The sequence below is a fragment of the Schistocerca cancellata genome, chromosome 1, assembly GCF_023864275.1.
Source record: "Schistocerca cancellata isolate TAMUIC-IGC-003103 chromosome 1, iqSchCanc2.1, whole genome shotgun sequence".
Classification (NCBI taxonomy): domain Eukaryota; kingdom Metazoa; phylum Arthropoda; class Insecta; order Orthoptera; family Acrididae; genus Schistocerca; species Schistocerca cancellata.
Genome location: NC_064626.1, coordinates 139,280,621 through 139,352,709, shown reverse-complemented (window position 1 = coordinate 139,352,709; position 72,089 = coordinate 139,280,621). Strand labels below are relative to the sequence as shown.

The following is a 72,089-nucleotide window of genomic DNA, read 5'->3' as shown; positions in this document are numbered from 1 at the left end:
CCTCCTCCCTAGCGGACACTTAGACTATTAAGTGCACTGTCCTAATGACCTAAGATTTATTTGTTCATTAAGATGGATAATGACCTAGTCCTACCAGTCTCAAAGAGAAACACAAAACATTTACCTCTTGGAGACTAACTCGAGAGACGTTGTATATGGACAGTCCCCATTTTATCGCGATAGTCCCTGCACAAAGTCGCGCGTTCACACCTTGGAATCAGTTGGAGTACAGAAATCTGCACATGTTAAATGATACAGGTTACAGCTGGGATCAATCGACAAAGATCGGATAAACAACAACAATGACGGTTTATTTTTGAGTCATCAGTGTTCTGACTGGTTCGGTGCGGCTCGCCATGACAAATAACAACAATGACGGTTTATTTTTGAGTCGTCAGTGTTCTGACCGGTTTGGTGCAGCTCGCCACGAAATTCTTTTCTTTGACGACCTTTTCATCTCGGGTTAGAAACTGCAACCAACGACCTCAATTATTTAATGGATGTATCCCAATCTCTGTCTTCCTCTACAGCTCTTACTCTGTACATCTCCCTCTATACCATGAAAGTTACTCTCTGATGTCTTAACAGATGCCCTGTCATTCCTGTCCCTTCTTCTTGTCAGTGTTTTCCATATATTCCTTTCCTCTCTGATTCTATGCAGAACCTCCTCATTACTCACTTTATCAGACCACCTAATTTTCAACATTCGTTTGTAGCGGCACATCTCAAATTCTTCGATTCTCTTCTGTTCCTGTTTTGCCACAGTCCATGTTTCACTACCACACAAAGCTGTGCTCAAAACGTGTATGTTCAAAACTTCTTCGCCGAATTAAGGTCTATGGTTGACGCCAGCAGACTTCTCTTGGCTAAGAAGTTCCAGTCTGCTTTTTACGTCCCCCCTGCTGCGTCCATAATAATTCCTTGAATTCATCTGCTTCGTGATCATCAATCCTGAGAAGCTTTTTAGCAGTCATTTCTGCTACTTCTCATTACTTTCGTCTTTCTTCGATTTACTCTCAATCTATATTCTGTACTCATTAGACTGTTCACTCCATTCAGCAGATCCTGTACTTCATCTTCACTTTCACTAAGAGTAGTAATGTCTTCAGCGAACCTTATCATTGATATCCTTTCACACTGAATTTTAATCCCACTAACAGTACAAAATTAGCTATTATAACATGTTATATTAACATACGGATAAGGGAATATTAATTTAGTGAATGTATGAGCATACAATTTTTACTCACAATTAGAAATGGTACTTGCATATGTATACATATAAAATTAGTATTTCTTACTACAGAACAGCAATGTACCGTACTGTATAAATTGTGAAATAAAATAAAACGTTCTTACTTTACTGAGATCCTGTCTAAATTCTTGACCTTCATACGGAGTCTGTATACCGACTTCCTCTGGATTCCACGCCTTGTAGTAATGGGTTCATAGGGCTCTAAGCACTATGGGACGAAATATCTGAGGTCATCAGTCCCCTGTAGTAATGGGTGACAACCAAACCAATTCAACTTTTTCGAAAAAGAAACTTTTCTGTTTATTTTTTTTTACTCACGCAGCTTCTTGTGTTCTCTTCTGAATTATGATGTTAAATTACGTTCATTTTTTCCGTGCCACTGTTGTGGCAAAATGGGTCAAATGCTGCATAGCATGCCTCCTTTTGCTTATGTTTTTCCAAGATAATATCTGAAGACACGGGTGAGCCTGAAAAGTATTCAATTATTTTCAGTGTTGTCTCCATGGCTGGCAAGTAGAAACTAACTCGGAAAACGTTCAGCACGTATTAATTCGCGTAACATTATCAGATGTTCCCCGTTTCGATGGGAACCTGAGACCTGCGACCTTTCTATCACAACGATCGCGGAACACGAGAAAACTGTCATGGAACAGCCGTGAAACTTGTTCTGCGACTTTGTCGCTTGGTGTGTACGAGACTTAAAAGAATAGTTGACCAAACCTTGGATAGATATCTACCTAGTGGAACAGTTCATGATGGAAGGGACCCTATTCCCCTCCTCGTGGAATAATGTCACTGCAAACAAACTACTAAACTACTAAATGTCACTGCAAACAAACTACTAAACTACTAAATAATAGATGCAAGATCAAGCTTACAGCTGTGTATGGGGAAATGTTGAATGATTAGTGTTGGCCTGTCAAGACAGCAATGCATGAATCCTTCAGTGACTACCGTAGCAGAGTTTTATCTAACAAATCTCAAATTCTGGTCGTACGTAAAGGCTGTCAGTGACACCAAAGTTCGCGGTGGCCATGCGGTTCTAGGCGCTCCAGTTCGGAACCGCGCTGCTGCTACGGTCGCCGGTTCGAATCCTGCCTCGGGCATGGATGTGTGTGATGTCCTTAGGTTAGTTAGGTTTAAGTAGTTCTAAGTTCCAGGGGACTGATGACCTCAGATGTTGAGTCCCATAGTGCTCAGAGCCATTTGAACCATTTTTTTGACACCAAAGTTAGTGTGCAAACACCCATGGGTGGCACAGGAACTGAGACCGAGGGTAGCAAAGCAAAAGCAGAGAAGCTTAATTCCTTTTTCAAATGCTGCTTTACTAAGGAAGACATAGAAGTAGTGCTCCAACCTAATTCCCGCCCGACTGCGAAGTTATGTGATGCAAATATTAGTGCCAGCGATGTTGAAAAACAGCTGAAATCACTAAAATTAAACAAGACTAGAGGGCCCAATGAAATTCCTCTCAGGTTCTGCATGTGGTTTGTGGCTTAGTTAGTGTGGGGTCTTGCCCACTTGTCTCGTATAGGGTGCCTAAGGCATGCTGTGTTCTCGGAATGCTATACAACAATTCAAGCAAATAACATTAGTAGTTTTATTTCAATAAAGCAGATTGACAGTACTTAACTTTGAAATAACAATGGTGTCGCAAGCGATGGGCGACATGCAACCAGTAATGTTCTTCGCTATAGACAATGTCCAAACAAGCAATATATGGATATGGTGCACCAGGCGACTGGTCTACCTGACAGGAGGCCCTAGACACACGACACATTTCAAGAGCGGCGCTTATATTCACTTCGGCTAGATGCCGCTCCTATCGTGGTGACGTCCTGGTCAGTGCGCTATTGGCTGACGTCGCCTCACCACCTTCTCTGGTCTTGGTTCTTCCTCTTCGTTCCGGCTCTTCTGGTTACGCCAGAACGTTCCTCCCCTCACAATGCGACGGGCCGTCGTCGTGTAGGGAGTGCGACCACGGCGGGGGTGCAGGACTGCGGGCGCAACGTCGCGCCAGAAGCTGTGGCTGCAGGGGACGTCAAACTTCCGAGCGTACCCCGCCATCCGGCCTGCTCTCTGGCGGAAACGTCCCCCACAAAACGACCAGAAGGGTAAGCGTCGTCCTCCTGCTGCCATGAACCAAATGAAGAAGGCGGCGACTGCTGCGGTGTAGGCGGGTCCAGCTGTTGTGTCTAGACAAGACAGTCTAGACACAAGGCTAGGAAACCGAAAGGGCACGCGTCAACTCACGCCGACTGGCGTGAAGTCTGGAACAGGATACTTAATGAATGCTATAAAGAAAAGTACGTAGCTGCTGAAATACTTAACTTTACTCCATCATTTGTAAACAGCATTCTTGATGATACAAGTGAGACTCTCTATAGAAATGGTTAATGGCGCCTTGCTAGGTAGTAGCCATGGGCTTAGCTGAAGGCTATTCTAACTATCTCTCGGCAAGTGAGAGAAAGGCTTCGTCAGTGTAGTCGCTAGCAAAGTCGTCGTACAACTGGGCGAGTGCTAGTACGTCTCTCTAGACCTGCCGTGTGGTGGCGCTCGGTCTGCAATTACTGACAGTGGCGACACGCGGGTCCGACATGTACTAATGGACCGCGGCCGATTTAAAGCTACCACCTAGCAAGTGTGGTGTCTGGCGGTGACACCACACCAGCTCCATTGGCAGGACGAGAGGAGGCGGAGGAGGAGACGGCTCCGTCTCCATGATGTCGTCCCGCCGTGTCGGGAGGACACCCTCTGGCGGCTGCTGTGGCTGCGCTGTCCTCTGGATCCGTGAATCTGGGGGAAGAGTGACTGAAAGATGATCGTGTACATGACAGAGGCGAAGCTGATTTTGATGGCGGCGCTGCGAACCATCTGGACCTGATAGAAGATACATGCAAGCGCTAAGTCGACGGACGATCTCGCCTAGCGCCCACCGTCTGCTGCCTCTAAAACCACTGTAAAAGACAATATCATGCAGCGCGAAGCGATACTTGCGGCATTCAAAATGGTTCAAATGGCTCTCAGCACTATGCGACTTAACTTCTGAGGTCATCAGTCGCCTAGAACTTAGAACTAATTAAACCTAATTAACCTAAGGACATCACACACATCCATGCCCGAGGCAGGATTCGGACCTGCGACCGTGGCGGTCGCTCGGTTCCATACCGTAGCGCCTAGAACCGCACGGCCACTCCGGCCGGCTTGCAGCCTATCTTCGGCGCCGTATCTCAGGAAGGTGGAGCTCATGGAGCAGTGTCCGATGGCGGCGGCCGTGAAGCATTTCCGCCGGCGATGGTCCATGTCGTAGGTCCGAGAGATATGAGGCGTGAAACAGTTGTAATACTTTATCCCTGGTGTGTGCAGTGCGAAGCTTGGCCATCTGCTACCTGACAATTCGCCGTTTGACTGTGGGTGGTGCAGTAGTTAGATGCTGTATGCCATTGCGTTCACAGAAGGTTCCAAATTTATTTGACGTCAACTGAGGGCCGTTGTATGACACTATTACTTCAGGTAAACCTTGTACGCAAAAAATCGATGACAACACGTGAATTGTGCCCCGTTGACAAGTTCATCGGCACAGCAAAAGGAAACTTGATGTATGAGTCAACGACAATCAACCAGCGAGTGTTCCAAAAAGGTCTTCCAATGTCTATGAGCACCGTTGCCATGGAGTTTGTGACTTAGGCCAAGCAAAGAATTTTTGTGGCGGAGCGGACTGATTTTGCGTACATATGTGACACTGTGACGCCATCTGTTCTCAAAAATAGTTCAAATGTCTCTAAGCACTATGGGACTTGACATCTGAGGTCATCAGTCCCCTACACTTAGAACTACTTACACCCTACTAACCTAAGGACATTACACACATCCACGCCCGAGGTAGGATTCGAACCTGCGACTGTGTTCTATTTGGGCGTCCATAGCCCGCCAAGTACAGTGTCGTCGAGCTAACTGTTTCGTACGAAAAATCCCCCACTGTCCTTGGTGAAGTAACTGCAACACTTCTTTTTGCAAAGCTTTAGGGATTAACACTCGAGACTGTCCACTGTCATTTTGAACAAGAATCACAGGCTTCTGTACAGTAAGGCTATACCGACGTGCAAATTATATGCGCACTACAGAGTAATTTCTGCTATTCTATGAGTGAGGCCAAGATGTGCGAATATAATTGAGCAAAATGTTCAAATCTGAATGAGGTTCCGTGGCCTATGCGATTTTCCTATAATTCAGCGGAAAAGTGTGAAGCAGTTCAGAATCTTGACCATCAATGTGCCAACAAGTTGCACCTAAAGCGTCAAAGTCTGTATCAGGGCCAATCGGAAGGCGTGAAAGTGCGTCCGATTATCATGTTGTGCTGTCGGACGATACACAATCTCGTAATGCTATTGAGACAACAACAAAGCCCACCTATGCAATTTTTGTGCAGTTCGTACAGGAACCGGTTTCGTCGGATGAAACAAGGGCTACAAAGGCTTGTGATCCAAATAGTGGTGAAATTTGGTGACACCACAGACAATAGCCAAAGCTTCTTTTTCAATTTGTGAATAGTTGCACTGAGCTTTGGACAACACTTTTGATGCGAAAGCAATTGGTCTGTCTTTATCACCAATTTTGTGCCAAAGTATGGCACCGATTTCATAAGGGGAAGTTTCAACTTGCAATACAACTGGTTTGTTAGGATCAAGGTGAACTAAGAGCATCGATCACTGAGCAGTGCATCTTTAAGTTCTTGAAAAACTACTTGGCACTCATCTGTCCAAACAAAGGGGACATTCTTGCGACGCAAGCGATACAGTGGAGCTGCGATTTGTGCAGCATTCGATATGAACCGATTATCATAGTTCATTTTCCCTAACACTGACTGCAGTTCTGTAACATTGCGAGGAACTGGCAAGTCTCGTATGGCTAACAAATGCGACTGAAGAGGATGTAGACCTTGGCTGTTTATGACGTGACCAAGATACTGCAACTCAGGTTTAAAAAATCACTCTTGTCCAATCTACACTTTAGTCCTGCCTCAGGTAACACACGAAAGAAAGCACGTAAATTTGCAATATGTTCTTTAGGTGTACGACCTGCTACAACAATATCATCTAAATGGTTTGAACAGTTCTGTACTTGCGCAATCAGCTGCTCCAAATGCCGTTGGAAAATGGCGTGTGCGGAAGCACTGCCAAAAGGCAATATCATCTAAATGGTTTGAACAGTTCTGTACTTGCGCAATCAGCTGCTCCAAATGCCGTTGGAAAATGGCGTGTGCGGAAGCACTGCCAAAAGGCAAACGCAAATATTTAAACAAGTCCAAATGAGTATTTATTACACACACTTGTTGAGAGTCTTAATCGAGCGGTATTTGAAGATTCGCGTCGCAAAAATCAATTTTTGAAAAGTATCGTCCAGCACCTAATTTGTCCGTGAGATCCTCTGGACTTGGCAATGGACAAGTATCAGTCACAGTTTGTAGGTTGACGGTAGACTAAAAGTCAACACAGAGGCGATTGCGACCTGTAGATTTGGGGAGCAAAACCAGTGGACTTGCCCATTGACTAGCTGAGATGGGTGCAATAACTCTGTTATCTTGTAATTCTTTAAGTTCAGCAGTGAAGTTGTCCCGTAATGCAATGGGAACGGTTCTGGCCCAGAAAATTATGGCTGAGCATTATCTTTTAGCATAATATATGCAACAAAATTGTAAGCTTTGCCTAAACCTTCAGAAAAGAGTTCCGGGAATTCCTTTAGCAAGCTAGCTACACTGTCTTTTTCATTGAATCCAGACATTGACAACACATGGTCCTGAATGTTAAAGCCCAACAAATCAAAAGAATCAAATGTGTCCTCACACTCGAGTGATAGTAGCACTGTAAAAGTAACTGTCCGCGTATGTGAGCGATACATGGCAGCCAAAGTACATTTTCTGAGAATGGGAATGTTTTGCCCGTCATAAGCTGTCAGTTGCGTGCTAGTTTTAGACAGGCGGGGGAAGCCTAACAGTCCATATGTGTGACGATTGAGCAATGTGACAGAGGCACCCCTGGCCAACTGAAATTTCACATCTTTCCCACAGATAAGTAAATGAACAAAAAATTTGTTTGACTAATGTATCGCTGAAGAAACTGCACACTTGCCTGTTGCAGACTTTGAATATACTGCATTAATGTCATGGGCCTTGTGAAAGATTTTTGTGAGTGGGCCGAATGCGTATGTCTGTTCCGTTTCATACATACGGATGGTACATGTTCTTTCCTACCACAAGTGTAACACAATTTGCCAGGAGGGGCAGTCTTGGCGTTTGTGCTAGGAATAACACCTAGGGCAAGACTTCATTCTGTTCGCCTGTGTAGCCGCCTGTCTAGTGAATTGCTTATGCGTCGTGGAAGTTGTTTACTCGGCATGGCCAGCGCAAGCTGCCGGTGTGGTACGGAGCGATCGTAAGCAAGGGACTCAACCTGGCAAATAGCTGGCTGCACAAATGTATGAGCCGACAAGGCACCGGAATCGTACGGATCTAGTATTTGCACTATCTGCTGAAATGATGGATCGGACTGTATCAAAATCTGTTCTCTGATTTTGACATCAGGCATATTGTACACGATCGCATCACGCAACATAACATCTGAATACAAAGCACCGCAAGCACATTTCCATTTGTATTTCCTTGTCATACCTTTCAAATCTGTTACCCACTCGCCATGTTTGTTCTGACCTTTCTTTGCAATTAAAGAATCGATTCCTGCGCTGCTACCACATTCCCTTGTTGGTCGTAATAGTTTGTTAGGTTCAAAAATGGCTCTGAGCACTGTGGAACTTAACTGCTGAGGTCATCAGTCCCCTAGGACTTAGAACTACTTAAACCTAACTAATCTAATGACATCACACACATCCATGCCCGAGGCAGGATTCGAACCTGCGACCTTAGCGGTCGTGCGGTTCCAGGCTGTAGCGCCTAGAACCGCTCGGCCACTCTGGCCGGCAGTTTGTTAGGGGAAGTTCACTCGGAGTGGCATTAGGAAAGATGGTTCAAATGACTCTGAGCACTATGGGACTCAACTGCTGAGGTCATTAGTCCCCTAGAACTTAGAACTAGTTAAACCTAACTAACCTAAGGACATCACAAACATCCATGCCCGAGGCAGGATTCGAACCTGCGACCGTAGCGCATTAGGAAAGAGTTTTTGAATTAATCTGAACACTGCACTTCCTACTGTGGATAATACAGGGTGGTCCATTGATAGTGACCGGGCCAAATATCTCACGAAATACAGCATCAAACGAAAAAACTACAAAGAACGAAACTCGTCTAGCTTGAAGGAGGAAACGTGATGGCGCTATGGTTGGCCCGCTAGATGGCGCTGCCATAGGTCAAACGGATATCAACTGCGTTTTTTTAAATAGGAATCCTCATTTTTATTACATATTCGTGTAGTACGTAAAGAAATATGAATGTTTTAGTTGGACCACTTTTTTCGCTTTGTGATAGATGGCGCTGTAATAGTCACAAACGTATGGCTCTGACTAAAACGTCAATGACTCACAGCTGGAATATCTGGTCCGGGAGTAATATTTTTTTAGGGATAAGAAATGCAGTGGTTACATAGGCTCAACTGTAGGTGAGGTAGACGGCAGTGTTCGGTTCATTGGCAGGATACTGAAGAAATGCAGTCAGCCTAAAAATGAGACAGTTTACAAGTCACTTCTACGTCCCATATTACAACCGGGAGAGGGGAGGGGGAGAGGAAGAGGGGGTGGAGCGAGGTGTAATGAACGTATACAAAGAAGGGCGTCAGGAGTGGTCACATGCTTGTTTGACCTAAAGTCATTTGCCCTGCGCTCAGGAAACACCAAGGGTATATTTATTTCCGTGCCTGTCTTTTCTTATTCACCTTTCTGTGGTGTCCCTGTTGTACTCGCTAATTGTGTCAGGTACCTCATTGGCAGTCTCTTAACGGTCGCTCATATACGGTTGCAATAGTTTCCACAATGGATCAGGCCACAGATCTATCCACTTCGGCTGGGCCTCCACCGAGCAGCTGAAAAGTATGCTGTGTTAAACAAAGCTTGTGTCCTTCTAGATTCACTTTTCCACTGTCGAGATCTTAGTTTTCATGTATTATTATTTTCCGAAAGTTGACTGAAAAATTGGAACATTGCTGTACGTAAGTCTATAAAAACTTCCCTATTAGTTTTTTACCTGCGGCATTTCGTTGTCAAAGAGAAAAGAGGACCGGTGCAACGTGTTCAGCTGAAGAAATTTACACCAACAACGTCTGACGCTTCATCGCAGTACACGTACAACCGAATTAGCTGGGTCATATTTGTCAAAATGTAACTAGCAGAATCAGCCTTTACGGTCAATGAACTCATAGTGTGAACGGTACATCAGAGTACATCAGACAAAAAGACTTTGGCGTGATACAGCAAGAAGCTGAATCTTTGCTGTATGAAAAAGGAAAACTAATTGCATAAAAAGAGAACGAATGATGGTATTTGGAAGCTGCTTGCTCAAGTGCAAGCCAGATCATTTACATTTAAATTTTCCCCTGACATCCCTGAAGCGAATGCCAAGATTATTCCTTCCAGGGCAGCAAGGTCGATGATCTCTCCCATTCTATTCGACCTTAGTGTACTGTATTTAATGATAGAGCAAGTAATCCAAAAAATTCACAGTACAGACTAGAAAAGTGGCATGGGCTTTGTTAGAGTTAAATATTGACACAAGTTCACGCACAAAAAAATTAATTGAAGAGTAGTAAGTTTTATAAAAAAGAATCAGGTTTTAAAAAGTATACGACGCTACACCCAACACACATTAAACACACTCAAATAGTTAAAGCTATGAGCGTAAGTAACGAACGTCGTGACAACGTTTATTAAAGTAGCTTTCGCTGCGAATATGGGCTTCAGCGTACAACGGCTTCCGCAGACTTATCTGCTGTTAAGAATACAACGTGTGGCAACATTCTGCGCTTAATTTACGACCTGTTTTGCTTCGTCTGCGTCTTCTTGCGAAGTAGTACTTGCCTCAGGTGCAGCAAGAATATTCGCAAGGTATTCGTGATCACTAACTTTCCTCGTTTTCGAACAGCATGTGGAATGCTCAGAGCCCGCATCTCGTGGTCGTGCGGTAGCGTTCGCGCTTCCCACGCCCGGGTTCCCGGGTTCGATTCCCGGCGGGGTCAGGGATTTTCTCTGCCTCGTGATGGCTGGGTGTTGTGTGCTGTCCTTAGGTTAGTTAGGTTTAAGTAGTTCTAAGTTCTAGGGGACTGATGACCATAGATGTTAAGTCCCATAGTGCTCAGAGCCATTTGAACCATTTTTGGAATGCTCAGAGATAAGAGTACGTCACGAGGTCTGTTAACGTGAACAGAGCAGCGACGAATCGTACGTGTCTGTGAAGCTGTCCTTAGTCAAGTACCTCTTGTGTAATTTAGTTTATTCCGTTTTTTATTTAAATGGCTTTAACAATGGATGAGACGTTGGAGTCTCATTTGCAAGAGCGAAGCTGCAACACCTGTCTAGCTAACGCAGTTCAAGGTTTCGCAGTTTCGCTAAATCGATGAACAAAGTTACTGGCGATTTCCTTCCTTATCCGTTCCTAATCAGAATAGTGCTCCATCTGGGTAAACAAAATCTTAAATAATCACTTTTCTTCCCATAACATTTTAAATATGAATGGATACAAAATTCGGTCCTGTCAAGGAAATAGCGTATACCTTACGCATGAACCGTAGACTAATAGCACGTACATCACAATTATATGAGTGGAGGCTTTCTTGTCGAATTGCTCAGATGGAAATTTTTTGGGAATACAGTTTTTTACGTGTTATCTTCTGGCGAAGATGACAATTAAGAAACTTGTCGTAATTTCACTACTAAAGAAACATACTGTCCCGCTGACTTGCCTAGAAGAGTATCTTCTGCCTACAACATTTAGGCTGTTGTGCAGATCAGTGTGAACCACGCGCTTTGCAGATCAGTTCTGACACTCAGATCGGTACCAAACGTTGTATGTCGATATGGTATCAACCAAAACACCGATTTATTCGTGCTATGTGCTGTAGTCCAGTAGCATATGCGTAAAAGGTAATTAAAAGTAACAACAGAACTACAGAGCACGGGGAAAGCACATCTGTGAATAACTTGTTTCGTAGATCTCGCGTTTGAGTTGACAGAGCGTGTGGTCGTCGTATTGTCGTAGTGGGGGTTTGAATGTCAGATCTTTATCTGATGTTCAAATCCTCACTACGACAATACATTTTTTTTTAACTGTGTGCGCGCGAAACTGTGATATGGGAGAACATTTTCCTGACATGTAAAAGAACTTTTTGGAGTTTTAGCAATGTTATTTTGGCAGTCTCTTCGTTAGTTGAAAGTAGAAACGGAGAGTACATTTTTATAGACAGGTATAGTGTTCTGTCAAATTTGTTCGACAGAACAAACAGGACTCGTGATGAAGCACCTAGTGCTTTTGTAGTTTCACAGAATAATCACAAAAAATCGGCACAGTTGAGTAAAGAAACAATTGCGTCACGCCTGTGGAAGTATTAATAGTAGCAGTAATAATAAATATTAATATTGCTCACCAGTGTGGGATCCGTATCAGGTGAGAGAACATCCAGCGGAGAGCAGCGCGCTTCGTTACAGGATCATTTAGTAATGTAAGTAGGCTGTTTAGGTTTTTATGCTGATAACGCCACGTAGCGCTCTATATGAAAATCACTGGCTGTGCTGTGTGCAGTCTGTGGCTGGTTGGCATTGTTGGAACATTCACTATTGTAGTGTTGGGCAGTTGGACGTGAACAGCGCGTAGCGTTGCGCAATTGGAAGTGAGCCGCCAGCAGTGGTGGATGTGGGGAGAGAGATGGCGGAGTTTTGAGAGCGGATAATCTGGACGTGTGTCCAATAGAGACAGTAAATTTGTAAGACTGGATGTCATGAACTGATATATATATTAGGACTTCTGAACACTATTAAGGTAAATACAATGTTTGTTCTGCATCAAAATCTTTCATTTGCTAACTATGCCTATCAGTACTTAATACCTTCAGTAGTTAGAATCTTTTATTTAGCTGGCAGTATTGGCGATCGCTGTATTGCGGTAGTTCGAGTAACGAAGATTTTTGTGAGGTAAGTGATTCATGAAAGGTATAGGTTATTGTCAGTCAGGGCCATTCTTTTGTAGGGATTATTGAAAGTCAGATTGCGTTGCGCTAAAAATATTGTGTGTCAGTTTAGTGATGATCAGAATAAGTAAAGAGAGAAATGTCTGAGTACGTTCGGTTTTGCTCAGCTGTTTGAAAATCAGATAACGTAAGGGGTTTATCAGCACAGTAATTCATTAATTTTTCTAAGGGGACGTTTCAGTAATCGCGAAAGCGTTACGGAGATGATAGATAAACTCTAGTGGAGGACTCTCCAAGAGAGACGCTCGATAGCTCGCTACTGGCTTTTGTTAAAGTTTCGAGAACATACCTTCACCGAGGAGTCAGGCAGTATTTAGCACCCTCCTACGTATATCTCACGAAGAGACCACGAGGAGAAAACCAGAGAGATTAGAGCCCCGACAATCTTTCTTTCCACGAACAATACGAGACTGGAATAGAAGGGAGAACCGATAGAGGTATTCAAAGTACCCTCCGCCACACACCGTCAGGTGGCTTGCGGAGTATGGATGTAGATGTAGAATAATAACAACTGACTGCAGATGGCAGCGCCGCCGTACATCAGCTGTGCGTGTTTTGTCTGGAGTCTCGTGTTTGTACTACACAGGCAAATAGGTCTGCTGTTGCTATTCAGTCTGCACGCTACAAGTACTACTGTTGTGCGGCATGAATCAGTGGAACGTTATTGACGTTCTCGTCGAACTGTTGCATAACGACTGTTGTGTACTTACAACAACGGAAGTAATTGAAGATGAGAGAAAGTGTGCAGCATTCCTACTGCGCATAATTGATCAATGGAATGCGTCGAACGCCACCGAAGAGGAAACATTAGATATCGAAGAGCGCACATTAGGTGGAGCGGAATCGTTCGTTTGTGACCAAGTGAATAAACTAGAGTCGAAGTCTTCGATATAGTCGCCAGAAGGATCCTCAAGCGATATGACGAAATACCACAGAAGGTAAAATAGTCCCCCATTCGGATCGCCGGGCGGGGACTACTCAAGAGGACGTCGTTATCAGGAGAAAGAAAACTGGCATTCTACGGATCGGAGCGTGGAATGTCAGATCCCTTAATCGGGCAGGTAGGTTAGAAAATTTAAAAAGGGAAATGAATAGGTTAAAGTTAGATATAGTGGGAATTAGAGAAGTTCGGTGGGAGGAGGAACAAGACTTTTGGTCAGGTGAATACAGGGTTATAAATACAAAATCAAATAGGGGTAATGCAAGAGTAGGTTTAATAATGAATAAAAAAATAGGAGTACGGGTAAGCTACTACAAACAGCATAGTGAACGCATTATTGTGGCCAAGATAGATACGAAGCCAACACCTACTACAGTAGTACAAGTTTATATGCCAACTAGCTCTGCAGATGACAAAGAAATTGATGAAATGTATGATGAGATAAAAAAAATTATTCAGGTAGTGAAGGGAGACGAAAATTTAGTAGTCATGGGTGACTGGAATGCGAGAGCAGGAAAAGAGAGAGAAGGAAACATAGTAGGTGAATATAGATTGGAGCTAAGAAATGAAAGAGGAAGCCTCCTGGTAGAATTTTGCGCAGAGCATAACTTAATCGTAGCTAACACTTGGTTCAAGAATCATGAAAGAAGGTTGTATACATGGAAGAACCCTGCAGATACTGACAGATTTCAGATTGATTATATAATGGTAAGATAGAGATTTAGGAACCAGGTTTTAAATTGTAAGACATTTCCAGGGGCAGATGTGGACTCTGACCACACTCTACAGGTTATGAACTGCAGATTACAACTGAAGAAACTGCAAAAAGGTGGGAATTTAAGGAGATGGGACCTAGATAAACTGACAGAACCAGAGGTTGTACAGAGTTTCAGGGAGAGCATAAGGGAACAATTGACAGGAATGGGGGAAAGAAATACAGTAGAAGAAGAATGGGTAGCTTTGAGGGATGAAATAGTGAAGGCAGCAGAGGATCAAATAGGGAAAAAGACGAGGGCTAGTAGAAGCCCTTGGGTAACAGAAGAAATATTGAATTTTATTGATGAAAGGAGAAAATATAAAAATGCAGTAAATGTAGCTGACAAAAAGGAATACAAACGTCTCAAAAATGAGATCGACAGGAAGTGCAAAATGGCTAAGCAGGGATGGCTAGATGACAAATGTAAGGATGTAGAGGCCCGCATCTCGTGGTCGTGCGGTAGCGTTCTCGCTTCCCACGCCCGGGTTCCCGGGTTCGATTCCCGGCGGGGTCAGGGATTTTCTCTGCCTCGTGATGGCTGGGTGTTGTGTGCTGTCCTTAGGTTAGTTAGGTTTAAGTAGTTCTAAGTTCTAGGGGACTTATGACCACAGCAGTTGAGTCCCATAGTGCTCAGAGCCATATAAGAGCAATAAGGATGTAGAGGCTTGTCTCACTAGGGGTAAGATAGATACTGCATACAGGAAAATTAAAGAGACCTTTGGAGAAAAGAGAACCACTTGTATGAATATCAAGAGCTCAGATGGAAACGCAGTTCTAAGCAAAGAAGGGAAAGCAGAAAGGTGGAAGGAGTATATAGAGGGTCTACACAAAGGCGATGTACTTAGCGACAATATTGTGGAAATGGAAGAGGATGTAGATGAAGATGAAATAGGAGATATGATACTGCGTGAAGAGTTTGACAGAGCACTGAAAGACCTGAGTCGAATCAAGGCCCCCGGAGTAGACAACATTCCATTAGAACTACTTGCGGCCTTGGGACAGCCAGTCCTGACAAAATTCTACCATCTGCTGAGCAAGATGTATGAGACAGGCGAAATACCGTCAGACTTCAAGAAGAATATAATAATTCGAATCCCAGAGAAAGCAAGTGTTGACAGATGTGAAAATTACCTAACTATCAGTTTAATAAGTCACGGCTGCAAAATACTAACACGAATTCTTTACAGACGACTGGAAAAACTGATAGAAGTCGACCTCGGGGAAGATCAGTTTGGATTCCGTAGAAATATTGGAACACGTGAGGCAATACTGACCCTACGACTTATCTTAGAAGAAAGATTAAGGAAAGGCAAACCTACATTTCTAGCATTTGTAGACTTAGAGAAAGCTTTTGACAATGTTGATTGGAATACTCTCTTTCAAATTCTGAGGGTGGCAGGGGTAAAATACAGGGAGCGAAAGGCTATTTACAATTTGTACAGAAACCGGAAGGCAGTTATTAGATTCGAGGGGATATGAAAGGGAAGCAGTGGTTGGGAAGGGAGTGAGACAGGGTTGTAGCCTATAGCCGATATTATTCAATCTATATATTGAGCAAGCAATAAAGGAAACAAAGGAAAAGTTCGGAGTAGGTATTAAAATCCATGGAGAAGAAATAAAAACTTTGAGGTTCGCTGATGATATTGTAATTCTGTCAGAGACAGCAAAGGACTTGGAAGAGCAGTTGAACGGAACGGACAGTGTCTAGAAAGGAGGGTATAAGATGAACATCAACAAAAGCAAAACGAGGATAATGGAATGTAGTCGAATTAAGTCGGGTGATGCTGAGGGAATTAAATTAGGAAATGAGAGACTTAAAGTAGTAAAGGAGTTTTGCTATTTGGGGAGCAAAATAACTGATGATGGTCGAAGTAGGGAGGATATAAAATGTAGACTGGCAATGGCAACGAAAGCGTTTCTGATGAAGAAAAATTTGTTAACATCGAGTATAGATTTAAATGTCAAGAAGTCGTTTCTGAAAGTATTTGTGTGGAGTATAGCCATGTATGGAAGTGGAACGTGGACGATAAATACACTCCTGGAAATGGAAAAAAGAACACATTGACACCGGTGTGTCAGGCCCACCATACTTGCTCCGGACACTGCGAGAGGGCTGTACAAGCAATGATCACACGCACGGCACAGCGGACACACCAGGAACCGCGGTGTTGGCCGTCGAATGGCGCTAGCTGCGCAGCATTTGTGCACCGCCGCCGTCAGTGTCAGCCAGTTTGCCGTGGCATACGGAGCTCCATCGCAGTCTTTAACACTGGTAGCATGCCGCGACAGCGTGGACGTGAACCGTATGTGCAGTTGACGGACTTTGAGCGAGGGCGTATAGTGGGCATGCGGGAGGCCGGGTGGACGTACCGCCGAATTGCTCAACACGTGGGGCGTGAGGTCTCCACAGTACATCGATGTTGTCGCCAGTGGTCGGCGGAAGGTGCACGTGCCCGTCGACCTGGGACCGGACCGCAGCGACGCACGGATGCAAGCCAAGACCGTAGGATCCTACGCAGTGCCGTAGGGGACCGCACCGCCACTTCCCAGCAAATTAGGGACACTGTTGCTCCTGGGGTATCGGCGAGGACCATTCGCAACCGTCTCCATGAAGCTGGGCTACGGTCCCGCACACCGTTAGGCCGTCTTCCGCTCACGCCCCAACATCGTGCAGCCCGCCTCCAGTGGTGTCGCGACAGGCGTGAATGGAGGGACGAATGGAGACGTGTCGTCTTCAGCGATGAGAGTCGCTTCTGCCTTGGTGCCAATGATGGTCGTATGCGTGTTTGGCGCCGTGCAGGTGAGCGCCACAATCAGGACTGCATACGACCGAGGCACACAGGGCCAACACCCGGCATCATGGTGTGGGGAGCGATCTCCTACACTGGCCGTACACCACTGGTGATCGTCGAGGGGACACTGAATAGTGCACGGTACATCCAAACCGTCATCGAACCCATCGTTCTACCATTCCTAGACCGGCAAGGGAACTTGCTGTTCCAACAGGACAATGCACGTCCGCATGTATCCCGTGCCACCCAACGTGCTCTAGAAGGTGTAAGTCAACTACCCTGGCCAGCAAGATCTCTGGATCTGTCCCCCATTGAGCATGTTTGGGACTGGATGAAGCGTCGTCTCACGCGGTCTGCACGTCCAGCACGAACGCTGGTCCAACTGAGGCGCCAGGTGGAAATGGCATGGCAAGCCGTTCCACAGGACTACATCCAGCATCTCTACGATCGTCTCCATGGGAGAATAGCAGCCTGCATTGCTACGAAAGGTGGATATACACTGTACTAGTGCCGACATTGTGCATGCTCTGTTGCCTGTGTCTATGTGCCTGTGGTTCTGTCAATGTGATCATGTGATGTATCTGACCCCAGGAATGTGTCAATAAAGTTTCCCCTTCCTGGGACAATGAATTCACGGTGTTCTTATTTCAATTTCCAGGAGTGTAGTTTAGACAAAAAGAGAATAGAAGCTTTTGAAATGTGGTGCTACAGAAGAATGCTGAAGATTAGATGGGTAGATCACATAACTAACGAGGAGGTATTGAATAGAATTTGGGGGAAGAGGAGCTTGTGGCACAACTTGACTAGAAGAAAGGATCGGTTGGTAGGACATGTTCTGAGACATCGAGGGATCACCAATTTAGTATTGGAGGGCAGCGTGGAGGGTAAAAATCGTAGAGGGAGACCAAGAGATGAATACACTAAGCAGATTCAGAAGGATGTAGGCTGCAGTAGGTACTGGGAGATGAAGGAGCTTGCACAGGATAGAGTAGCATGGAGAGCTGCATCAAACCAGTCTCAGGACTGAAGACAACAACAACAACCACAGAAGAAGAAAAGGGTAGTGTTTTACTCAAGAAAGAAGAAAATCGAAATGCTCAAACATTGGCTTAACGTCAAAAAGCAGCCGAAGCCAACCCAAACATTTGCACATCACACGATGTCTGCAGTGAAAAACAGGTTTCGCACTAGATGTCCTGCGCGTCGTATGTTATATGACTGGAAACAGCAGTGGGATAGTGGAGAATTAATGTGTGTGAAGGAGAAGCACAAACATATTACGATGTTTGTGATGGAGACCTTCAAACACCGTCACAAGGAAGATCGGTGTGTTCACGATGTAAACATCAAACTGCGAGCGAAGACAAAAGCGAGGCAATTAAATTTCCCAAGATTTGACGCTTGTGACAGTCGGATCTTACGCTGGAAGCGTAACAGCAATATTGTAAACCGTAAAGTCAAATCTTTTCTTACAGTGAAAATGTACTACAGAAACGATATCCAGAAAACGATAGGGCACTGGTAACATAGCACTCGTGACCCCTTACACAGGTGCAAAGACCTACAACGCCGACGGAAGTGGATTCAACAAGGATATGACTGTGGGCCGCACTCTTGCAGCTAGAAGTTCTAAAGATATTGTAGGGGTTGTTCAGTCCGTTTACTTGACAACCCATACGTACACAAATTTTCATTGCTTTCACACACGGGCAAACTTGCTCCAAATCGGTTTGTTGTCATCAACAGCCTCGTTCTTCGAGTACTCATGCACTTCAGTTCATGCTCCAGCACCAAATTTAATCGGCCACGCTCACTCCTCATGCAAAATGACCAAGGAACTGTTCAGGGCATTTCTATAAGAAGCGGTAGTGGAACAAATGAGTGGAAAGAAACTTCTGCTAATATTCGATTCTTAAGGGCCCCACAAAGACGTTAGTGTCCTGCGTGACAGGCATGTACAAAATAACCTACCGGAAGACAAAAATCACATTTCATACAATTCCAGAAAACACAACCTCCATTTGTCAACCGCTTGATCTTCATTCCTTTACAATGTACAAACATATGATTCGTAAAATTTACGATGCTGTTCGGGATTGTTCAGAAGAGAATAGTCTGCAACAATAATATTCTTAAGCTGCAGTCCCTCACATACAATCAGTTGTGTCCTCCACATACACGTCACGTTGATGAACTCAAACACTTTGAAACTCCGACAACCTTTTGTTTCAGACACAAGGTTTCATCCTGCAATCCACGGGTGGATGCACAAATGTGGGATTCATCAAATGGGCCTGGCGTACGAAAGTAATTTGCTTTACACACTTCTTGGTATGCAACCATTATTGCGAAGCCTTAGTTCCTGAATGAATGACACTATTACCTCCGCGCATGTGATGCAATTGTTTCTTTATTTTTCCGTTCTGATTTTATGTTCTGTAAAACTGCAAATGTATTCTATAGGTTTACTACTTTTAAAGAAACAAAGCGAAAGTGTGTGTGTGTGTGTGTGTGTGTGTGTGTGTGTGTGCTTGCATTCATTTTTGAACGTTACGCATTTATTATAGCTCTTATTATTTTGTTTATTATTACAAATATTAGTTTTATTATGCGTATTATTATTATTATAACTATTACCTCAGCACATGTGATGCAATTGTTTCTTTATTTTTCTGTTCTGATCATATGTTCTGTGAAACTGCAAATGTATTCTATAGGTTTACTACTTTTAAAGAAACAAAGCAAAAGCAGACTCTCAAGAGAACATTTCTCTAAACTCCAAATAGTCCTTTTAGTTGTCATAAACATGTTGTCCCATACAACACTTTCACTATGCGTAAACAAAACTGTCATCGTTGGGGTTTGAACCCAGGACCCTGGGTACGTATAGCTTCCCCATGGAAGCTACACGTATAAGCAACTCCCAGTTATGCTTTTCCTGTGTTCCGTAATTCTGATGTTCGTTTTAATTAATGTTTACGCCCGTTCTACTGAACGACGGCACATAGTGCGAACTATAGTGCGTTTAAAATTTTTTGACTTCCAATCAGAAAGCTTGATATAAATCAAGAAAAACAATCTTAATCCTACCTACAAGAGTTTTAAGTTGCGACTTTGACAGTTCAGTACGGAGCGAATGGTGGGAAGCGCAGTTGCCAGTGTGTGCTGGGCGCATATGCAGGTGACCACAGGATAACGCCAGGCCTACTCCATGCGGAACCGGTCAAGCTCACTTGATTACATGAAGAGCAAGCCACGCAAGCTGGCCTATATGCAGTCTTTCTCAAACGATTTCATAGAAACTATTCGGTGATAATTCTCATTCTCGGACATCTTATACTTTAATTCCTCAACCTCTTGCTGAACCGCCTACCATTTCGTTAATGGTCATAGTTATCGTGATATTTCGATAGTAGGTAAACTACTGCAAGAAATTCTTAGTTGGCAGTGGCAAATAGGTATTTCTATGAATCTGTGTTTTGTGCGTATTAGGTTACATGTTGCTGCGTACTAAACGTAGATAATATACCGAATTATTCTTTAAACTTGGAAGGATATCGCTGATTGTTTCCTGTCTCGAGAAAATGGAATGCATTTAAAGCACTCCCTCACGAACTCGTGCATCAGTGAAAAAACAAGAATGGAGACATCGAAACAAGATTTTGGCAAGTCATAACGCGCAAAGACGAGAGCATTTTTCCATATGTTTAATAGGCAGAACTTCCATATCTACCGCGATATTCAAGCAACTACAGATTTTTTTTCAGTGAAGTAATGCAATTATTGAGAGCTATCGATTGGTGGTGAAACGAGAACTGCTGTGGGATTTGTAACAATACAAGTGAAGAAGTTAAAAGTTATAATAAATGAAAAGCACCAGTTTTCTTTTGTTCTAAAACATTACGTTTCTTGTGTTAACCGGTTTTCGGCTTACAAGGCCATCTTCAGACATTTACTGAGTGGCCCTGTAAGCCGAAAATTGATTAACACAATAAAAGTAGTATTGTAGAACAAAAGCAAACTGGTGCCTTTTCATTTATTATAACGTCGTTCTACCAAGAACCAACGGAAGATTCTGTTAACAAGTTAAAAGTTTATTTTTACACTGAGAATGGAGAACGAACTGTTGCATGAACTATTGACCTAACTTTCACACAATTGTTAGTTTAATAGTACACTATTTCCGGATTCTGTGGGAATTTCAACGGCATTAGAATGTTAGTGAGATGAATATTTCTAAACTCTGCTGTCTTTTGACAAAAGCAGCACATTTTAACGCAACTAGAGAAATTACGTGTTTCTGAAAACTTGTCACAGTCATTCATGAATCAATGTCTCCTGAACTACCTTCGTGGTATGATTCACAAGTCAAGACAAGTCTTAGCGCGCTCTTACTGCAGGTAGTCTATTGGAGGCTCATAACAAACCAGTTTATGTATCCTTACACAAAAATCTAACACCCGCCACAACGGGACCAAGGGATGGTTCCATTCAAAAGTAGTCACCAAACATTAATCCCAGTGAGAGAGAAAACAATCAATTCCTGTTTCGTAGAGCATGGTCGGCCAGTGACGAATCCGTCACAGTAGTCAGATAATCAGTGCCTATCCCTAACCAAAAAGACGCCAAGAAACTCCAAGAAAGGAAATTCCTGCAAAAGATACTGGGACTAAGGATAAAGTCGGGTGGGAGGCAATGGTGCAGACCTAATCATGAGCTCTACCAACAGCAAGAGAACCTCAACGATTCAATCAAATGAAGACGACTAGCTCTCTATAACCACATGTTCAGAATGAGCCCCCATAGCCTGTGCTGCAGTATCTTCAAAGTAGTAGCCAACAAGGATAAGGCCACTGGATCACTGTGGCAAGCAAATAGAGACAGACGTTACAGAAAGACTTAAAACTCTTTGATTATATTTCAGCATCTTATGCACAGCAATACTGGCTGCGTGCAGCCAAGTGCGGAGATTTCCATTTCCTCTGTCTTCTCTACTGTCTTATCAACGTACACTGTCACTCACATCTCTCCTCGACCTTAACATGGCAGAAACACCTGCTCCAGTCAGAGCAAAGCCATTTCTGTCCCACTCCATCTTTCAGCGACTCCCTCGAAGTCCCACTCAGTAGCAGGAACCTGACTCTGGAATAACCTCTCGCATTATGTTACAGAACTAATTAACATTTCCAGTTTCAGAAGAGAGTTAATGACATACCTCTTAAGGTAACAATAAGGATTACGCTTGTCCCTGTATCCATTCGTTATTGCTGTACATTGCTCTTTGTTATCTGATCTTCCTCATTTCCCAGAACTGTCAGCCAATGCAATCTCCTTCAATTTCCTTTCCTCAGAACTCGCTATATCAAAAAACATCTGTTTTGTACACCTATATCTGCCCTATCATTATTGTTAGGCTATTATTATTATTATCATAATTACTATTATCAGTATTAGTGGCAGCAGTTGCAGTAGTACAAGTACTATCAGTATGAACTTCGTTAGTTCTTAGTCAGTATAATTTTACCCGAATTGCCAATCCAAACACTCAGATCATTTTAATATTACTTGCCACATTACAATTGTTAATTCTTAGCTAACTATCATGTAAAAAAGGTACAGTATTTGCGAAACACTGGTCCGGTGTAATAGACGGCCTGATGGACCTAATCACCTCAGATTAAATAAATAAGTAAAAAAATAACTAATAGGTGTGACACTAATCAGCCATTGAAACCGGACCCTTCCTAACATTCCTCACAAAAGTTAACCGCACTGAGACTGGGAAATGGCCTGAAGAATGCAAGATGACTTCCAGCAGGAAAATGAAGGAATACTCGGCTAACAGAAAAAAGAGCCCAAGGTACTAACAAGAAAATAGCTACTGTACTTCACCAACAATGCCAGAAGTGGCAGATGACAACAGAACATGTAAAACACAAGCACCGTGGTCCCAAAGTGGTGCAAACGAGCGTTTTTTAAAAAAGTTATCTGAGATATTTTGAGATCATGCTTCGATTGAAATATGTCAGTTGATTCAATGGGATTGTTCTATAAAAATAAAAGAGCTAAGTTAAGCATTGCTGTAATATCAAGTTCATTGTACCTATCCGCACAAAACCAATTCTTTCACGGTGAATAAAATGTAGTTCTGACTTCAGATAAAAGGGGGCATTCAATAAGAAATACAACAAATATTTTTTTGATAACAGGTCAGTTTTATTCAGGATTCCAATACACCATATTATTCGCTACTCTTTTTGGCTACAAAATCCTATTTTTCAACATAATCGCCTTTCAATGTGACGGCCTTACGCTACCTTACTGAGAGAGCCTCTATGCCCACATGGTTCACTCTACTGGTCGACGTCGAAGCCAATGTCTTGCTGCATCAGCAACCTGCCCATCATCCACGTAGTACTTCCTGTCACAGCGCATCCTTCATTGGACGAAACAGACGAAAGTCGGAAGATGCGAGATCCGGGCTGTAGGTTGAATGAGGAACAACAATCCAATGAATTTCTGTGAGGTCCTCTTGAATGCGCAGACCTCTGTGAGGTCTAGCATTGTCATGGAGCAATAAAGTTCGTTTGCATTTCTGTGGCGACGAACATGCTGAAGTCGATTCTTCAATTTCCTGAGGGTAGCACAAAACACCTCAGAGTTAATTGGTATACCATGAGAGAGGACATCAAACAGAGTAATGCCTTCAGAGTCCCAGAAGGCTGTCACCATGACTTTACCAGCTGACGTTGCAGCTTTGAACATTTTCTTAGGAGAAATTACCATTTTGTTTCCGTTTCAAAATGATGAACCATGTATCGTCTCCTGTGAAGATATTCGACAAAAAATTGTCACGGTCAGCCTCATAACGCCCAAGCAATTCCGCGCACGGATGGTCCTTTCTTGCTCTTTATAGAACTTCCGTTAGGCAGCGAGGAACTTAGGTTGCCACACACCTTTAAGTATTCCACCTGGTGTGCAAGTGTGTCAGCGCTACCAACAGAGACATCCAGTTGAGAAGCGAGGTGTTTGACAGTAATCCGTCCTTCACCTCGAGTGAGAGTGTCTGCACGTTCCAACATTGTGGGAGTCACAGCTGCCGGCCGGCACGAGGGAGATCGGACAGGTTTGAGCTACGTTGTTGCAATGGTGACAGACGCCTCATCCAACCACTAACCATGCGTTTGTTCACTGCGAAGTCTCTGTAAACATTCTGCAAGCGCCTATGAATATCTGCGATGCTCTGGTTTTTCACTAAAAGATACTCAACAACTGCTCTCTGCTTGCAACGGACTTCCATTACAGACGCCATTTTGAAGGCTACGTATAGCACAGCCACCTATCGGAATTTCATGAAGCTATTGGGGCAAAACTGGGAATATTCCACGCTGTCCTACAGCAAAATCCGCATTTTTTTTCAGCCGAAATTGGCCGAGAAAAAATGTTTTACACCTCTTATTGAAAGCCACTCGTATATGTTAGTAAAGTTGCGGCTAATTTCTAAAAGAGAAAACTAAATACGAAAACCTGAACCGCGCAAAAAAAGGCTGATAAATCAAATACGGGTGACAAGATAGATACGGAAAGGGACGAATAATCGCAAGCAATTTTATATAGTATCCGAACATGTCCGTTACATCAGAACATTTTCTGTTATGTAGAATTTCAAGTCATAGTTTACAAACGAGTTTTCATTGAGGCAGTCGATCTGGAATAGATCGAATAGTAGTAATCGATTACGGATTTATGAAAAGAGCAGCGAGTTCATCAAAATTATATCACAGCCGAGAGTTCCTGGCTGTATAACCACTCAACGTACACGAAAACCCGAGTAGACTTTACTCACGAGGGAACCGTACTTGCTCATCATCACCAATTTAGTCCAATTTGATGGTGTATGCAGAGCTTGGCCAGAAACGAAAGTGACAAAGGTGGGAGGAGCTGCAGATGGTCAAGCGTTTGCGAAAAAACAGCATTTTTGGCGCAGGTTGGGCGAGGGATCGAGTCCCGATGCGGTAACTTCTTTTTATTTTCAATTTTTACGTTATGTACACTAAAATTAAACCGAGATAATGTGCTCCATACATTGTATTTGATGTGATGAAACCTTACATGCTGGAGAACTAATTTCTTCTGTTAATTCATTTGTGGGGGGGAAACAAATTCACAATTATACGACGAGATTTCCCAAGATGAAGAAGGAATGCCATCTTCCAGTATTAACCCTAGCAATACCAACTCATTTTCTACAGCGTGTGTTACTAAGGGCGAGTGCTTTATGCCCGTCATTATTTAATAAAAGAAAACCCGTTAATTGTTATTAACATAGTTTTCAAAGAGGCACTGATGGTGCAAGTAAGTATAACAACCTGAAAATATCTTTCAGGACAATGTTAGCAAAACCAATGAACTGTCAGTAACACGAACTACCAATGGGAGGAAGTACTTTATGACCATCAACAAGCAAAATTTTAAAAATACAAACTTGTTGACTTTTACTCAAAACATAATTTTAGAGAGATGTTGATGTGTAAGTAGGGTCCAATATGTGCAAATATTGAATGCGACATGCATTGTGAAAAGTCACACTTAAATTATTGGGTTAAGTTTAAATGAAAAATTTAAAACATTTATGAAATCTGGTAGAAGACTTCATTGAAAACAATAAATATTTTTCAAACTTTTAAAATACAAAGTGTCTGACTAAACTACTATAATTTCAAAAGGTTGGCTTTAAGAACTCTCCCCCACCCCATTGGTACTGCGAAGATTAAAGTGATTCCCCCTTCCCGAGATGCACTCCGCTATTGCAGTCTTGCGATGTCCTATTTTATAGTTAACTAAACAAGTTGATCAAAAAGCCTCAAAACTGCTCTTATCTCGTCGAGGGTAAAAGAAATCACATCAGGAAAAGACTACATCAAAAAACATTCCATTATACATCACCAGCTAGCCTCGCCAATATTTGCGTAATTATGCATTACGCGTTGTTTGCTGCCAAACCGCGCGTTGAGACACAACCTTCTGTGAATGTAAACATAGTTGGTTTTAGTTAGAAACTTTAAAATCACCACGGAATTTCAAAATTACGCTTCTACTATTTTTTACGGTGATTGTTAACCCAGCATGTGTAAATAATCAATCGTAAAATAATAATAGTACCTAATTGTTGTACGCCTTGCAATCCTTTCCTGGAAATTTATTTGCAATTCCAAGTTTTCCTTTGTCTTTCCTTTTATGAAAATATTAATAAATACAACATACTGAGTATTATTTCGTTTTATTTGCAGTGTAGGCTACGTCTAAATCGAAAACAAAGAAGTTCCAGCGTAGATATTCGACCCCGGGACTTCCTGATTAGGGTTCTGTGCTCTTTACGCTGGACCTACCACTGCCTGGAAACCACGCTAACATAACTGAATCATGTCTAGCCCGACCCGCGCTAAAAATGCAATTTTTCTCTAAACGCTTGGTCGTCTGCAGCTCTCACTTCTGCTACAACCACTTCTCGCCCAGCCTTGCGTACACCTTAAATTTGGACGAAATCGATAATGATTAGTGGGCACTGTCCCTTTGTCAGCCATATAGTCGCGAGGCCATGCATTCTCACTTGATGTTCCTTCGTTCTCTAACTAACACCGTTTAACGACTAATATGATTCTGACAAATCTTGCTAAATCCGTTTTCTCTATTAGCTTCCTGGAATGAGAAAAGCTCCTGCAAAGTGAAAACACCAGCATGGACAAAATCACCGTGCAGTAGGACTTAGCAAGTCACTAGCGTCGGTCCTCTATTACTGCAGCAATGCAGCTGCCGTAAACCATTCTTGAGCCTCCGTGGCACAGTTCGTCTACGTACAGGAGCGAGACAAAAATATGAAACAGCATGAGCAATGCATGTCTGAATATAAATGCAGATGTTGGCCAAGCCCTCACGTTGCGATGTTGTATTTGACCACGAACGGCACGCCTCTACATGCCCTCAATACGTTGCAAGTGTCAGCCGTGGTCAAAACAGTAGCTTTGAGTGTGTTATTTAGGAGCTAAGTGAATTCGAATGAGGGCAGATTGTTAGTATTCACTCTGTCAAAATGTTTGACATGTGTTTTTGGTCTACTTGTTCTCTCCAAATGTTTGCAAAGTTGCGTAAATAATCGTAAATTGCGAATGAAATTAATTCAGAATTGTATTTGGATAATTGTTTACACATTTGTACTAAGATATTTTATAGAAATCCATTATGAACATGGCTGCTTCCGAAAATGATATGAATGCGTGCTGTCTGTTCTTTTGGACATGTGTGATAGAACAGACACCTCAGAGAATCCGCAGCAGTCTTACATTATATGTAAATTGGAGATGGAGAGCGGAAGAAAGGAAAGGAAAGACAGGGGATCATGCTGTCATCTGCATCGGGACATTACGCGAAATCAGCGCCGAGGAGTGAGAATGTGTACCAGGCCGGAATTCTAATCCGCGGTCAGGTGCTTACTAGACAGGTGCGTTAATTTTTTTCCGTTAAACACTGCGCCGCAGACTGGGGTGGCCGAGCGGTTCTAGGCGCTACAGTCTGGAACTGCGCGACCGCTACGGTCGCTGGTTCGAATCCTGCCTCGGGCATTTGAACCAAACACTGCGCCATCCGGGACACAGCGCTATCGCAAGCGCGCGGACTATCTCGGTATGCCTCACGGCCGATCCACATTGTCACCGAGCGTCACCTGTCCGCAGTCCTTGTCCATTTCCTCGATATTCGCTCTCTGGCTCAAATGGCTCTGAGCACTATGCGACTTAACTTCTGAGGTCATCAGTCGCCTAGAACTTAGAACTAATTAAACCTAACTAACCTAAGGACATCACATGCATCCATGCCCGAGGCAGGATTCGAACCTGCGACTGTAGCGGTCACGCAGTTCCAGACTGAAGCGCTTTTAACCGCACGGCCACACCGGCCGGCTATTCGCTCTCTCAGATCACACTGGAGGCAGTGGCGGATACAGAAAAACCTCAATGAGGGGGCGCTAAATGTATCTTGAGCTACCTTTACTTTTACCGTAATAAAAAATAATCAAGTCACATGCAAAGTTTAAGAAATTTTTATTTAAACTGATTATACACGTATACAAGACCATGCCGTCTTATGATATTAAAAAGATATAATTGTGGTTCTCTTCCTTAAATGATGAATTCTATGCGCCTATTCTTCCTGGAAAACTGGTTAATTACACCGTCTATAGGGCAATCAATGTCAGGGTGAGTGTTCAACAGAGCTAAGCCATTAGGTCGATCTTCCTTCATTGTCGACCTCAGCCATGTCTTTGTGCGCCGCAGAGTTGAAAAACTTCTTTCTACTGTAGCAATAGATGTAGGTAGACAAGGAAGTTTTTCGTACAGCATGTGCGAAGTAGGATAGTCAGATCTACGACAAACAGCTAACGCTTGCATGACAGAATCACATTCATCAAGGGCGTTTATTCTCGTTTGCTTGTATTGAAGAATCTCTTCCATTAGTCTCTTTTTAATCACAAAATAGTAGAATATTCGCGACCGTTCTCAAGCAAATGCCAGACAGAATAACGTATCGAGATCACTAGAACGGCCGCGACTTTTCTCGTAGGTATTTGTTAGCTACTTATGTGCCAGATAGAAACGTATAATATACGATGACGTGGACGCGGGTGCTACGTAGGAAAGTATAACTTGTTGTGGATTGGCAGGAGAGCCAACCCCGTGTTATTAGAGGAAGCCGAAAGGCACGCGTTTAAGCTCACGCAGGCTGGCGTGAGGTCTGGAACAGGTCAAGGAAATTAGACTAGCAAAAAAGGACGTAGCTGTGGAATACTTAACTTTAATCCATAAATGGTGAACATCGTTCTTGACGATACATGTTTTACAGCATCAATAGTAACTGGTAATGGCGCCTTGCTAGGTCGTAGCAAATGACGTAGCTGAAGGCTATGCTAACTATCGTCTCGGCAAATGAGAGCGTAATTTGTCAGTGAACCATCGCTAGCAAAGTCGGTTGTACAACTGGGGCGAGTGCTAGGAAGTCTCTCTAGACCTGCTGCGTGGCGGCGCTCGGTCTGCAATCACTGATAGTGGCGACACGCGGGTCCGACGTATACTAACGGACCGCGGCCGATTTAAAGGCTACCACCTGCAAGAGTGGTGTCTGGCGGTGACACCACATTCCTCCCCCGCAAATCGGCGGACGGTTGTGGCATAAGGCTTCCGCCCGCCGTGGGGAACACCCCATGTTGACGTATGCGACGAGGTGGGGAGCCTAACAACAGGCGAGGCTGTGCTACCCGCACCCTGCCATTCGGACCGAGGGGAGCTAGGAAACGCCTGAAAACCTGCTCCTGGGTGCACGTCAACATGCGGTGTATGCGCCCGTAGAGAGACAGGAGGGGCCGAAGGGTCGACCTCCATCGGGCCGGGGCACCCGACGGGCGAAGACGACATATGGTCCGGAGCGGGCAAGAGTTCCATATCGGAGGACAACTGGTCACGGGAAGCGATCGGCGGCGCGTGACCCAGGGAGGCGCCCAGCGGTTGCAGCGACGCGTCCACTGCGGGCGTATGCAATTGATGTAGGTAGACAAGGCGCGTCGCCATGGGGCAAAATGGAAGGCAGCCTCGGTAACACCTGGGGCTGAGGCGAGCCAGTAGATGGGTCCCCAGGGCGCTGACCGGACGGCACCGTCGCTGAAAGCAGACGGGGAGCGGCAGATCCCGTGCGACGACAGAGGCGCAGCTGATTGAGATGCCGACGCACCTCACCAGAGGCCCCCAAAACCAGATACATCGCGCGGCCGAGGCAGCGAAGAATGCGCCCTTCGAGCCAACGCCGTGAACCTCGATAGTTGCGGTAGTAGACAACGTCGCCTGGAGCAAAAGCAGGTGTCTGCAGCTGCACAGGAACCTGATGCGGCGGATGTAGCAGAGACATCAAGGTGCGATGAGGGCGACCGTGGAGCAACTCAGCCGGCGAGCGACCATCTCGGGGCTGAGAGCGAGACGAGGACAAAAAGAGCAATAACGTGTCCTCCCGAGAATGAGAATCTTTCAACATCTGTGACTTGAAAGTCCTGACCAATCGTTCAGCGGCAACATTTGACTGTGGCGAAAACGGCGCGGACGACAGATGTTGAATACCATTGGCCCTGCGGAATGACAAATTCTGCGGACATGAATTGTGGGCCATTGTCGAAAACAATAGTCTGTGGAAGACCTTCAATGCAAGAGATAGCGGATAACGCTTGGATGGTGGCAGATGACGTCGTGAAAGACATCCGGACAACAAAAGGAAAATTACTGAATGAATCTACCACAACCAACCATCGAGCATTCCAGAATGGACCAGCAAAATCGATGTGTAAGCGTTGCCAAGGGGAAGTGGCTTTTGGCCATGCAAAAAATTTCCGCGGTGGGGCTGATTGTTGTTCGGCACACACCATGCAACAAGAGCACATAGTCGTAAGCGCGGCATCGATTCCGAACAAAGTACAGTGCTGACGAGCAAGTTGTTTCATTCTCTCTATACCCCAATGTCCTTGGTGGAGAAGCCGTAAGACAGAGGACTGTAACGAACGTGGTACCACGACCCTGGACTGATCATTATCTGAACGCAATAGCAAAACACCCCGTCGTACAAAAAGTCTCTCCTTCTGAGCAAAAAATCCCCGATCCGTGACTTTGAAAAGGGCCATTGCGTAGCAACGAAACGCAGAACGGTAGCAAGGACAGGGTCGGCAGCTGTGGCTGTAGCTACACGACGAAAATCAATCGGAAACGATTCGACAACGTCATCGGTTTCCGAATCAATGAACATGCAAGCAAGTTCGGAGGAATCGAATGCTCTATCCTCAGCAACAGGCAAACGGGACAACGCATCGGCGTTTCCGTGCTTAGCAGTGGACTGATACAAGATATCGTAGCAGTACTGCGAGAGGAAAATAGACCAGCAAATGAATTTCTGCGCTGTACGTGGAGGTACAGGCTTGGTCGGATGAAAAAGCGATGTCAAAGGTTTGTGGTCGGTGATGATGGTAAAGTGACGACCATACAAGAAATCATGAAACTTTGTAGCACCAAATACGAGAGCCAATGCTTCTTTCTCGATCTGTGAAGAATGTCTTTGCGCAGACGAGAGTAATTTGGACGCAAAGGCAATAGGGCGATCGTGCGAACCATCTTTGTGCGCAAGCACAGCACCGATCCCGAAATCCGATGCATCCACCATCAACAAAAGGGGCTTCCGGGGATCGAATGGCGTATGGAAAGTATGGGAAAGCAACGCCGATTTCAACTGGCGAAAGGCGCGTTCGCATTCCGTCGCCCAGATGAACGGAACACCTTTACGGTGTAAGCGATGAAGCGTAGCTGAAATGGAAGAGGCCTGTGCAACATATTTGTTATAGTAATTTATTTTTCCCAGCACACTCTGTAGCTGCTTCAAATTCTGCGGCGATGGCAAGTCTTGTATGGCACGGAGGTGCTCTGGACTGGGATGTATGCTTTGGGCATTGAGTACATGTCCCAGATAGGGGAAGTCACGAGCAAAAAACACACATTTGTCCTTCCGCAAGCGAAGACCATTTTGTCGCAAGACCTGAAATAATGTTCTGAGATTGGCTAAATGTTCTTCTTCCGTCTGTCCGGAGATCACTATATCGTCCAGATAGTTTGCTGCAGTAGGGACCGACGCACAAACAGTTTGTAGATATTGCTGAAACAATGCAGGGGCGGATGCACACCCAAATGGCAGTCGTTTGAATCGATACAAACCAAGATGCGTGTTAACCACCAAAACACGCTGGGATTCTTCGTCCACCGGTATTTGCAAGTACGCATCTGCTAGGTCCAACTTCGAAAAATATTTACCCGGGCACAGTTTGTCAAAAAGATCTTCCGGGTGCGGTAAAGGAAAAGTTGCAATCACTAGTTGTGGATTCACCGTTGCTCGAAGTCCACACAAAGTCTCAATTTTCCGGAAGGTTTTTGCAAAATTACTAAGGGTGATGCCCAGAGAGAAGCCTGCACACATTCAATTACACCTTGTGATTCCAAATCATGTAAAGTTTCTGCGACCGCATCATGCAATGCGTGGGGAACATTGCACGCTCTGAAAAATTTATGTTGCGCGTTGACTTCCAGTTCCAAATGTGCTTTATAGTTCTTAGCGCAACTGAGGCCCGGTGCAAAAATGTCTGCAAATTCGGCACATAGACGAGAAACACTGGCTGAAGGCACAGTCTGATTCACTGATAGGACCTGATTTACTATAGACAAGTTAAACAACTGAAATAAATCGAAACCAAACAAGTTCATTGCAGCAGAAGAACGAAGGACGTAAAATGACACAAGTTTTGTTTGTCCCTTGTATGTTGCAAGAAGACTGCACTGTCCTAACACAGGGATATGCTGACCGGAATAGCTAGTAAGCTTAACATTTGCGGCACGCAACGGAGGTGTACCCAGCTGTTTGTAAGCGTCTTGATTGATCAGTGAAACTGCAGCTCCGGTATCGAGCTGGAATGGTATCACTTTGCCGTTAATGTCCAAGTCCACAAAAAGTTTATTGTCCTGCTGACGACAAGAGCGACTGTCTCGTGCAACGTGAACTGTCACTGGTACAAAATCACTTGCGACTTGACGGGAGTTCCTGCGATGTCGATGCACACTATTTGTGGGACGAACACAGAGAGAGTGGCACTGGGCGGAGTGGCATGAACTATATGAATTTCCATGGCCAAAGTGTCATGGGCCTAAGTATCCTTGGTTCGATTCCGATTCCGGCACGAAGCAAAGGGCCTGGAATGATTTTGAGCTTCCGATGTGAGCTTTTTCTGGCAAACACTTTGAACATGTCCTTTTTTATTACAGAAAAAGCAAATAGGTTGGCGTGACGGGCAATTCTCACGCGAATGTCTAGTAGCACACTGCAGGCATGATTTTAGCACTGCATTTGCTTGCCGGCGCGGTACACGTGGCTGAGAGCCAGGCGGCTTTGGCGCGACCGGGCGCGAGGACTGTTTACTGTTCTGTGCATCTTGCCCGGCGGGCCAGTTAACCTGACACACTGGTGGCGAAGTTTCAAATGATTCCTGAGCAAAGTCAGGTGTGTCCTGCCACTCCAATAAGTCCATCACTTGTTGAAGGGAGGGACTGACTAGTTTCAAAATCTGTTCCCATATAGAAACATCAGAAACGTTCTGTGCAATTGCATCAGGTGCCATAGTATCTGAATAAGGGAGTCCACATTGACACTCAAAAGCACAATCCCTAGTAAGGCCTTGCAAGGTTGCAACCCACTCCCTATTAGTCTGACCTGCCGTACGTTTTGTACGAAAGAAGGTATACCTTTTCGCAACTACATTGACTGATTCTTTGAAATATGCATCTAATGCAGACAAAACTTCGTCGTAGGACAGAGTTGCTACGTCGCGTTGGGGAAATAATTTGACTATCACACAGTACGTGGTCACCCCGACAGAAGATAATAAAAAAGGGTGCCGCTCGTTACCTTGAATTCTGTAGGCGGCGAGATGGAATCCAAATTGGCGTGACCACTCCGTCCAGCTTTCCAGTGCAGCATCAAAAGGACGAAAAGTAGGTGCAACTGCGTGTTGTAACTGCGTTAGCGGTGGAGCGGCGGCTGCCGCATCGTTTTGCATTGCACGTTGACCCTGGGCGAGCTGTCCAAGGGCATCCAATAAGGCCCGGGTCTGCTGATTCTGTAAGCGATAAAATTCGGACAGTACATCTGGAGATGGTGGCGAAGTCATTACACAAGTAATTCAGGGCAGTATAGTTACGAACGCAGTGTGGCCTCGTCGCCAAATGTTGTGGATTGGCAGGAGAGCCAACCCCGTGTTATTAGAGGAAGCCGAAAGGCACGCGTTTTAGCTCACGCAGGCTGGCGTGAGGTCTGGAACAGGTCAAGGAAATTAGACTAGCAAAAAAGGACGTAGCTGTGGAATACTTAACTTTAATCCATAAATGGTGAACATCGCTCTTGACGGTACATGTTTTACAGCATCAATAGTAACTAGTAATGGTGCCTTGCTAGGTCGTAGCAAATGACGTAGCTGAAGGCTATGCTAACTATTGTCTCGGGAAATGAGAGCGTAATTTGTCAGTGAACCATCGCTAGCAAAGTCGGTTGTACAACTGGGGCGAGTGCTAGGAAGTCTCTCTAGACCTGCTGTGTGGCGGCGCTCGGTCTGCAATCATTGATAGTGGCGACACGCGGGTCCGACGTATACTAACGGACCGCGGCCGATTTAAAGGCTACCACCTAGCAAGTGTGGTGTCTGGCGGTGACACCACACAACTACTCGATTTAGTCGAGTCGCGAGAGTGACCCCACCAAGGGGGGGGGGGGAGGGGAGGGGGAAGGGGCGTTACTGACTGGAGGTCGGACGTATTTGTGCATCATCTCCCTTTCCTTTCTTCCCCTCTCCACCTTCTAAATAACTGACGGAGGAAAGCAGAGAACGTGTTGGTTGGGTTGTTTTGGGGAAGGAGAGCAGACAGCGAGGTCATCGGTCCATTGGATTAGGGAAGGATGGGGATGGAAATCGGCCGTGCCCTTTCAAAGGAACCGTCCCGGCATTTGCCTGGAGCGATTTAGGGAAATCACGGAAAACCTAAATCAGGATGGCGGGCGCGGAATTGAACCGTCGTCCTCCCGAATGCGAGTCCAGTGTCTAACCACTGCGCCACCTAGCTCGGTCCAGAGAACGTGTGAGACGAAGGAATCCAGAGATCGTCTACTGGCTCTGCGATCTGACTGCTACAAGACTGACCGACAGCTATCCAGTAGTGAAGTGATTATTGTAAAATTGCAGTACCGACACGTTTGTCTAAAAGTATGGTCCCTAACGTAATCAACATTAAGAGACATTTAGTATTTTCTTGACTCTTACATACCGCAGATCGTACTAGAGAGAGGACTTAGGTCAAGAACTTCAAGTTCAGGAGCGGTAAGTCTAACTACGCGTATGAAGGTTGCGATTAGCACGCTTGGTATGAATTTGCCTAATGTAAATTTTACTAAACGAAAGTCGAACTTTTACGACGAAGGAATTTCCAAGCTCGTCCATCGCTACGATAAGTGCCTTAATTTAAATGGCAACTATGTAGAAAAGTAGTATTTAAGTGTGGCTTTCATTTGTATATAATAAAAAAAAATTCCAATACTTTATTTATTTTTAATTCCAAAACGTAATGTACTTTGTGGATAGCCCTCGTAAGAGGACTGCAGTTGCAAAAGTCACTGCAGAGCTGAATGTCGCACTTGCGAACCATGTCAGAACCAAAACAGCACGGCGGGAGCTCCGTAAGCTAGGAATTGCAGAGAGAGATGGAATTCAAAAACCTGGGTTGTGGAGCAATGGGATGAGTCTTGTTTCACACGGTACCCAACTTCTGATGGAATTTACGTTTAGCAGACGCCGTCCCAAGCATACGATGCCGACTGTTTGCTGTCAAGAGAGAAACATGGTGGTGATTCGATGATGAGATGGGCAGTCATACCATGGTATTCCGTAGGCCCCATGGTTACTCTGCAAGTTCACATTACTGCCAAGTATTATGTGATCGTTTTGGCTGATCAAGTCCCATGTCGAGGTACAATGTTCCCTAGTGGTAACGCTGAATTGACGGGGCCCCAGTTCATACAGCTCGCATCGTCCACATCGTTTTGTGAGCACGAGGTTGTCGCATTTCCATTGGCCTCTACAACAGTCACCAGATCTCAATATTGACCACCGTAAGTTGCCGCTATTTTGCAGGAGGAATGCTATAAGATTCCCTTGAAAACCATACAGGGTCTGTATTCATCCATTCTAAGACGATGAAAGCTGTTTTGAATGACAACGTATTAAGCATGTAACGTATTGTGTTTTTGGTGTTTCCATATTTTTGTCCACTCCATGTAACTATTTGGTCTTTTTTACTTATGATTGCTGGAGAGACAGATGGCAGAAAGGCTAGGACGGAACAACTAAAATGCCGTGCATATGGACTAAGCCATCTGGCTTTGAATTGCCACGCGAAATCTGGTCGGTTGTTAACCGAGTAAGAATCAGCGCTAACATGTGTGTCATTCTTTGCACAATTGGCAGAAAATACGTTCAGGTTGTGACCGTGGCGCTGAAAAGCAGACTGTTCACCATGCAGTTCAAGAATGTCCTATGAGAGCTTTCCCTGGCGATGACAAAATGATTGTAGAGTACATTCGTGGTCTGGATATTAGTTTGTAATTTGAGATAATTGAAAAGTAGTAATTTTTAGTGATGCTGCATGCTTAATAAATAAATCTCGATAGTTTCATTAGTATCATACGCCAAAAACTTAAAAAAAGGTCGATCCTTATATTCTTGCTTTATGGTTTATAGATTCCACGATGTATAAAGAACCTTTTAGAGGCAAATACTACACGGCTTCACAGATCGTTTATGAGCCTTAAGGAAACACTTCATTTGTTCGTATGTAAGGAAACTGCGTTTCAGTACGCGAATGCTGTGGCTTGCTTTGTTTGCAAGAGAGAGTGTGGCTTGCCTCTGCAAGATATCAGATTCTGCTGAACACAAAGCTCGGCGTGTAGGGTCTCCCAATCAGCCTGTGTCCAGAACAAGGGATACCTGTCATGGAGTGTCGTTCGCGGTATCTCCACTGTATCAATAGATCGCTCCCGGCAAGATGTAGCATACCAAATGTTAATCAGTGCAGAGTGATACTCACTGCGTCAAGTGTCAACTTAGTTTTCACGTTATTTATGTAATTTTGCCAGCCTGCTTTTACCGGAAACAAAACGGAAAACACTTAAGTTCATTTCTATTCGTCATATTCAAATAAGATAATTATTACGCAAAATAAAACAATATATCATTTACTTGCATGTGTAGTAGTGAACACCGAACCGTTACGACATTACTGCCAAAATTGTATTTGAGAATCCACTGAACAGAATTTTTAAAAATAAAAACACATGTAAATGATTTTAGAATGCTAGAATAAAATCAAAGAATTTAATTGGCACTAGAGAATCTACGGTGAGTCTCCAACAGTAGATTATGATCTTTGTTACCTTCAATTTTTGAAAATAAATTACTGTCGACACAGACGCTACACACCTTACTGAGATTCGATTTCAGCTTGTAGAATACTCACAGATGATGGATTCGGTACGTCATAAAGGAAATGTGAAATCGTCATAATCATTTACAAGGGAATGAGATCAAGTGCAGCACTCAAAACACTGAAATGTCATGAAATGGTAACTACAAAATAATGTAGTCTAGTCCTTTAAAAGAAATCGAATTTGCTACTAAGAGGGACGATACCCGTATTTAGTTTACTCCACGTTGTCTACATCTACATTTGTACTCTGCAAACCACTGTGAAGTGCATTGCGGATGGTTTGTCTCATTTTATCAGTTATTGGAACATTTTCCTGTTCCATTCACACAAGGAGCGCTGGAAGGATGATGGCTTAACGCCACTGTGCGTCTGCCAGTTCAGTTTTTTCAACTTTCAGCGGGGGTAGGACAAACCTGTTCCCTTCATTGTATCCGTTCAATATTCCCTGTAAGTCCTATTTCATACATGTCCCAGCACCTGAGTAGTAGTCTAGGATGGGCCACATTTGTGTTCTGTATGCAACCTTCTTTGCAGACTGATTGTATTTCACAAGTTCTACCAATGAACTGCAGTCTGCCAGGGCCACTGGAGAAATCTAAGATGGAGGAACAGCTGCATTGTGAGTCAGAGTTTCAGATGATTTTTTTTAAAATTAAAACATAGTGCTAGGGAGGTGAAGATAAGTGATCAGCTTTTACTGTCGAAAGTAATCACATTCGCTCTTAATCATACACGTAAAGTCGTTGCCAATATCTGCGCGTGGACGCCCATTGTAAACTTTGGCCTGGAAATCTTTCAAGGTCTGACTGAAAATTTGTGCAACATTTTCATTACAGAATTTTCTTATAGACAACTGCACCATCTGCAAAAAGTCGTAGGTTACTATTAACATTATGTGCAAGGCCATAACATACAACATTAACAGCAAAGATCCCAGTTCACTTCCCTTGGACACATCTGAAAGTTACTTATCTGTCGATGACTCTCCGTCCGACATACATAGTGCGTTCTTCCCACCAAAAAATCCTCAGTCCATTCACAAATCTCGCTTGATAATGCGTGCGTTAAAATTTGGGTGTAGCGATATATTGCTACAGGAACAATCGAAGCCTCTATGGCGCATACACTGTTGCTATACAGAATCGTTGACGTCGAAAGGAACTTAACAGTAGTTAGAGAGAACGAGTATTATTTGCTTCATTTGCCGATTTCTTGGAAGACTTTAGTTACTACAAATGTTCATCGGTATGGAAACGATGCGTTCTTGATACGTCTTAATTGTGTAACGTGTACGACATTACTTTCCACAACGGATGTAACATACACGTTAAACGTTCATACCTTCATTGTTGGTCTTTAGCTAAATGTCACGTACAAATGCGATGTTCATTCTTCCCAGTCTACGGAATACGTAAAATCTTTGAGTACCAACATGTGACAGATCAGTTGCGAATAGTTAATTTAGTGTCAGATGTCTTCACTCTAAAAGTTCTCAAGTAGGATACCAGAACATAAAATGTAAAATATGATGTGTTTGTCTTGCTGTTTGGAAATGAGTAGATAAAAAACCAATTATCTGCACAGACGCGAGTTTGACTAGTGTAGTCGCACGGGCTGCCATTGTGATTGTCATTTGGTAAGTTAAACGCGGAAACGTCGCGTAATACGGAATACTCTAAGCAGGAGTATTACAGCAACGCAGGTAACATATAAGTTAGTTGGAAAACGTCTATATAATGCATCGGTGACGAATCTCAAATGTGTGTGCACATATTATTTGGTATAGTTGATTTGATCAAGTGAAGTCATATGATCGAGGCTGGGTGACTTAGCCAATGTCTACCGAATTAAAAATATAGGTACAAGTTTTTGTGACTGTTGATGTTCATGGTGATTTAAGTGAGGCGCTACATTGAAAAACTGTGTGGCAGCACTTAATCGCACCACGATATTGAAGTGTATATGTCGGGGAATTGTACGTGATATTTTATTATGCGTCCTAAAGCTGTTGCAATATGCTATAGGCACTATAATAATAATAGAGATATTGTAAATTTCTTCAATGTGATTAAAGGATTGCTTGAATTTGTGTGTGTTGCAGAGAAATTACTTCAATATATGTTTACTTGAGTTTCGTGTCTAACGCTAACCTTGTTAGCGACAGTTTGTGACTTCATAAGTTAAATTAGCGTTACGCAGTGTAGTCGTAAATACAGTACTAGTAATTTTGTTGAAAATGTTGAAATAATTCTCATCTAGCAACGTTAGTTGCAGTGAAAGTTAATATGGTATCAGTCGTGAATAGTTCTTAAACCAGCTTCACCTTGTAAGTGGAAGTGAAGGAGGCACAGATGTGTAAAGGTACCAGGTAAAACAAAAAGTTCAAACAATGAAAATGTTACAAACACAATAGGCCTATTGTCACTTGGAAATTTGTATTTTTATCACAGTTCATTTTTGAGTTTCTAAAATTATATAAATAGATGAAGAAAGATCTCTCTATTGTTTCAGCAACATCAATTTTGCCATTAGCTTGACAAAGTGTTTGTAATACTGTTGTTAATTGCAATTTATCTTAATGTAAATTACAATTTAATAAATTTTAATTTAATTATAGCCTATGAGAAGAGTCACTTTGAAAGAGCTTCATTACCGTATTATTTACTCAGGAGTTCAGCTGAGTGTATGAGTGGTAGTGTCAGACACACAACGTTTGTTTTCAGTGAACTGTATTTTCCACTTGTAATTTAACATGATTATTTTATGATCATTTTATGTTTGTGATTAAAAATAGATTCTAAAGCCCATGAAACACATGTTAAGTCTGCTCTTTTGTTCATATATGGTTATAAAACCTTTGTTTCTCTCTTCCAGTGCCAACATGCGTCTGAAATTTGGACAGCGACAAAATGATTGGAAGTGCTGTTTTTGCTGTCATGTTAGAACAGGCACAATATTTTTGGGAATTTGGCACTTGGTAAGTGGATTAAAATATTTTATACTAATGCATCACTATTTCATTTAATTTGCATGTAAAAGTTTTTTATGTGCAAGTAGAACATCAAAGGAAACAATGGAGATGTTTATGTGGTAGGCCTATATGTCTAGTTACAATATATTAATGCTGTGAATCACAGGTTTTAGTGTCTTTTTCACTATAGAATCATTCAGTTGGAACGTGTGGTGCCTGGACGATATTTATCAGATATTTGATGTTGTTATTAATAAACGTTGATCCAATGCTGGACCAGTGTTTATTTATAACATTCGCATGTTTTGTATATATTCCTCGCACTTACGCTCTGATATTGATTCCCAACAATTTTTTCAAATTAGGCCTACCAAACTTTATTTTGTGTACGCGCTGCTTGCTGCATCAGCTGTTCTAAACAGAGTAATATTTGTTTGCTACCAAATGATGCAGTATACTTGCTTTTATCGAAATTCACTGTATTAAAAATCTTTGAAAGTATTCATACAGCTCTCTATAAGAAATTAGGGTTAACGTGTGATATAGACTGTTCCTGGTATCTAGGTTGTGGTGAAAGACAGATCTGTAGCATAGCCTTACTTCTAGGTTAGGCTGAAAGGTGGTAATTAGGTTGCCAGTAGGTAAAGCCAATGAATATGAAAGCTAAATAGAGATTGTAGTAATGAGATGACGGTAGTGCAGTGTCGTGTCCATAACAAATTTAATGCACCGTTCATTATAAAAACTAAAACTACAAGATAAATTCAGAAAATGTGTATTAGATTATGGTCTCTGATGATTATTTTGCTGCATAACAGTCAGTAACACTATCATTGGAAAAGTTCGAAGAACACCCTATCTGAATGTTCTTAGGACGATTTCTTCTCAAATCGTGCAGTGTTAGGAGTGAATGTGTCATATCATTGTTTTGTATCCTGAGGGGGGGGGGGGGGGGGGAGGGAATCATTTCTCTGCTGATTTGTTAAAAATTTATAGATCTATCTGAGTATGTCTGAAAGTGTCATAACTAAAGGGGAAATGACAAAAAACTGTAAAAATACTACATGCAATAGATACCTGGAACTATTTTTAATAAAAACTTTGTTCATATATCAGATATGATTAACATGTACCCACTTAAGAGTTTTTCATCTTTAATTTGGAAAAATGAACGATGAAAATTTGTAATTTTTAGAACACTTCAAAATTATGTTTTGAAAGTATGAATAGTTACAGGATGTTAACTTCTTGAGAAACGATAAAATGGAAAGGCCGCTAACTGTCAGTTGTGACATTAATTCCTGAAAATCTTAAACCATCGAAATATTTGTGCATAAATTTTTTGATCCTTTATAACTCTCAAAAACCTCCATCCTGAATATTCTAAAAAATTGCTTGGTATGTTAGTTAGTCATTTTATATATGGAAGGTACAATCAGAGTGGGCAATATTTTGTGGTGCAAAATTTGAGAAATTTTTATGTTAGACGTAGCTTCTCTCAAGGTAAATAATAATAATAATAATAATAATAATAAAAATCCTGGACACTTAAAAATTTTAATTGATTGTTAATGTTGAGTAAATGTAATACAAAATGGTATATATTAGTGAAAATAATTATTTTACAGCCTTATAAGTGAGAGGGAAACCAATGGTTCATTTTGTTCAAGCATTTTATAAAAATAATTGGACATAGAAAATAGCTTTGTGCATACATTCTTATGTTTCTGATATTATTCACAAATTTTTGTCTTTGCCATGATTTTACTTCCTTAAGACATTCCATTAATTAAAAATTGTCTACACTGTTACAACCAACACTGCATTGTTGAAAAGAGTTCGTTTTCTTTTCATCTGCTCCTCATTGAACTTGTATAGCCGAGCTGAATTTGCGCATGGACAAGGATGATCCAACAAGGACAGTACTTGGAATGGGAACTTCACACTGATTGATGGTGGCCATTTGAAAGAATTTGCCATCTTGCAGCTCCTAAGAGAGACTAATTGCTTGTCCCACCCACCACTGATTGTAATATACACAAGGAATGTAGTTGCTCACAATAAAGTCATCTAAAGTATGCTGAGGTCTCTGCATTTCACACATAGCCTGTTACGGCTGCGTTTTGTGGAGTACTGTTATTGAGTTCACTGAATTCCTGCCACTGGCTTCAGAGCAGACCACCTCTCTCTCTCTCTCTCTCTCTCTCTCTCTCTCTCTCTCTCTCTCTCCCCCTAATGGAATTTCCATGATGTGCTTTCATTTAGAAGTAAGAATTTTGTGTTTTGTAGTAATTTTGATGTGGTATGTACAAATCCCCAATAGTATCTCTTATAGCTTCAACAGCTTTGCTCTAGAGATTAAACCTTGTTGCAAGATGTTTACAAAGGCCTCCTATCCCATCACATGCACTTTTTCCATGACCTGTTGCAGAAACTATACATTTTTGTCCTAGTTTCTGTACTGTGCTTTCCAGACTCCTAAGGCTGAAAGCGGTTTCTAAAATGAGATGCTGCCAAATGTCCATCAGTCACACATATGTATTTAGGAAACTTATAGCCCCCACACGCTACATCATCAATTGTTCATCTGCACTGTCACAAATGAGACCATCACTGACATTAGCAAAAGAGTGTGAAGTTCCAAAAAAAGTGAGCAGCTCATGTGAGTACTGACACTTCAGGTGCGTGACAATGGTAACATTGAACTTTGTTCTGCAAAGCAACAGACCAGTTCTCAGCAAAGTCGAAATGAAAAACTAATGTGCCAGTATTTTGGAATGTGGCTGATTTTTCTTATGCTATGGTCTGTCTCTGAATCCTGCTTATACGATGATGAGCTACTCCTTCTATAACCCAAAGCCTAACCTCTGTAGCAAACTTCCCTAGCTCCACTGTCTTCTTCACCAACTCCTTACAGTGCATAGATTACATCATTGTCAGTACCCTGTAGGTGAAGGTGTAGTGCACCAATGGTCATCAATTCAGCACCGGAACATACTGCACACTCCTGCAACCAACATTTATCTTGTGGATTATGACACACAAAAGAGCATCAGGTTCATCTCCGTGTACCTCTTCCCTGTGTCACTACTTGTGGTGAAACAAATGAGTTTCAAATCAGTGCAGTAAATACATCTGGATACTTCCTTCATTGGTTGGCATTTTGCCAATTTTGGTTGTGGAGAGTAGAATTTTGAGAGCTCAATTTGTAAATTTGGGTTCTCCTTTTTAATTGGGGGATACACTTCTCTTTCTGATCTTGTCATATATCATTTTATCGTGTTAGTTTCACGATTTTTGCTAACAGAGATAACTTTAGTCTGAGGGGGGGGGCTTTGCTGCATTCTTTGTCTGCCCGTAATTAATATTCGAGGGAAACATTGTAATTTTGCAATGGATGCCCACAGTAGGATGCCCATATACCTTTTTCATTTTTTGAGCTTTTGAAATTGAATAGTGTGAGGAAGTTGGTTTGTATTTGTGTATCTGCTGCTTGGGTAACTGTCTGGTAACTGTCTCGGTGTCAGTAATTGTACCTTCTCAGTATAGGTGGCTGCCTAGGTAGCAGTGTTAAGGTTCTGAAACCATACGTCACATTGGTTGCACATGTCACTATCTTCCATGTTCTGCACCAGGTGCATCAACATTATACACTTCAAAGTTTTGAAGATGTTGCTTGTGTAAAACTCGTTAAAATTCTTCCAATTTTCTTTGTAAATATCACTTTTGCTTGTGTGCGTTGCTTTGTATGGGTGTTTAATATAGAACTCTCACACTTGTTATAAACAGAAAAGAGCTGGAAACAGTTTGCTGACAAGCATGTTTTACACTAGTGTGTCAACAATATGCAGAATGTTGAAAAATTTTGAAATATTGCCCACATTGATTACAGTAATTGTTAACACTTTAACCAAACAAGACATTGTGCGCAATATTTGTAAGTTTTGTGGTGGGTGTTTGCGACTAAATAATCTGTAAAAACTCGTAAAAATGTGATTTTTTAAAAAAATTTAGTAATAAATGTTTACATATACAGATAGCGGGAGCAGAGAAGATATTGTTTATAATTGTCAGTTGTATCTGGTAACATAACAAGGAAGTTAGCGTTCTGTGACTTTCAAGTGTGTGTCAACTAAATTTGAACATAAGGGAGCTTGAAAACAGAAACATCTGGGAGGCCTCCTGTACTTTTGGATTATCAGTTATGTTTTTTTTAGTTTACAAAATATACATTTTTCAAAGGAGTGTACCATTTACAAAAACCAAGCTAAAATGAAAATATTTTATTTCAACACTGGAGACTCCAGGTAGGAATATGAACAATGTAGGAAGAGAGATTAGTTCTTACCATAAAGATGACGCCTCAAATTGCAGTCGGGCACATTTAAAACACACTTACACAAAGCTTTTGGCCATAGCCGTCATTAGCAAAGTAGAAACACACACCATTCATACACACAAGCAAGCACACCTCACACACACGACAGCTGACTGTGGCAGCTTGGGGGCCCATATTGTCGGAGTTCGCTGTTGTGTGTATGAATGGTGTCTTTCTCCGTATGCTGATGAAGGTTATGGCCAAAAGCTTTCTGCGAGTATGTGTTAATTGTACCTGTCTGCAACTTGATGTGTCATCTTTACGGTTAGTAGCAATCATATCTTTTCCTACATAGTAAATATTTTATTTCTTAACACATTTGGTACAGAGGTCTGACATTTTTTTTCCAAAGAACATTGATATGCCCTGTACGATTTGAGATGAAATTGCAAATTAGTGAAAACTTGACATTTTTAGCTTCCATTTTTAAACTTTAATTTCAGTAGCACAGTTGTTCAGCAGCAAAGTTGTTCAGAGCTTTGATGCTTGGACTGAGGAAAGAAGATAGTGGGGAGTCTACTAAAATGCCTGCCAGTAAAGAACCTCATGGATGCGTTTAATTTTCAAAACCATTCAGAACAGAATATGTGATTAAATGAAAATTTTTTGCTTATGTGTTTTGTGCCAGAGTAGTGATCACCTCAAAATTTAGCTCTCAATATTCTCCAGTGCATAGAACAGCTTAGTGAATTACTCAAGTTTCTAAAGAGTGTGAATTCATTGTTGTTACGTGGACAGTTAAACAAAAGTATTAAGCTGTGTATCTTCGGAATGAAATAAGAAATCAGTCAACTGATTGCTAATATTATAGTGTCTTTCATTCCTGCCCTGAAAGTCTGCCTTCTCATCTCTGCTATTGGCAGTGCGGAGTTGACTTTTCCAGCATTTGCTGTATTGTCACAGCTTAGTAGTACCCATTGAAAGTGCATGTAAAATTTTTGTTAGTACCTGATACTTTTTTGGGCTAAGGGTCAGTATGTTTGATGTGTTTGTTATGATGCTTGCAATTATGTACTTATTTGAAAATTAATGGTTTTGTTAGCTTATGAAGGAATTTGCATTTTTCACTATGTCCAGTGTGGCTATGTCTTTTTATTTATTTATTTTTTATTTTGTTGTAGATGCTTCATGTTTTGGCCCTCTCAGTGATTGCCGTAGTGATGAGGCATCCTGAAATGGTACAAGAAAATGTAGCAATAGACCCAGTTTTGCCGACACCATTAAGTGAAGTTGATGACACTTTAGTAGAAATGATTGCACCAAATCTTGGCAGAAATATTGAAGTAAGCCTTCATCCACAAGGTGAAGTGTTGAAGCAGACAGATTTTGCTGCAGCTCATGGATACCGGGACATCTTCGTTCATAGAAGTCTTAACCATCGTACGTAGCACTACTTGGTGTTGTAAGTTATTAGTAGTGTTATCAAATGACCATATAGTTCCTTGTAACCATACCTAGGGAAAAACCAAATTGTTGCATATAAATTGTGACAGAAGAATCTATGCCTTCACTGTTGTTAACTATTTTGTTACATTGAAAACAAAAAAAATGATTTGTTAATATCAACTTGAATGGTATATGACAGAGAGATTACGTATGAGTTCATTCATTTGATATATTGTTGTTAAATCCATTTTCAGAGGACTTAAATGTTGGAATGGTTGTGACTTTCTGCACATTTGCAATAACTCTGATAATGGTATATGGTGCAATTAAAGGCAAGCCATCCTACTTGATGCCATTCTTTTGCTTGCAAGTTTTTGATTTCTGCATTGCAAGGTAATATGTAGTTTTTTTTTTTTTAATTGCAAGTTGTGTGTTTATTATGCACTATTTAATATTTACTTTCTTTTTAGTCTGACTGCTGTTGGGTACCTGTGCTACTTGCCAGATGTCCACCGTGTTGTTGAGGAAAATCCACATCTTCCATTCCAGGAAGAACTATTAAGACTTAACCCACAGTGTCTGTCCTTGCTGGTTCTCATGTTCTTCATGTTAGCCATGATGGTCAAGGTAATTTTGTCACACAGCTAAATTATTCTCCAGCAAGTGCACATGCAGGGTGTATACGACCCGGGGCAACCGGGAAATCCGGGAAAAACCCGGGAATTTTTTCGTCCGGGAGAAAACCGGGAAAAACCCGGGAATTTTTCGGAATTCCGGGAATTTTTCATTGTTTTAGCTTTCAGTTAATTTTTTGCAATTTTGACTGCAGAACTGATTCTCTAGCAAAGAATGTTATTGTATCCTGCTACTGGAGAATGATACTGCAGCAGTAAAATATAAACAAGAGGGAAAAAAATAAAACTTTATTGGCAAAGGAAATGAGCAATTTACAACAACAAAATACCGTGCACGCACAAGCGTCTGCAAATAGCAAAAATATTTCAACGGCCGTAGGGCGCAGACTGTAATTCTTTGTAACAATAAACTGCTTGCTATGAGCATGACTCACAACTGTTCACGTTAGGTTCGTTTGACCAATTGCCAGCGGTCTGTTGCGCAAGCGCATTTGACTCGCGTATAAGCAGTACCTTCTCCCGCTACTTGAAGTTTGGCTGTTAGCTGTATCGGTAAGCAGCCAGATGCAAACGAGAAAAATTTTTCTCCCGCGTCCTAGCTGCCAGATTCACGCTTGCACAGAGTTGTCTGGGTTGTAGTGGGGAGGGGGGTTTTTATCTCCACGTGACCCGTGTTTACGTTAAGTGATTTCGCTGCTTCTCTTCGTGTACAGCTCCCAACGTCATGTGAAAACAAACGGATTTCTGTGGCCGGGAGCTATCAAGTGAATTAAAATACATTCACATAATTACGGAGGGCAAAAATATATTATTAATTTCTTTTCTGATTTTATTTTATTTCCAAGTTAGTAGCAGTCAAGCATTAATTGCCTTGCAGAACGGTGAAGTCATTTTTGCAAGTTTGCTAAAGAAATTTGGCTTTATTAATCTTTCCGCTGAGGCAATCATTTTATTTGAAACGAAGTGTTTCATTCTACAGTATTGCCTAGTTCCAACTGTTCGCTGAATTTCAAGTGCACGTTATCATCTTCTGCCATATACGGCATTATGCCATGATAAAGAACCTAAAATGAGATCGCAGAGTACTGGTACTCCAAGAAAATTTACATCCCAAAAACCACACTGAAAAGCTTACTATCAGATGGGACCTACTTCATTGTGAACTGGAAAAAGCCAATTTGCACTTCAAGCCGAGTTATGCATTTTATTATGGTTTACGAAATTCCGATGCTCTTTGGAGTATCCTCTAAAAATGGTTCAAATGGCTCTGAGCACTATGCGACTTAACTTCTGAGGTCATCAGTCGCCTAGAACTTAGAACTAATTAAACCTAAGGACAGCACACACATCCATGCCCGAGGCAGGATTCGTACCTGCGACCATAGCGGTCGCTCGGTTCCAGACTGTAGTGCCTAGAACCGCACGGCCACTCCGGCCGGCGGAGTATTCTCTGATGCTCTGTTTCTTTTATGGTGTAATGTAAGCTCTGTTAGTGCTTTATACACATGAACATGTGGGCTTCCTACGCCACTACAGTTGCACACGCACAATAATGCCTGTTTCCTGGCGTTCTCTGGCAACTGGTAAATCGAACCTATTTCTAACAGTTTCCTGGTTGTATTGCGAACGGTGGTTAGAAAAGTGTTACTTTCAAAGAAAATTTCTTTTTACGCAACATGAATTTTGTTACGTGTGAGAAAGTGGGATGGATATCTAAATCACAGAGCATTCGAAACTGAACAGTTTGAGGACCAGCCACTCACAAGAATTTCGAGCTGAGACATTTACGTCAGAATTTTTAAATTTACTGGCACATTTGTGTGATGCATCTTAAAGTATAACACGCACAAAAAAAAAAATCAATATTACATGTGCAAGCTTAGCTTCTGTTGTGGCGTGTTAATCTTAGAGACCAAAATTATGTGTGAAAGCTTAGCTTTTCTTGTAGATATACGGTACTGTGTACATCAATGTAAACCGTTAACTTTTCCTCTTGCGTGTTCGCGCTATGTAACCAGTGATCTTGCTATTGGCTGACTATAACAGGTGTCCTATGCTTTCAATAGCTGCTGTCATCGGCTGGCGACATCTCGTGGCTTGAGATATGACTCGCTCACAAAAGGACATCGCAACCTCGGTTTCAACGCTCCGGAAACTAACGCGCTGTGTTTGGTGCAATTCGAATTTATACTTTCGTAATACGAAAATATGCAGCGTATATGTTGCTGCAGATCAAAGGTCTTTCCAAAACTTCTCTCCTTTTTTTAATCAAAAGTCTCTCCAAAACTTCTCTGTCCCGTCTTTTCTTTTTTTTTTTTTTTTTTTTTTTCCGGGAAGTTCTACGTTATTATATAAAACGTTAACCATTCAAAGGATTGATAGGTTTTACAGTTCCGAGGGAAAATCTACGGAAAACCTACTGTCACTTAGCACAGAAAAAGTGTATTTTCGCCCGGGGAGAAAGCATATTTTTTAAACGGGATATCCGGGAGAAATCCGGGAATAATCCGGGATTTTTTTTTTCCTTGTCCCCGTATACACCCTGACATGTTTTACAGTGTTGAACAGGATTTTGTGACAGAATTTTTTACCGAATTACCCTTTCCCTTATGATTAAATTAATCCATTTGTCTTATTAGCTAAATGAATAAGTATCAGATGGTAGATTCTGAATTTTGTGGCTGTTTCATATTTGTCTGTGTCAAGTGAGTCACACGAAGATAGTGCAAGAGACGAAGGCAAAGTGTACAAAATGGCTGACCCACCGGTGACATGGTGAAGTGTTTGTTGTTGGAGGAAGGCAAAGGTCAAGGGCTTACACATCCAGTAAGCCTATGCTTGTAATATGTTACACAGAGGTGTACCATAGGTCTTTCTTCCAATGCACCATTTATGTACGAAACAGGAAGGGGACACCCATTTATGAAACTTCTGTATATTGATTGAATGCACAGTTCGTGCAATTCTCAGATGAAGCTGCTTTGTCTTAGGTGGCAGCTTATAGTCTCCATCCTTGGGCATCACCTGTGACCAGCTTCTGATGGCTTGTAAGCTGTATCGTTCATTATCTCAGTATTATGACTTCACAGTACCATATGATGACTTTGAGCGCAGATGCAAGTGTTTGTGTTAGTCTTTGATTTGGTGAGTGACTGTCATTTATTCAAGAAGAGAGTTGGTTAGTGCAGACCAACAGCAAATTTTGTCACATGCTTGAATTTTTCACCTAAAACATTGAGCTTTAACTAAGAAAGGACATAAAATAGTTAATAAAGCATATAGTGAGCTCACTTTAGTTGCCATATAAAATAAGAATATTTTTGAAACAATAGTGAAAGGGTTAATTTTGTGGAATGATTATTCTTAGTTACTGGTTCATTTTGGTGTTGAATGATATACAGAAGAGGTCATTCCACATCAAATCACGTAAGTCATGTCACCCATCATCTCAGATTTTTATGAATTTTCGCACATTTGCTTATACTTCTAACATAAGAAGTTATGCAAAATCTGTTTGCTCTCAGACTAAAACTTTCTCTCAAGGGGCTCGCCGCTCTTTGGCGGGTTCGTGCTTGGCTGCCACGTGGCCGCAGCCTTTACAGCATTTTTTTCTTTCCGTGCTGCATGTCTATTCTCTTGCTATTTTTTTTCCCTTTCCGTGGGGAATATGCGTGGGGTATTATTGGGAATGATCTGCATTCTGTCGCTGACGTGCGAACAATATCCCTTTTGTTTTTCGCTCCCTTTCCCTTTCTTTGTTTCCCTTCTCCTCTCTCCCTCCATTTGATTGTTTGAGGTTCCTCTTTTTCTTCTTCCTCCCTGTGCACTCCTGAAGACCAGCTCTTGGGTCTTGATGCGCAATAGGTGACTGGGTAATGCGTAATTCCGAGCCCCAGGTCGACAGGTAGGGTTCGCACGTACCCCCTGGTACAGGCCAGGCCCAGGAAGGGGTGATTGCCTGAGTTGTAACATTCCCAAATTACTGATTGGTTCCTCTGTCATATGTCGAGCAGTTGCTCGTGTTCTTCGTTTTATCAATTTGACAAACCTCTCTAAGGACATTTGATGATGCTGTTTTTTAATCCTATGCCTGTCAGTCTGTCTTTTATCGTGTTTTCCCTTTTAGTTGTTGTTGTCAACTTGTGCCTCGCGGTGCATTCTTAGAGTAGTCAGGGCGCTAATGACCGTTGAAGTTGTGCGCCCTAAAACCACAAAAAAAAAAAAAAAAGTCTGTCATATGTGTGGGAGGTGTGACCTAAGGCGTGAACTATCACCTAAGGTGGGTGCGCCCCCTTGTGAAGGGGGCCCCCAGTTGGAAGGAGCGCGGCATCAGAGACGCTGGCAGTCATGGGGGATTTCCGTGCGATGATGCAGTCATCTCCCTACTCAATGTCTACAAAACATAAATGCAATGAGGCTAATGATTCAAAAGCCCTTCCTGCTGTACCACGGTTCCTTATGGTCTCACGTACTGAAGACGGTCAATCGTTAGCTATGGTAAATCCATTTATTATTCAGAAAGATGTAGATGCAATTGCTGGCCCTGTGAAATCCTGCTGTCGTTTACAGAATGCCACTTTGCTTTTGGAGACCACTTCTGATTCTCAAGCACAACAACTGCTTGCTGTCTCGCTTCTCCACAGCTACCCTGTTTGTGTCGAGGCCCATAGAACTTTGAATTCTTCCCGTGGTGTAATTTACACCGAGGTCGAAATCCAATCTTACCTCTCTGATCAGGGTGTCATTACCGTCCATCGTGTAATGGAAAAGGCAGATTCCTTCTTAGTGCCCACATGCACTCTTTTCCTTATTTTTGATAGAGTGGTGCTGCCATCCAGGATCAAAGCAGGCTATAAAATTATCGCAGTCCGGCCATACATTCCGAACTCGATGCCCTGCTACCAGTGTCATCGTTTCAACCACACTAGAACATCTTGTCGACACCTAGCCACATGTGTCACCTGTGGTAGGGATGTGTACGTGGATGATTGTCCACCTTTTTCTCCCCTCTGTATCAACTGCAATGGCGGCCATTCCACCGCCTCTTGGGATTGTCCAGTGTATCTTGATGAGCGGGCTGTTAGACTACACAGTCGCTCGCAAGTTACTGTCTAGTCGCAAACCCTGCGTTCCACTTTCTGATACCTGTAGTTCTGTTCTTGTTACCCCTCGCTCTATGAAAGACATGGCCATGCAGATATGCGATCTCCAATTCAGCTCTGAGATTATGAAATCGCCAAGTGTCAGGGTAGCATTGCCGTACCCCTTGTCCAGCTGTACAACAAGCTGTCAAACTCTCACCTCAAGGGGCAAAGCAACCAGCTACACAACCGGTAGGCCAGAAAGGACAGAAGGAGTACTCCTGTGAAGACTTCCTCCGTCCCTCCAACCAGACAACACTCGAATCTTCATCTAACCAGAAAGGCTCGAAGAAGTCCATCAAATGCAAATGGTCTTCACCTTCGCCACCTCGAAGATCCTCTCCGATGCTGTTGGCGTGTGATACTTCAGCCTGGCCAGTCTCGGGTGTCGCCGGTGCGCACCAACAACAGTTTTTCGACATTGGGCTCTGCAGACTGACCACACAAGCAAGCTGATGCTTCTGTGCCCTCCAGTTGTGCCTCTTCCCCAGCTGTCACTCGGCAGCCGACAAGATAACAGCCCTATGTCTTCCTCATCGTGACTCTCCTCCACTGGAATGTTCACGGCCTTCCGCCTCACAAGTAAATTTTACGGCTTCTTTTAGCATCACAGCGTCCCCTTGTACTCTGCCTTCAGGAAATGAAATTGCATCCTCATGACCACTTTGAGCTTTCACATTTCTTACTGATTCGTTTTGACCTTCCCCCTGCGGTCGGCATTCGCTCTCGTGGGGGGGGGGGGGGGGGGGGGGGGGCGTCATGCTGCTCATACGGAATCCATCTTCAAGTTGTTGCAGTTTGCTCTTTCCTTCCCCACATGCCTTTTTCTCTCTGTATCATATATGTCCTTCCATCATTCGTTATCACCACGGCAGACTTCCTTCAACTTACTGAGCAGCTGCCTTCCCCATTTTTGCTACTCAGTGACTTTAATGCACATAATCCCCTTTGGGAGGGGGGGGGGGCTCCCAGGGCCTGTCAGTGTGTGCCCTCTTGGCTGACTTGGCTGACCTTCTTACCCAACGTAACCTCTTCTACCTTTGGAACACCCACTTTCCTTTCCGTCTCCTCGCTCACACACACCTATTCCCATTTGGACCTCTTCTTGTGCACTGCCCAGCTGGCCCCTCGTCTTGAGTGGTTCGTTCTTTCTGACACCTGCTCGAGTGACCATTTCCCGTGTGCTATCCATTTGCTGACTCCTACCCCACCCACATGCACACCTAAGTGGCAGCTTACTAAGGCTGACTGGCAGCTTTACTCCTCCCCAATTGTGATGACCAGGTAGACTCTCTCATAAGCGTTACCCTTACTGCTGCAGAACGTTGCATTCCCCGCACTTCCTCTTTACCATGTTGTGTCCCAGTCCCTTGGTGGACTGAGGCGCGTCGCAATGCAATTCGCTCACAGAGACGTGCTCACCGCATTTTTAACCGCCACCCTACGCTGGATAACTGCATTTGTTATACCGTATTTACTCGAATCTAAGCCGCACCTGAAAAATGAGACTCGAAATAAAGGAAAAAATAATTTCCCGAATCTAAGCCGCAGCTGAAATTTGAGATCCGAAATTCAAGGGGAGAGAAAAGTTTTAGGCCGCGCCTCCAAATCGAAACAAAGTTGGTCCATTGTAATATGAGACACAATTCAGGTCGAATGAATGACGATACAGCTACAGTAGTTTGGTTCGAGCCGTAAGCTTAGCAGTTAAGCTTTACCATGTAGCCATTGCTATGCGTCAGGCTCTCCGTCCTTATTTATGCGGGTACCCTTCGTTTTTCACGTGCTTCGTCTGGTTTGAATTAATTACTTATTTTTCTTTGATCTGATAATTGCCGTTCTCTTTGTTATAGGTGTTTTCGTCACTCTAAGCTGAAAATGCATTACTGTACTGTGTCATGCATTGTTTGTCGCATTCCGATAATGAATGTTCACGACCTGTCGCTGCTCGCGGCATGGTTTGCTTTTGTGCGTGCTACTGCCGCTTACAATAAAAAAAAGAGAGTAATTGTATCAGTAGCGAAACAATGGCAAGAGACTGCTATTTGTTGTTACTTACACTGCTGCTTTCTTTGATAATGATCAACAAGAACCAAATAATAAAGTGCGTATAATAGATGATGTTCTGAACGAGAGTTTAGCGAAAATTTTTCTCCGTTTGAAAATCTTTGCAGATGCCTCTTTAGTACATGATTTTCTGCACAGAAATTAGTCATCTTAGATTTAAAAATCTAGTCAGTTGCCGTGCTTCATTTCTGACTATATCACTATTAGGCATAAGAATAATACGAATATGAACATGACATATGTGTATACTTCCGCGTTTATGTTGTCTCACTCTAGTTTCGTAGTTTATTAGGCAGACAGGATTTAAATGAGATAGCAGCAAACACGAAAGAATACATGGCAAAATGTTTATATTCGTATTATTCTTATGGTGAAGAGAATACTGCACATGATTCAGAATTCACAAAAGTTCCCATTAGCAACCATCTCTTCTCACAGGTAGAAAAAAAATCAGAACATAGAATTGGCCATACTGACAAACATCGCAAACGGTCTTGCCAGTCGGATTTTCGTAGTACATTGAAAAGCTGAAAAGCTGCTACATTTGAAGATGAACAATACGGAATTTGTATTTACTTCGTTGGATAATGTATGAAAATGCAGTGGTCGAAATTCGGGGCGGAGAAAAAAGCTCGTCTTCCACCTTTCTTTTTAATTTATTTACTGACGCAGAGGTTTTGGCACCAGTATTTATCTTTGTGCCTGTAAAGCATGCCTGTGTAGCGCTACATATATTCGACGGCAGAAGTTAGTTGTGGCGGCACCTACCAACATATTTCAGAACTTCCGCTTACTTTGCACTCGATTCTAAGCTGCAGGCGGTTTTTTGGATTACAAAAACCGGAAAAAAAGTGCGGCTTAGATTCGAGTAAATACGGTAAACAGATGCGTGCAAAGTGTCATCGCATTCTTTGGGATAGCAAAAGAGCTAGATTGGTTTCATTCAGTAGTTATTTTAACAGTTTCACACCTTCCTGTGTCGTGGGACAACTTCCGACTGCTCTCTGGGACCAAGATCCATCCCCCAATTTCCGGTGTGACAGTAGCTGACATTGTCATCGTGGACCCTATTGCTATCTCAAACACCTTGATCCGCCATTTTGCGGAAGTTTCAAGCTCTTCCCACTATCACTCTGCCTTCCTCCGTCGGAAACGACCGGAGGAGGCTCGGGTGATACCCTTCTCTTCTCCAAATCGTGAGTGCTACAACGCTGCCTTTACTATGAGGGAGCTAGATCAAGCTCTCCGTTCATCCCGATCCTCCGCCCCAGGGCAGACACCATTCACATTGAGATGTTGCAGCACCTTTCTCTTGTGGACAAGCAGTTTCTGCTTAACATGTACAACTGCATCTGGGCAGAGGGCACATTTCCTGGATGCTGGAGTGAAGCCACCGTCCTACCCATACCTAATCATGGCAGGGGCAAAAACCTTCCTTGTAGCTATTGCCCCATCTCTCTCACCAGCTCTGTTTGCAGGGTTACGGAAAATATAATTCTTGCCCGGCTTGTGTGGTGGCTTGAGTCTCGCCATTTACTAATGAATGCACAGTGTGGATTTAGTGCGGCATTCTGCAGTTGACCATATCATTAATTTGTCCACCCATGGCTTGAACGGTTTTCTGTGTAAATCCCAGATTGATTTGGAGGTGACCTAAGACGCCTGCTGGAGAACTGGTTTCCTCCGTACTCCTTACATGTGGCGCCTGCCCTGTTTTCCTCGGGCATTTTTACAATACAGAGTTAGTTGCATATGGGTTCTGTCTTGTCAGATACCTTCATGCAGGAAAGTGGTGTGCTTCACGGTTCTGTCCTGAGCGTTTTCATCTTTGCTATCGCCAATAATCCTATAATGGCCTGTCTCCTGCTGGGCATCACCAGCTCCCTTTTTGTTTTTGATTTTTCCATCTATTGCAGTTCTCCACGGACCTGTCTTACTGAGCGGCATCTTCAGAGCTGTCTTGATTGTCTTTACTCCTGGAGCATCAACAGTGGCTTTTGCTTTTCCCCTGACAAAACTGTCTGTATAAATTTCTGGTGCTGCAAATGTTTTCTCCCACTATCTCTACATTGTGGGCCTGTTGCCATTCCATTCGTTGAAACTAGGAAATGTGTATTATCTGGCTGCCCGCTGTACGCGGTCCCTCAATGTCCTACGTGTACTTTCCCCCTGAGGGTCTGGGAGTTAGAATAGGCCCGAGGTATTCCTGCCTGTCGTACGAGGCGTTTTCACACGTTTCGGCCCATAAGTGATGGTACCCTGTAGGATTTGGCTTCCATACTTCAAAATTTTCCAGAAGAGCGAGCCAATTGGATAAGGGCGCCTTACAGGGTGCATCGTGTCCATTGAAATCTTTAGCCCACTTCCTCATCGTCGCATTGCAGTCCTGCCCATTCTCCATCTCTTGGGCGAGGACGTCTTCCTGGGTGCGTTTTCCACCATGCACTCTGCAGTGTAGATTTCTGCGTCAATGATGATCATGGGCTTCTTTGCACCTGATATCCAGCACGGTAGCCAGTCCGTTGTGGTGGGGCAGCCATGTACCCTGTTGGTTGTAGCCTCCTGACCACGCAGGGATCGCTGTGCTGATGCCTGTGTCGTTAACTCTCCACCTTTGCCAACGGGTAGATGCTCATCCCCCTTGGGTGTCGGGACTCCTGGCAATGGCCATCCTGCCAGGTGGACTTTGCTGCGGCTGGGTAGCGCCTGTGGGGAGGGCCTCTGACCAGAGTGGGTGGCATCAGGGTGGACGACATGGGATTAAGTGTAGTCCATCATATCTTGCTGGTGGTGAAACACCAGCAGTCTCTAAGCGATCACAGTTCAATGCACAGAAGTACGACCCCAAATCGTTCCCCTCCCTGACCACACCATTGGGAGAAATGTCAGACTAAGGATGGTAGTGGATCTTATTCGCCCTGGTGCCTTGTATGTTCGAGAGCTGATAGGGAATCTTTCATGATGATGAAACCTCAGTTTTTTGTTGGCCGTTTAGAGGACAAGTTCAATCTTGATCAAAACAGCATCCTCTGCCCAGTCACAGGAGTTACACGCTTGTGACAAGCTGGGGGATGTTTCTGTAACCATCACACCTCATAACAGCTTAAATATGGTCCAGGGTATCATATTTCACAGAGACCTTCTTTTGCAGTCCGACGCCAATTTAGAGCGGTGAGGTGTACATTTTGTCGGGCATGTCCACCAGGGTCCAAAGGATAATCAGGCTGCCGTCGGTGCCTTCATCTTGGCCTTTGAGGTTGATACATTACCCGAGAAGGTCAAGGTGATGGTCTACCAGTGTGATGTAAAGCCCTATATCCCTCCCCTGGTGCGGTGCTTTAAGTGCTGGAAGTTTGGCGATATGTCTTCCCGCTGTATTCCAGCGTCACATGCCGAGATTGCAGACGCCTGTCACAACCCAATACTCCATGTGCCTTGCCTCCTATCTGTGTCAACTGCGGAGAGCACCATTCGCCTTGCTCGCCTGACTGCAGGATTATCCAGAAAGAAAGGAAAACCATGGAGTACAAGACCCTGGACAGACTGACCTACACTGAGGCTAAGAGAAAATTTGAACGCGTGCATCCTGTGCATGTGACATCGTCTTGTGCAACCGCTACAACAGTTCTGGCACCATCGGCTCCGCCAACCCAGGTCACCTCTCAGAGCCGGAAGACTGCACCTGCCCCCCCCCCCCCCCCCCCTCTGCCATTGAGGACATCCATCCCCACTTCTAAGCTTCTTCTAAGTCTTCTTCGACTTCCCTCGCTATGAAGGGGTCCCTTGGGTCACTCCATTCCCAGGTTTCTTCTAGTGCGAAAGACGACACCCGCCAGTGGCGGAAGAGCCCAAAAGCAGCTGGTCGTAGGGCTTCACGCTCATCCTCAGTCCCAGAGACTGAGCCAGTGAAGTCCTCCCAGCCAGGGAAACCCAAGGAGCAGCCAGACAAATCCGAAAAGAAAACCCCTCAGACCAAGGAAATTGCGGTGGCACCCACACCACTGCTACCTACGAGCTCTGCGGCCAAGGATGGGGTAGAGATTTTGGCGTCTACTGAGGACCTAGATTTCGCCAGACTCTCGAACACAATGGATATAGACTGCTCAGGCTATAAAGAGGTGGCAGCAGGTGACTCTGAGGCGTAAAGTGCCTCATTGAATGTTCCATGCCTTGCCAGTCTCATGATGTCATCCTCCAGTGGAATTGTGGTGGTTTTTTCCACCGCCTGGCTGAGCTAGCACAATTGTTTCTGCAGCAGAAAGCGATATCCCTCGCTCTTTAGGGTGCCCGAGGTGCAAGGCAGTCCCTTGATGGTCGCTGGAAGTCAGAAGCAATTAAGGAGCGTTGGTGAGCACTACAGCAACATAAGCAGCACCCTTCCCTGGAGCACCTCATAGCCTTTAAACGGTTCCGTGCCCGTGTTCGGTACCTTATCAAACAACGGAAGAAGGAATGTTGGGAGAGATAAGTCTCCACCATTGGATGCCACACGTCACCTTCCCAAGTCTGGGCAAAGATCAAACGTCTTTTCGGGTACCAGGCCTGAACAGCTGTCCCCGGTGTTACCATAAATGGCGAGTTCTGTACTGACGCAAATGCGATTGTCGAGCACTTTGCTTGAGCCTCTGTGTCGGAGAATTAACCCCCAGCCTTTCACAAGCTCAAACGGCAGCTGGAAGGGAATGTCCTTTCATTCACTACATGCTGCAGTGAATCCTGTAATGCCCCATTTACAGAGTGGGAGCTCCTCAGTGCCCTTGCGCATTGCCCCAACACAGCTCCTGGGCCTGATCACATCCACAGTCAGATGATTAAACATCTCTCATCTGACTACAAGGGACATCTTCTCGTCATCTTCAACTGGCTCTGGTGCTATGGCATCTTTCCATCGCAGTGACAGAAGAGCACCATCATTCCGGTGCTGAAACCCGGTAGAAACCTGCTTGCCTGGGAAAGGCAAATGTCCCGAGTTCGAGTCTCTGTCCGGCACACAGTTTTAATCTGCCAGGAAGTTTTCATATCAGCACTCACTCCACTGCCGAGTGAAAATATAATTCTAGATTTGATTTTTCTCATAGAAAGGCAAAGAGCAACTGAGACCAGATAGACTAATTGTTGCATGCCAGTTAATCTCAATAATGAATTTCAGCAATTGTTGCATTGTTTTCATGCCTATAAAGCTTTCAAACAAGCTATTGCTGTCGAACAACACTTTTTTATCCATGTGAGCAGGTGGTTGGCTGAACACACAAATCATATGTATTATAGTCTTTAAAAAATTACTGAATTAGTCAAATGAAAGGAAAGAAATTTTCACACTTAAAATTAACTTGCTGCCTAGAATGAGTTATACTTAAATATGCTAATTTGATACCCTTGCATCTGAGGCAGTGAGACATTTAGTGGATGAACGTACTTAAAATGATCCTTTTCCATCACAGCAATAAGTATTTTGATTTCAGATGCGCTTGTCAGTTAGCAGAAGACCCATTAAAATTTTTATATTGTTAGAAAGCTTAGAATCTAGGGGATAATGCAAGACCAAAATCAGGTTTCCAGGAGGTTGGAGAAATGTGATATAAGCATTTTTCCACATCGTCGCAGTTTTTCTGAAATTGAAAATTGACATACAATACTACTGTGTAAAAAATTTATTTGTAACTTTACTGCTTCAACAACTGGATACCTATTAACTATATGCCATACTACTGAAAAAATTCAAAATCAAAAGCTTCATAAACATCTGAGTTGTGGGCATTTATGTAGATAAGTACCGTTTTGCATTGACATTCTTGCAGAATATTTTATATAGAATTTTAAATGTAGTGATAAAGTCATAGTCTGAGGCCAAAAAGATTTTGCAGAAGTTCCTGTGACAGAAGTGTAAGCAAATATGCAAAGTTTTGTGAAAATCTGGGATAGAGGGTTACAAATTGTTGAATTATTGTGTGTTTTGACATGGAATGATCCAAAAATCATATTATCGAAAGGGGATGTGAGCTTTCCGTCTGCATATGCCTTTGTACTCTGCGAGACACCTTACTGTTTGTGACAGAGGATACACCATGTGTGATTAAGATTTTGTCCCACATTGGCCCATTTGGAAAATGTGTGGGAAGAGCAGCTGTCAATAATTATTTCTGTAAAAATTTGAGTTTCTCTGATTTGATGTTATTAAACATCGCCAGGGAAAATAAAACAGGTATTTTTGATAAGTATAAGACGTCTTTGCACAGAAATAAAAATGTGTAGTTAATTTGGACATTGTTGGCTGTTGAGTGTATGTGGGAGAAAGGACCAAGTTCAGGACTTCCCTAGGAATGTGCCTTGGAGTTGATGTAAAAAGTCAGGGCTGTACATTGAGATTAGATATGGTGGAATTTATAGGAGGAGGATCAGAGATGTGGTTTTTTTTTCCCCCTCCATAGTCACTTGTCCCTCCAACATGCAAATGATAGTCTGGTGGTTTCAGTAACAACATAATTTTATTTTCTCCTCTGTACTTTCTGAACTGCATTGTGCTCCAGTATAGCATAGTTCTCCCTGAGGTATTAAGTGTTGCTCGGGAAAATAAAACTGGTATTTCTGATAAGCATAAGATATTTTTACTCAGCAATAAAAATGCATAGTTAATTTGTACATTTTTCCTTGTTGAGTGTCTCAATGTATGCATTTCATCATTTTAAAGAAGCATTATGGGTAAATAGCAATTTTAGAAAGTTCAGTTAATTGGTTAAGTATTCATAATAACTAGATGGTATTACACTGCTGTGAAAGATTCTGAGAAAGTTGTCGAAAATAGATGTACAAGTGATTGTATATGAGAGAACAAATGCAATTTTTTATGCATGGGGAAAGGGGGGGGGGAGGAGGAGGAGGGAGGAGCAGCCACTGATAGTGTAATTGGAATAGTGTATGAACTAGTTCCTATCTGCTTCGAAAGTGGTTAACCCATTAGTCTGTTATGTCAGATGCTAATTGTAGCTGTTAGTAAAAGAATATCAATGCTCGAACAATTGAGATAATACAGTTCTGGCTGAAGACCTAAAGATAGAAGCATTAAAGTTAAATACTCCGAAAATCTGAAACATACATTTTGTAGGCTGCACTAAATCAGTAATTGGGGAGGGAAAGGGCCCCTGGAGGAATTTCAGAGTTAAATTAACTGTCTTGTGGTAGAAAAAAACACACTTCTGTTCTGTACAAGAAAGATGCATCTCCATTTGTTGTGTGTCTTACATACCAAGAGATAGAGCTAGCTGTCCTGGTATTATGTTGCAAGAAACAGCTCACTTCTCGAGTTACTTCTTCGTTGCATCAAATGACTGATCCATGGTTTATGTTTAGTGGAACACTGCAGCAAAGTTATCAACAATGGAGAGTTTTTCAGTTGTCTTGTTTTAACTTCAAATAAATCTACTGTTCAAAAAGTAGTGGGCAGTTTGGAAGGACGACGACTTAACTTATTAGTCCAGCAGTCTGTACATGCCTTCTGATATGGAAGAAATCGCTTTTGGCAAAGGCCATGCTGATTGCAATTGCATTCCTGTTCAGAAAAAATGGGAAGTTTTGAAACCTAACAAATAGAAAAAATGTAAGGGAATGAGGAATTACAGAAGGCAAGGTGAATATTTGACAGCACAACAAGAGGCGGCACTAAATCGCAACTAGTCTAGTCTAGTGCTGATGTGAAGTATTGCCTGCAGAAATATTATTCAAAAATGGTCCTTTCTGTATTCTAGACCTACTCCAAGAAACATCTGTTCTGCAACTGTATGTCACTAGCTAGACACACAGAATAGACCCTTAACAAGGAAATTTTTGCTGGTCACCACTGTAATGAATGGTCAGCCTGTAGGCTTTCTCTTTGTAAAGGGGCAGAGATTGGATACAGTGGTAAATTACAGCAGGTTTTTTCTATTTTCCTCCTTGTAGAAAGACACAACTAGTTATGGCACGCATGCCTCTCTTCTGATGTGCGGTTAAAATTTCTACAGTGGATGTGACAGTTTTTAGACTGCAAATTGAGGATCTCATACTGTGGAAAGTATGATAAAATTTATGACATATTTGCTCTCCACTTATCTGTATGGGATCACTAATGTCTACAAAATAAAAAATTAATCCCACCACTGTCTAGTGGAAGGACAAAGCTTATCAAAACCTAATTGTCCAATCTACTACACGGCAACACAAACACTGAGATTTGTTTATGATTACATTACTGAATAGAACTTTGTCATGTCAATGAGTTGGGTGATGATAAAAAAAAAATTCGAAGTACAGAAATCTTCTGCATCATGCATGTTAAATGAAAGAACCTTTGATGCACAAACATATCTTTTGCCTAATAATTGCCAGAAAAGAAACTTGATCCATTTTCATGATAATGCCGTTGCGCATAAATAGTTAATGGTAAGAGACTGCTTGGATAATTATATGATCCGCTAAAAGTTGTGATTATCTATAACCACGCAATTGCAGTATTTTGAATAAAATGCCAATGCCAGTTGGTTTTTCAGAAACTGATTTTGGCCTCAAAGGCCATTATCCAGTGGTTTTATGTCAGATGCCCTGACAGAACTCAAACTCCATGTTACGTATAACCACTGGCTAATGGCCTTGGGGGCCGAAACTAGTTTTAGTATTTTAATATATAAATTTAAGTGCAACTGTTATTCAAAATCAGTGCTACAGTTTGGGGTTCTGCATCAAGATGCTCCAAATGTTGGAGGAGAAATTTTTCATTGTTTTGTTCTTACCCATGTTGTTATATTATCCTGTAATTATTGCACAAAATTAAGTTCATTCTCAGTTTCATGAAATTCTTATAATTGTTCACATGAAAAATGTAATGGCAAAATCATTGTGATTTGAATCCCAGTGTCCTGCTTGGCAAGTTATATCTCTTTAATCACAGTGCCAACTCTCCATTTAAAAGTAGGAAATCACTCAAATGTGATGACTGTTGACATCAATCTTTTTGACCTTCTGAACTTCTGTCTGTGAACTGTGTACTGTATGGACAACCCCAAGCGGCTCATGTATCATTTGTGAGTTTGTGCGTGGTGCATGTGGGACCCTGAGCTATTGTGGCCGTTTCTTCCTTCCAGAGCTGCATTCATTGCCCTGTGGCAGTCCCTCCCTGTCCTCACTCCTTCCCCTCTGCCGCCTCCTTTCCCTCTCTCTGTCCTTGCATACTTGGGCCTGGCTATCCCCCTTGTTTCTGGTTATTACTCCCAGTTTTTTATCTTGCTTTTTCATTTTCACCTTACCTGTTTGATGTTTTTGGCCCCCCTTTGGGGTTTGACTTCCTCTTGTAAATTTTCTGTTCATTGTGTGCGGCAGCTGGGGAAGAACATCTTGGCATGTCTAGTGTGTGGCCTTAACCATCTCCTTCATCTGTTACCTGATGCTATTGTCCTTTAACACCATATAGCCAGGACGGTAGTCACTCCGTGTGGTGGGGTAATTATGTACCCTTGCTGTTGAGCCCCTGACAACACAGGGATCACATTTCTGATATGTGACGTCCCCATGTATGCCTAGAATTGGTTGCTTGTCATTCTGGAACATTAGAATACCCAGCAACAGCCACAAAGTCAGATGACCCTTGCTGTATCTTTTTGGTGCCCACGAGGAGAACACCTGATCAGAGAGGGTAATATCAGGGCAGGTGCTTTGCATATGAAACGTCTTAAGCTTAAAGCTGGATGTTCCTCTACGGCTGTCACTTCAGATGGCAATGGATCTTTCAGTGTTGCTGCTTATAACCTGCCAGGCTTTCCTTCCCTGGCTACACCTTGTGAGGAGGGTTGGCTTTCGATGAAACCCTTTCCCCACTACCTGGTCTGCACCAGGACTGATGGGGACACTTTCACCACCACCAGGCTATGATTTTTCATGGAAACTATCAAAGAAAAGTTTGGTGAAGAATACTTTGAGTGGGATGTGGTAGAGATCGCTGCTGATCAGAACTACTTCTGCCACCCAATCTGCTCCTGCCAGCCAGTCTGTGGCCCTTTGTGCTTGTGACCATCTTGGCTGCTTCCAGATGCCCATTAATCCTCACCAATGTTTGAATATGGGTCAGGGAGTCATTTTTCATAGGGGCCTAAACTGATGAGAAACTCCGAACCAATTTGGAAGCATTCATTTTGTTTGACATGTTAGGAACGGTTGTAAGGACAATAGAATTGATACTGGCCTATATTCTGGGATTTGAAGAGGACACCCTGCCAGAGGAGATCAAGGTTGCATGATATCGGTATGACATGAAGCCATACATCCCACCACCCATGAGGTGTTTTCAGTGTTTGTGTTGTGGCCAAATCTCTTCTCACTGTCAGACGCCCCCTCTATGCAGTGAATTAGTATGCCCACTCTGTGTGGGGCACCCTTGTGTTCTGGGGCCTGTGTGTGTTGTCATGACCATCACTCTCCATGCTCTCCGAATTGCCCGGTTTATAAGAAACTACAGGAGTATAAGGTCGTTGATCGTTTGTCCTTCACGAGGCTCACCAGAAATTACTGTGTTCTGTCTGTGACATCTAACTTTGCCTCTGTTACACCCTTTCCCCCCTGTTCCTCCTATTTTTGCCAGTCCCAGCCCGTGTACTGTCCCCCTACCCTGCAACTCCCACGCCCTCCCCTCGACATGCCATTCCCCTAACTTTACTGGAGAAGTGTCCCCTTGTTCGTTGCCTGCTGGTGATAGGGCTTGTTCGTTGCCTGCTGGTGATAGGGCCTCCTCCAGGGACCCCTCCCTCTCTGCATCTCCCAGACTGGATGCTGGCTGCCCCAGGTCAGCCCAGGACCCACGGTCCTTGCGCCTCAAGGTTGCCTGCTTGCTGTCAATTCCAGATCTCGCAGAAGCCTGTTCTCTGGAACTTGCCCTCCTCGACCTACAAAAGAGGAGGAGGAGGAGGAGGAGGAGGAGGAGGAGAAGAAGAAGAAGAAGAAGAAGTAATGTGAGTTCAGGACAAGGCTCCTCTGGTGCCCCCCCCCCCCTCCCCCCCGGAGGTGCCAACTCCTCACGTGGAACGTCTTGTTCATGGAGGTCACCCCATCCTTATTGATAATGCATGGTGGTGTGATCAGTTTTGGCCCATTCCCCTCAAATTTGGATCCTAGTTCTGTGCTTATTCAGTGGAATTGGAAAGGATACTACAGTCATGTTCCAGAGTTGCAATCTCTTACTCTCTTTTACTCTGCAGCTTTTGTCATCCTCAAGGAATCTCATTTTACTTTTTGTGCTTTGTCAGAAACGGGTCAGCCCTTTGAGGGCTTCTAGTGGCATTTGCATGTTTGTCTGTATGATGTTGTTAGTACATGGCTCCCCCTTCATACTGAATTGGAAGCTTGCAAACCCTATATCCCTCCTGATAGGCCACTTATACCCACTACCTTAATTTCCCTATTTCAGCAACTGCCCTTTCCCTTCCTCCTCCTTGGGGATTTTAATGCCCGTCACCCCTTGTGGGACAGTGCTTCATTGGGATCTACATATAGACCAGTTTCTTGCAGACCATGACTTGTGCTTCAGTGCCACTTACAGCCACTTTCTCTGCCATAGATATTTCGCTCACTTCCCTATCTGTTCTCCCTTAATAACACTTTTCGTCACATTATGACCTCTGCAATAGTGAGCAATTCCTGTTGATTCTCTCATCCTTTCCCACCTTCCAATGACCACATTATCCCACTGGGCTTACTATCCCTCAGATTGGCCTATAGTGTTCACCCCTTCTTTGTCAGGTTGTATTGATGAAGTCATCTATAACATGCCCGATGCAAATAATCGCGCCGCCGGCATTGCCATCCCTTGCTCAGTGGGCACCTTTCACTGTTGACTGTTCCCATGGTGGAGTGCGGCCATTGCTGTCGCCATCTATACTCTCTGCAGGAGCCTTTCAGTGCCTTAACTGGCACCTGTCCTCTTCGGTTGTATTAACTTGGACCATCTTCACACCAAAGCCTGTTACTTAAACAGAGCAAGCGGGTGTGTTGGGAACACTTTGTCTCTTCCCTAGGTTTTCCTGCCGCTTCGATACTCTGCACTCTCCAAGGTCGTTAGCGACAGTATTCCATTCCGGACCTTGCCCTTCCAGGTGGCCTTGGGTTGCAAGGTGTTCCTTGAGAACTGATGGGTCTGTACAGTTTTCCAATGGCATTGCCATCAGCATCCTATACAGCCGCCTTCCTTCTCCACAAAAAGTGAGCTGAATCTTCCCACGTACATTTCATCCCTCCTCAGGCGGAATCCTACAATAAACCTTTCAATGAATGAGAATTTCTGGTCATCTCCTCTTCCCGTGATTCAGCCCCTGCCCAATTCCTTCCATGACATGTTGCTTCAATGCCTCAGTCTTCCACAACAACATGTCCTCCAGGTGTTTAACCATATGTGGCTCCAAGGCATTTTCCACCTCTCAGTGGAGCGACAGTATTATGGTTCCTGTCCTTATGCCCAGTAAGGATACTCCCCTGATAGTTACTAGTCAGTCAGCTTGACCAACATCCCCTACAAATTATTTGAGCAGATGGTGGCTTGTCAGCTGAGTTGGGTTTTCAAAGCCTGGGACCTCTTGTCTCCTTACCACTCCAGCTTTCGGGAGGGACGGTCTTTGATCGATCATCTGCTTCAGTTGGAAACTGCAGTTCAGCAGCCAAAGCAGTGCCATCTTGTCACAGGTTTCTTTGATCTTCATAAGGCCTGTGACATGGCTCGGTGCAATCAGATCTTACTTGCATTCCATGAGTGGAATCTTTGGGGTCCTATTCTGATTTTTATTTGACAGTTCCTGTCCTATTCAGAATTCGGGTAGGCAATGTTCTCAGCTCCCCACAGCCCCAGGAGAATGGCATTTCACAGTACTCCATACTAAATGTTCTTTTTCTCATTACTATTAATGGACTCGTGGCCTCTGTTGGACTGTTGGTCACCCCACTCTGTATTAGGGCTAGTTCCCACTCGATGGCATCTGCAGAGTGACAGCTCCAGGTTGCCATCCAGTGCACTTCAGTGGGAAATTCTCACACCATTTTCAACCCCCCCCCCCCTCCCGACTCTTCTTCACCTTTGTTGGGCCGTAGTTCTGTCCTGTCTGGACTATGGTTGTCAAGTTTGCCTCAGCTGCCCCTTTCACACTGCTCTTTTCAGACCCGGTCCATGGTTGTAGTATGGGCTTGGGCACCAGTGCCTTTTGCACTAGCCCTGTCTATATTCTTCTGGTTAACACTGGGATCCCTCCCTCTTTTCAGTTCAGTGTTCCCAGCTTGTGGTTTACTGTGCCATCACTATCTGCTCTTTCACTGCTGACCCCTCATATCCTTTTCGCAGCTTTAGGACATCACTTGCCCGCTGCCCACCTTCGGGTGGGTTTACCAGTTGAGCTTCACCTCACATCTCTTCGCAGCAATTTCCATCTTCCCTCTTAATCCTGTTCCCCACTTCTCTCTGCCTTGCCCCCCCCCCCCCCCCCCTCCTTTGTTAGTTCCTCGGCCCTGGATTCGGATGGATCTCTTTTGGGGTTCAAAAGTCTCGATCACTCCATAATGGTGTTCTATTGCTTGTTCCAACTGCTCTGTAGAGAATTTTAGGGCTGCTATTGCTTTTTACAGCAGTGGCTCTAAATCTGCCAATGTCATCAAGTACCCTTGGTGTCTGCCATTGATGACTGTGCTGCTTGTTTGGTTGGTTTCCTTTGGGTGCGTGGCCACATTTGTATCCCAGTAATAAGCTTGCCGCCGATCATCTGGCTGGGGAGTGGTCATCCCACCCCATTTTCCATGGCCCCTCTGGGGCGGATTTGCGGCTTCGCGTCAAATTCCTTTTTGCTCAGTTCATGGGCAGCTCTTGGGGAGGGTGCATCCCAGTCTAATAAACTTTGTGCAAGCAAGGGAACTCTGACCATGTGGCATTCTTCCCTCCACTCCCCCTGGTGGGAATGTACCATCCTCAGCCAGCTTTGTATTGGCCATACCAGGAAGACCCATGGATATTTACTCCATAATGAGTCACCTCTCCCCTTTGTAGTTGCAGGGCTCCCCTCACAGTGATCCATATTTTACTGGACAGCCCCCACTTTTTGGCACTTAAATATGCCCTCCTATCTTTGTTGTCCCAGGTGTTAGCAGATGACCCTTGCATGGGTATGTCCAGCCTCAGTTTTCTTCATAAAAGTGGTTTGTCCTCCAAGATTCAAGTATCTGAATTTTCTTTCAAAATTGTAGTCATTTGGTTAGTGTTGTCATTGGTTTGGGAAGTCTTAAGGCCTTGTCTCCACACTGGCCAGTCTGCAGGGTGTCCCAGAGGAATGGTTAATATTCGGGGATATGACAAGAATAATCAGTTGAAGAAAAAAAAAAGCTCTAAAATGCATATCTTAAGAACTATGAGCACTTACTCATGTTCACTACTGTAGAACATCTCGTCTAGTGAACAAGTGCTCATTGTTCTTAAGGAATGCATTTTAGAGCCCACATTTAGTAGATGTTTTTGTTTCAAATGATTGTCCTTGCCATGTTATTGAATATTCATGCTGGTCACCCTGTATGTGATCATTCCATTTTATATTTCTAAAATTCGTTACAGCCAGGTGTTTTATATGAGTTAACACATTCCAAATGTGGCTATTTAATATTATTCTCATATGATACTACAGCTCTGCAGTTAATGATATGCACGATTTAACATCTCTATTCGTTTAAAACAAGTTGCAATCTTCTTTGTGCCACTTGAAATCTTACCTTGACACCGGGGTACACACAGACAATGCACAATAAGATCCAGACATTGCAGAATGGCAATATGAACATTGAAAAATGTAATTCAGCTTGTAAACCCAAAATTAATGCTGTGTTTCATTTAGAACATTTATTTAAATAATAAATTATTATGATTATAGAGTTATTTTATGAAATCCATTTCATAAAAGAAATCTTCTTTTACATTTTTGGGTGAAAGTACTGTTATAATATGTAAGAACCATTAAGTAACATAATCAAAAAGTAAGTTTTCTTATACCTTAGAATTTTGGTTTTGAATAGTCCTTTCAACTTACTGAAAACATTGAAAGCTCTAGCTACATCCTTTTTGCAGCAAAACCTTCAATTTCAAATTCACTAGTTCCAGATAGAGGAGCACATGGTCTAATTACATTTATGTTTTTGTAACTGAAATTGCAGTAATATAACTTCTGTTTTTGTTACAGGCTTACTTCATTGGTGTGGTATGGAGTTGCTACAAGTACCTAACCCTTCGCCTAGCTGCTACACAGCGCACTATTCATTACATAGATCCTGATAGTCAATCACTGTTGCCAGACCTACCAGACTATGAGACAGCCATGTGTGATCCTCGATTTGCAGTTAAGAAGTTTCCAACTCCACCACCCTCATACAGTGCTGCAGTAGAAGTGCCCATGTCAATGTGTACTGAACCTGCACCTGTTCCAGTACCTCCACCAGTCACAACTCCCTACAATCCCTCTGTTGTGCCTCCTCCAGCCCCAGTGGCGACTCTGCCAGTTGAACCACCAACCACCACCACGACCGCCACCCCACCCACTCAGTCACCACAGAGTGCTCCATCACAACCTGCGGCCATTGCTACTACCGCAGAGCAATCTCGGCCCTCTGCCTAGTGAGGCTTCAGGTATATTTGATACCTCACCATCCATCTTTGAGAGGTCACTGATAAGAAAAGTAATTTCTTTAAAGATATTCCATATAACACCAAGAATTCTTCGTACAAGCAGTGAGGTATACAGAAACACTGTTAACAGTTGCAATAAATTGTACAGTGATTGATAGATTTCAGTATTTTAGTTCACATTGTATACCTCCTTGCTGTTAAAGGCTGTAGTTGTGTCACACACAGGCACAAACACACACACTAATTTGGCACACACATATAGCTTAATAATAATGTTATTTAATTGGATATATTTTGTAGTGTTATTCATCAAATTTATATTTATCAAATGTACTGAATTTTTAGATGGTAGTAAAGTACCTGTGAGTAGGTTCTGATTAGAAGGGTATGAAAAATTCTTTTAAGGTTTGGTGTTAGTTTAGTGTTGGATGGCAGGTCGTATTTAGGCAACGGAGCAGACTACAACAGTACGTTACAACATCGAATGACTGTCTTATCAACATCCATAGCTGTGGTGTTTATCCCAGGTTTCTTTTAAACTCGTCAGCATTTGTATGTCTTAAAATATTTTTACTTATTCAATACATACTGAACTGTTGAGTTCTACTGTAAATATTGGAGAGATCTGCAGAGAAACCACTTGATATTATTTATGACTGAAATTTATTGTTATAAACAGAGTCTATTCTTGACACTATATTTGACAGCTTCTCACTTTAAATAACTTAAAAAAGGGCAAGTAAAGAAACTAATTTTGGTGTTAGTGTTCATTGCTTAAATAAAGGACATATAATACATTCATAAAAAATAGAAACAAATAAGATTTTAATGTTGGGGCTTAATGTAAACATTAACGAATTTTACAGATATATGTATATACAAATTTAGAGAGAATAGGAAGTTTAAAAATTCTAATGTTCAAAGTTCCTGAACTGTGATGATGATGCAGGTTATAGTTCATAATTTTTGATGATTATTTCTTGTACATTCACTCAGTGTATATTTACAATCAGTGAAGTACACATTTAAACCTGTAATAAATTAAAGAGATTTGAATATTAAATTTGCTTGCTTTTAATTTATACGTATCTTATTTCAGTGTGCTTGCTCCAGTGTGTTCCTTTTTCCCTCCATACACTGTTTGGAAGTGATAGTGTGATATGTGGACTTTTGTACTGTAAAAATGTTAATGTATGTATTTGAAATACTTTGTAGTTTTTTTAAGGGGGTATTTAATTTTGAGTTTTGTGACGAAGAGCTTTGTTATTACTCCATATTTATTTAGCTATGTACATTTTACTATTTTGCAGTATACAAATATACATAATTGCAACCTGTGGTTGTGAAAATGTACTTGACCTCTTAGTAACAAATAGTCCGTAGCAAATGGGGAACATCATGGCTAATACCTCGATTAGTGACCACAATGTTGGTGAAGGGAGTCCGAATACCGTAACGTACAAACCCACCAAAAATAAATGCAAACATTTTTATTTGAAAAGCAGATAAAAATACCCTTGACATCCCCAAGAGCACTCCATTCCTTCTAAACTAACTATGTAAGGATAGACTGATTGTGGCTTAGATTTAAAAAAAAAGTATTGACAGCAATGGAGAGATTAGTACCAAAAAAATTAATAAGAGACAGTACTGATCCCCTATGGTACACAGAATAGGTCAGAATGCTGTTGCAGAAGCAACAAAGCAAGCATACCAAATTCAAACGAACACAAAGTCCCAAAAAATGTCAAGGTTTTACAGAAGCTCAAAATTTATGGCAGATTTTGAGGTCCTTTTAATAGTTTCCACAATGCTTCTCGGTCTCAAAACCTGTCAGAAAATCCAGAGAGATTCTGGTCATATGTCAAGTAAATCAGCACCAAGACAAGTGATACCTTCACTGTGTGATAGCAAAGGTGATGTTACCCATGACAGTGCCACTAAAGTGGAGTTACTAAATATGGTTTTCCACAAAATCCTTCGCAGAAGATGACAAAGTAAATGTTCCAGAATTCAAACTGAGATCAGCTACCAACTTGTGTAACTTATAAGTAGATCTCAGTTTGCAGAGCAACTCAAATCAATAAAAGCAAGTTGGTCAGCCCAGATCATTTACCAGTTAGGTTTCTTTCATGGTAGGCTGATAGAATAGTCCATACTTAACAACTGCTACAACAAACCACTTGTTGAAGGATCTATACCTACAGACTAGACAGTTTCACAGGTCACACCCGTGCTCAAAAAAAGGAAATAGGAATAATTACCAAATTACATACAACTATTTGCAGTAGGATTTTGGAACATAAATTAGCTGTTAGTACATTATGAAATACTTAAAAGAAAATGATCTGTTGATACATAGCCATTATGGATTTAGAAACTATTGTTGTTGTGAAACAACTGGATCTTTGTTCATGTCAACTTAGAGTGCTGTTGACTGGGGATAACAAGTTGTTTCCGTGGTATCGAGATTTCCAGAGGGCTTTTGATCCCATTCCTCACAGTCTGCTAATCAGTTTGCTTGCTTTTGGTGCATTGTCTTAGTTGTTTGAATTGATTCACGATTTCCTGTCACAAACGTCAGAGGTCATAGCAGTTGATGGAGATTCGGGGAACTCCAGATATCACTTCTGTTTTACTCCAAGGAAGTGTTACAGGACTTCCTCCATTCCTTATCAATATAAATAATTTGAGTGTCTGTGCAGCTCTCTCAGGTAATGCTGTCATTTATTGTCTAGTAGTCATCAAAAAAGAAACGCGGAGGATTGAAAAGAGG

At 42.9% G+C, this 72,089-nt stretch overlaps 1 protein-coding gene across 4 annotated transcripts; it reads left to right on the top strand.

Annotated features, from left to right (window-relative positions):
* Nucleotides 1–38,546: 38,546 nt before the first annotated feature.
* LOC126166879 (lysosomal-associated transmembrane protein 4A) lies at nucleotides 38,547–70,391 on the top strand. 4 transcript variants are annotated; one of them, XM_049920438.1, is made up of 6 exons: nucleotides 38,547–38,713; nucleotides 39,952–40,054; nucleotides 45,548–45,806; nucleotides 46,067–46,205; nucleotides 46,283–46,439; nucleotides 68,871–70,391. In XM_049920438.1, exons 2-6 carry the CDS (start codon nucleotides 39,959–39,961, stop codon nucleotides 69,300–69,302), a joined length of 1,083 nt encoding a protein of 360 aa, XP_049776395.1. In that variant the 5' UTR covers nucleotides 38,547–38,713; nucleotides 39,952–39,958; the 3' UTR covers nucleotides 69,303–70,391. The 4 variants fall into 4 exon arrangements, with proteins under 4 accessions (XP_049776395.1, XP_049776394.1, XP_049776398.1 ...); XM_049920437.1 differs by having other exon boundaries at nucleotides 38,667–38,779; XM_049920441.1 differs by lacking the exon at nucleotides 38,547–38,713 and adding an exon at nucleotides 38,914–38,936.
* Nucleotides 70,392–72,089: the final 1,698 nt, after the last annotated feature.

Bases quoted from the DNA above. Each gene is read 5' to 3' on its own strand.
- LOC126166879 (XM_049920438.1), top strand. From the start codon at position 39,959: ATGCGTCTGAAATTTGGACAGCGACAAAATGATTGGAAGTGCTGTTTT. The intron at 40,055-45,547 runs GTAAGTGGATTA...ATTTTGTTGTAG, and splicing joins TTTTGGGAATTTGGCACTTG to ATGCTTCATGTTTTGGCCCT. The intron at 46,206-46,282 runs GTAATATGTAGT...CTTTCTTTTTAG, and splicing joins TTTGATTTCTGCATTGCAAG to TCTGACTGCTGTTGGGTACC.